Source organism: Myxine glutinosa, chromosome 12 (assembly GCF_964187855.1).
Source record: "Myxine glutinosa chromosome 12, kmMyxGlut1.1, whole genome shotgun sequence".
Classification (NCBI taxonomy): domain Eukaryota; kingdom Metazoa; phylum Chordata; class Myxini; order Myxiniformes; family Myxinidae; genus Myxine; species Myxine glutinosa.
In genome coordinates this window covers 105,580,841-105,652,929 of record NC_136272.1, presented here as the reverse complement: position 1 = coordinate 105,652,929, position 72,089 = coordinate 105,580,841, and the positions used below count along the sequence as shown (strand labels likewise).

The 72,089-nt window shown below is 44.2% G+C and overlaps 2 protein-coding genes across 8 annotated transcripts in view; both read right to left on the bottom strand.

Annotated features, from left to right (window-relative positions):
* The window catches only part of LOC137437722 (arf-GAP with Rho-GAP domain, ANK repeat and PH domain-containing protein 1), a 191,189-nt gene extending 181,453 nt beyond the window's left edge, over nucleotides 1–9,736 (bottom strand). For all 6 annotated transcript variants that reach the window (XM_068132286.2, XM_068132288.2, XM_068132289.2 and 3 more), the window contains exons 1-2: nucleotides 9,511–9,736; nucleotides 7,271–8,714 (exon numbers count right to left, since the gene is read on the bottom strand). In XM_068132286.2, coding sequence (XP_067988387.2) covers nucleotides 7,271–8,474 — 1,204 coding nt within the window. In that variant the 5' untranslated portion in view covers nucleotides 8,475–8,714; nucleotides 9,511–9,736. The remainder of the gene's footprint in view (nucleotides 1–7,270; nucleotides 8,715–9,510) is intronic.
* A 6,555-nt stretch (nucleotides 9,737–16,291) lies between these two features.
* STARD10 (StAR related lipid transfer domain containing 10) lies at nucleotides 16,292–71,625 on the bottom strand. Of its 2 annotated transcripts, XM_078766165.1 has the most exons (7): nucleotides 71,490–71,625; nucleotides 71,044–71,299; nucleotides 36,996–37,143; nucleotides 32,738–32,838; nucleotides 22,295–22,412; nucleotides 19,969–20,021; nucleotides 16,292–19,732 (listed from the first exon to the last, which is right to left on the bottom strand). In XM_078766165.1, exons 2-7 carry the CDS (start codon nucleotides 71,203–71,205, stop codon nucleotides 19,499–19,501), a joined length of 816 nt encoding a protein of 271 aa, XP_078622291.1. In that variant the 5' UTR covers nucleotides 71,206–71,299; nucleotides 71,490–71,625; the 3' UTR covers nucleotides 16,292–19,498. The 2 variants fall into 2 exon arrangements, with proteins under 2 accessions (XP_078622291.1, XP_067988394.2); XM_068132293.2 differs by lacking the exon at nucleotides 71,490–71,625 and having other exon boundaries at nucleotides 71,044–71,473.
* Between the last annotated feature and the right edge of the window lie 464 nt (nucleotides 71,626–72,089).

The window sequence follows — 72,089 nt, the reverse complement described above, 5'->3', positions numbered from 1 at the left end:
CATCCAAAGCTTCTGAATTGTCTGTCAAGAGATAATTCATCGCCTCAATCCAACTCTGAGACATCTGACCAAAGAATTTCATGTTCTATCACAATATCTGATCTTGAGAGATCTCCCAGATCCAGATTTTCTGGAAGGGAAACATGTTTTAGTCATGTATGAAGGAGATGCTTATCCTGGAGTGGTCCTGGATGTTGATGAACGAAATGAGCTATATGTAGTGTGTATGAACAAGGTTGGATGTAAAAGGAATTTGAACAAGTTTTATTGGCCCAGAAAATTCAAGGATCGCTGTTGTTATCAGTTCGATAAATCTACCAGCTGTAATTCCAGAACCAAAAGTAATTCAGAATTCAAGACATTATGAAGTTAATCCAGATGTATGGAAAATTATTGTGAAGGATTTGCAGCTTGAAGAATGAGATTATGATGATCATATTGACACTGCCAACTGGCAAAAATTTAATCCACATAAGTTGCAAACAGTTCTCATCAGAATTTCAATGCCACTGTTCTTGTTAAAAAAGACTTTTTTCCCGTTAATCAGTTTGTTCTTTTGCATTATGTTACAAGTAATAAAATCTTGTACTTTCTTTTTCGAAATACTGCACTCAGCATACCTTTTGATATTGTGTGTCAATCTGCTTCATTCCAATTGTCTTAATATCTTTATTACCATTTCTAAATGACAATGTCCCAGAATCGTCTTTAAATTAATCGTAATTGACAATCTTCCACTGTGAATAAATCTGTGTTATCAAGAGTTTTCATTGGAATTTTAGGCAATAAAAAATAAATGATAATTCATTTAAATTTAATTTAATAATAACATTAAATTTCACATTCAATGATATATCATCACACTGTCAGGTAATCAAATACAAAATATAAGTGATGTAACTTTTTTTCATCAATTCTATACAGAAAAATTAATATGGTAAAAGTATGGACAAAAATAGCCCCGTGGGGGACTGACGGCAATTTCCCCATGGTTTCTGAGAAGATATTTAAATAAATTACCTGAATTTGAGGCGGAACCCTCCCCACACTTTTCGGCCTCATAAAGGGGACGAATCCAGGTGGGGAGCACAACCCCATGAGACTTTACTGTTCTGAGGTACAGTGCCTTCAGAAAGTATTCACACCCCTTGACTTTTTTACTTGAATGAATGAATGAATGATCTTTTTTTTTTGTTTTTTTAAAGGCCATTTCCCCGATAAAGCGGGGGTTACCTTTGCGGGCCCCATGACCTCATGGTTCCCTTTTTGAGGCAATGTTTTTATGGCCGGATGCCCTTCCTGACGCCAACCATTAGTCGCCTCTTACAATGCGCAGGGATACGGTATACCTATTCTAAATCGGGGTACACACCGGGATCATTCATCCCAGCAAGCTGGTACTCAATTTGCCGACCTCGGAAGGATGACAGGCTGAGAACCCCCCTGGCGTTAATTCAACGATCGACCGGGATTCAAACTCAGGATCCCAAACCTGCGCCATAACCGCTAAGCCAACACCAGGCAAAATCGAAAATATTTTTCAAGTATATTGGTCGGTTGTGTTTGTTATTCTGTCTGTTTGTCACCGGCCTACAGGTCACAATTCCAAACAGATCATCATAAAACTCCACCAAGTTGTAGAGGTCGTCACAATTGAGAAGCCTATTAATTTTTAGGTCAAATGTCAAAGGTCATCTGGAGGTCAAATTTCTAAAATCGCAATTTTTAATCTGATTGACTTGGAAATTGAACAGCATTTGAACATTAAGGCACTAAATTTGGAAACCAACTATTTTTGAGATCAAAAGGTCAAAGGTCAAGTCATGGTCAAACTTACAATATCATCAATTTTCATCTGAAAACCTGTCAATTTTCATACGATTAACCCAAGATTTGATCAGGATCATCAATTTAAATCTTGATGAAATGGCAACCTTTGCTGGATTAATGGCAACCTTTTTCTCGGGGGGGGAGGGGGGGGAGGAGGAGTCCATTTTGCAAGTATCGTGCTCTGCATCACGTCTTCTTGTTCACATTTTGTTGTTATAGACTGAATTTAAAATGGCTTAAATTTAAATGATTGTCACTGATCTAGAAATAATACTCCATAATGTCAAAGTGTAATTTTTTTTTGAGAAATTTTTACAAAGCAATTAAATATAAAAAGCTGAAATGTCTTGAGTCAATAAGTATTCAACCCCTTTACTATGACACTCCAAATTGAGCTCAGGTGCATCCAATTTCCTTTAATCATCCTTGAGATGTCTTGACAACTTGATTGGAGTCCACCTGTAGCCAATTCAATTGATTGTACATGATTTAAAAAGAAACACCTTTCTATATAAGGTCCCACAGTTGACAGCGCATGTCAGAGCAGAAACTCTAACCTGAAGTCCAAGGAACTGTCCGCAGAACTCAGATAGAAGTGTGAGAACATATAAATCTGGGGAAGGGTATAAAACAATTTCTAGAATGTTGAATGTTCCCAAGAGCACAGTGAGCTTCATCACTAGGAAATGGAAAGAATATGGAACTACCCAGACTCTTCCTTGAAATGGCCGTCCGACCAAACTGAGCAACCAGGCAAGGAGCACCTTGGTCAGGGAGGTGACCAAGAACCCAATGGAGTTTCTTGGCTGAGATGGGACAACCTGCTGGAAGGACAATAGTCTCTACAGCACTTCATAAATCTACGCTTTATGGGAGAGTGGCCAGACAGAAGCCACTCCTGAGAAAAAGGCACATGACAGGACGCCTGGAGTTTACAAAAAGGCACGTGAAAGACTCAGAGCATGAGGCAAAATATTCTGTAGTCTGATGTCCTGATGCATCATACAAAATTTGGTCCATATCTGTCGGGTGGTTTGTGAGATGTTTTAGTCAAATGTTAATGTACGTATGTATGGATGGTCGGACAACCAGACACCAGGACGCATTTTATAAGGTTATTTCAGAGTAATATTCCAAAATAACTTAAAATGTTAGTGTTGTGCTCCAATTGTTTTTTTTTAAATATCCAAACTAGACTGAAATGGCAAAATTGTCAGTTTCTGTTATTCTAATATTCATGTTACTCCTGAGAAAATAAAAATAATTCAAATAACTGTTTTGATTTTTGCTTCCTCCAACTGTTACCAAATCTGATGATAACCCTGTCTGTCTGCCTTTGTTCCTTATGCACGGACACATCTTTTAAGTTCCAAGCTCGAGGTACAAATACAACTTTGTGTGGGGGTAACGTAGGCTATATGGCCGATTGGCCGTGACCTCACGCAGAGGTACAGGGAACCAGGTGGGGCATAAATCATCTACGTAAATGAGCACCACCTGGTGGTGGTGGCAGAGGGGATTACAATTTCGTTCTTTACCTGGGCAACACTGAGGTTAAAGCACTCTTTGCTCGGTTAAATTTGTCCTTCTTCCCTTCTCCCCACAAAATGGAAGGGCCTGTCAAAACCCTGCCCCCCTCCCCCCCAAAAGGTATATGCAGTGTATCTCTCTGACCTCTCTTCCCCTCCTTCCCCTTCCTTCCCAGCTCTCCCCTTCCCCTCCCCTTTCTAGCAGCAAGAGACGTGACGACTAATTGGTCCATCAGCTAAGCGACAGGTAGGCTCCTCTAGTTATGAATAATAATGGTCCCAATACCGATCCCCGAGGTACCCTGCAACTTAGTTCCTCCCAGCCTGACAACCTCCCACTCACAGCTTCTCTGTGTTTCCTATCACTAATAATAATAATAATAATAATAATAATGCATTTATTTTATATGAGCCCAAATAAATTGTTCTAAGTTATTAATCCTTAAAGAAAGCAGACTTCTCACATTAGGCTGCTTCTGAAAAGGACTTTCTTAGAAATACCAATCGTTTCTTCTTATTGTGCAAACAGTCGTGCTGGGCAAATGGCAACTACAGTACTAATTGTCACTGATCAGCCCATACGACCTTTCACCAATTACAAGTTGTAATGAACTGGTGTTTAATAACCAGTTAATGAATAACACCTAAAACAACAAATTATGAGTGTGCAAAGGGAATTGTCACATTGAAGCTACATGAGGGCAAACACCAAGGCAGCCACTTCCTTGTTTAATATCTCACCAACACCATCCAGCATTGATGGCTCCGACTCCCGCTGTGCCATCGATTCTTTTAGCCTTCTCATTGACACAGGTAGAATCGAAATGACAAACAGGTGCACGTACCAATGACTGTCACATTCAAAATACACTCCTGCATATTATAAACAGGTAAGTAGGTTGATATCTTTTTGCAGACTTGGAGTTCCAATTTTATGGTGTATAATTTACATCAAAGTGGGAGATGGGGAGAGTGGGGGTGGGAAAACATGGGAAAAATATGGTGACTGAGGGTAGTGATTTGAAATTCCATCGGTCATGGGATTGGATATAGGTACAACGTTTGTGGAAAGAATAAAATAAATAACTATCTAGAAAGTTTATACAACAGATTACTTCGCGCAGTAGGTGTGTACCTGTATTTGATCGGTCAAGATGATGTAGAATGCCATTACATTTTGTCCAAATACTGCTAAACAGAAGGTTTTGGAAAGATATAATAAGGCGATTTGCGTTCTATAGTGTTGAAGTATATAATAAAATTGAAATTAAAAAAAGATTTTAAATGTTATAGAAAAAAAAGAAAAAAAGAAGAAAAAAAAACTTTTGAAGTTTACCGCCATTGATGCAGCGTCTTTTACACCACCCTATCTAACATGTTACATTAGTTCTTTGTACCTGTTGTTTGTGTCCTTTATGACGTCGCTAAAAACTTAAGTTTACTGCTTGGAATGATTCGCCATTTTGTTTGACTGCCAGACAGACCGAGTGAAAAAGTTATCACACTCCTCCCTGCGCATGCGTGATCGGGAATAATTCAGAGCCAAAGTACAATACTGCTAAGCTACAGGTTCATGGTCCGATTCGTATTCAAAATAAATCATTCAATTCAAATTAAGTTATTGCTCGATAACAAACTGATGTTTTTTGACGCACAGACAAACAAACTGAACCAATCCCTTAACCCTGCCTTTTGCTTCGTGCATGGGATAGATATTAAAAAGAAGGAATATTTGTAATCTGAAACACTAATGATGCACCCAATATCTTCTTGTCATGTGCATTTCTTTGCATTCTCTTTTTAAATACGAAATGTTCCAAAACATTTTTATTTCCTAACCAGCACATCATCTAAACCAACCATTGCCTTCAATAACAGATGTGTAAAGAAATGAAGCAAGGAGGATGGAGCCAGGTACGATAGGTAGCAGCATTTGACTCCTGGATGGATTCATTGTGGGGCTGCAGCTCGGCCACCGATGCAGTCCCCCAATGTCAGGGCAGGAATTTAGAATTTGGCCATATTGTTTTTTTTTTGGCCATATATTTGGCCATATTGATGTAACACCTGACTGAGAATCAGCGAGATGACAGTTTATAGTTGGGTTGTTTGAAATGGGGATGTGAGGGAAGATAATAATACAGAGAAGAAGAAGAGTCGATTTGAAATCAAATTCAGACGAGTCAGCTCAACGTACTCTACTTTCGACTTATCCTGTCAGCCCTTTGGCGGTCCATCAACAACAACAACAGGTATTTTAAGGCCATTTTCCCTGCAAGAGCGGGGGTTAGCCTTTGCGGTCCCCATGACAATCTTCTCCATTTTGCCCTATTTTCTGCATCTCTCCTTGTCAACCCCCTTGCCTGCATTTCTTCTTCGACATTCTTTAGCCAAGTCTTTCTCGGTCTTCCCCGTCCTCTAATTCCTTCTACATTCATTTCCATCACTCTTCTCAACCAGTCACTTTCATCCTTCCTCAACACATGACCAAACCATCTCAACCTGTTCCTCTTCACAGCATCAATCACAGGCTCTATTCCCATCATCTTTCGCAATTCATCATTTGTCTTCCTCTCTCTCAACGATACTCCACACATCCACCGAACCATTCGCATTTCCACCCTTTCCAGCCTTCGTTGCTGCTCTACGTTCATTACCCACGTCTCACTCCCATAAATCATAACACTTCTCACACATGCAGCATACACCTTTCCCTTCAGCTTCAACGACACTCCCCTCCTCGTCAGCACGCCACTCAGTTCCCGAAACTTCTTCCATGCACATCTCACTCTAGCAACCGTTACCGAGTCTGATCCACCTTCTCCATTCAGCATGTATCCTAGGCAACAAAATGTTTTCACACCTTCCAGCTTCACGCCGTCTCCAAGATCCAACTCAACATTTCCTCCATCTGCAGCTCCCTCTGTGCACACCTTACACTTGAATGTAGCTGCCACACTGGTTAATGACCCTCTCAGACCACTACATTTTTGATGAACCCACTCAGCGCACATTGTACATTGAATGGAGTTCACTCCGACACCCTTCCTGCACACAGCACACGGCCACTTCCCAGTTCTTTCCACCTCACCACATGCTTTACCACTTGCCATCACCTTCGTTTTTCCGATATTCACCTTCAGACCTTTTGTCTCCATACATTCCTTCCACTTGTCCATCTTCTCCTTCAGTCCCTCCATACTTTCTGCAATCAACACAAGATCATCTGCATAGAACAACTCCCACAGTAAACCCTCCTTTACGTTCTGAGCCAGCACCTCCATCACAGCTATAAATAGTAGTGGACTTAGTACCGACCCCTGATGCACTCCCACCTTCACCTCAAACTCACCACTGTTCCCGTCCTTCGTCCTTACAGCTGTGCGCGCTCTTTTGTACATTGCCATCACTACTCTGATCAACCATTCCTCCACTCCTAACTTCCTCAATGCCCATGTCACTACTTCACGTGGAACCCTATCGAATGCTTTCTCCAGATCAACAAACCCAAGAAACGACTTCTTCCTCTTCTCCATGTACCTCTCCTGCAACTGCCTCACAATAAAACGCGCGTCTGTATGGTCTTGGCGGTCTATCGTACACCTCAATAACATGCACCCCTAATACCAACCTCTATTTACATAACTTTACCAACTCCTTCTGGTTTAATAAATAATAAACTCCAGAAAGTGAATTGCCTTTAAATGTGACTTTGGATAATGCTGTCATCTTGGAAAGGACTCCTACAAATATTCTGAGAACCAATAAACGTACAACAAAGCTCGTGGTAAATGCAAGTATTTTGGGACAATGTTATGATGGATGCATGCCAGAAATGGTACCGGATATAATGCTAAGAATGGCTAACTGATCATAACATATTATTGTCCGATACAAGAACAACATCTCACCTTGATTAGGGACATCTATGTTGGTTTCAGAGGAACCAGCACTGGTGAACAAGAAATCTTGTAGAATTGAGTTGATGTGGTAGGAAGGAAATGGAGTTGGTGTCCCCATTCCACGAACACAGTCAGGGGTCGCCAGAGAGGTGGTTGTAACAAATCTTCCTTTACCAGGCACAGAAAGATCGTCATCCTTGCCTTGCCGTCCCTCATAATCCACACCAATATCAGGTCTGGTGTTAACGTCTTTTATGTGATAAAAACTACCATCTGGAGCCAGAAATTGAGTGGAATTTTCTGGAATGTTTGCACACTTACTTCGCCCTTGATAAGGAGTAGCAAAAGGTGAGTGGAAAATATTAGGTTTTTGGTCCGCTAAACCAAGGGAAAACTTATTAGGGGGCTGACCTATGTTAGCTCTAGGGGGCAAAGGTGGAAGAAGATTTACTCTGGAAAGAGTTGAATCTCCAAGCTCACAGTTTATCTTAGTCCATGGAATCTGATTACAACAGGTGGAATTGGAAATAATGGGATCCTCCGAAACTTCTTCACAAGCTATCCTCGCCACCAGCAACCTATCGGAGTCTTCCACGATCCATTTTACCTTTTGGTCGTCATCCAATGCACATTTGGCTTGACCTCCATTGTCAGAAGTTGGAGACGTATTTGTCTTTTCTTTGAGAAAACGGGTCCGGGGCTTGGGAACTGGTTTTGATACTTGCACTGGATCACAACGTGGAGAATGGACCGTTTCTCTGCTCTTTACAAAATATTCTTTCCTTCCTGAGCAATCTTGAAGTTCTGAATCGCCAAGGTGATGCAAATTCTCACAATTCCCTTGTGTTACAGCTACGTCCACATTGTCTTTACAGCTTTCTATTTGTTGCTTCTCATGGCACGAGGAGCTGGTCATGGTTCTCGTAGTGTCCTCCACATTATTGTAAGAGCTTGGACATATCAATGCACCGGGCCCAGTCTCCACAGCATTAGACTTCCTTGAGCCGGGAAGTACCGTCTTCCCAATACATTTCAGTATCCTCTTTCGATGACCCATCCGCTGGATGCCAATGGTCTTGAGAGTTTCATTACTTACTGAAGCAAGTTCAGCCAGGTTGGTGACGCCATTTTCTTCAAACACTGGAGCATACTCGCTCAGACGAATGCTTCGCAGCCACTGGGTTATAGGTTCATTGCATGACGTGTGCTCCATCTTTTTAAGCGCAGGCACCTTTTTATTTAACTACGAGCAGAGAGATGGGGATCGCAGGTCAAGGCTCTTGTAGGCTTCGTCGTGGCAGCATCGTTGGTAGGCAAACAGGTGATGTTGTTGCGTTTGGCAAAAACCCTGGCATCACCACCAAAGTACAGGACTGAAAATCGATGAAAGAGGCTTCAGACGGGTTTAAACCGGGGCCGTGGGCAAGCAAACCACAAGCCGCAACCCAGTTCTCTGTGACAGGCGTGAGGAAATTGGAGGAAAGACAAAGATTATATTAACCATCAGCCAACAGGGAAGTTAACAATCTCTTATAACAGCCTGGTAACGCTTATAAATGCAACATTTGCTTCATTATGAGGCAAATAAATCAGAACGATCGGAAGTTTCAAACTTTATTGCAGCGATACAGTATAGGACATTAGAGAAGACTGGCAGGCCTCAAGGTGCAAGTGTGGGAACGCCATTCTAAATAAATAAATAAATAAATAAATAAACAACATGAATGTCGAAAATGAGATCGAGTAAAGTGGGCTGAAGGGTTGTCATAATAAACACTGAATAAAGTGTTTAAACAGACAATTCTGAACGTGTGCTCGATTTAACTGAAATACAAAACAATTCATGTAAATAAAGTGCATTCGATGGCGCTTTAACGTCTCCTAAAGTTATGAATGAATCGGACGCGATTTGATTCTGTGACGTCACGCGCCGTTCACGGTTGTTTACAAGGCGTGGCTTAACGAAAGCAGACTTGCAAAGCAGCGCGCGCAAACAATACACCGCCAGAAACGTCGGCAGACCGACTCTGACGGATCTTTCGTACATTAAAAGCAAGATGAACGTAAAAGTATTCAGCAGAGAGAGTTGTTCGGAAAAACGATTGGACCGAAGTTCAAGTGGCCGTTAAACGACAAGTTACGTGTTCGCGGTATGAATACAATTCATGTACGTAACTTGAGGTAAATTATTGTTATATATATTTGTAAAGGTTATAGAATACGTGGGAATATTACCCACAAAGGTTTACCTGAGAGGCGGAGATCAGGGAATACATCGCAACCTTCGCTACATCTGCTCGAACCGCCACGATCTACTGTCCACTCCAATCTGTTAGCCCTTCTGTTCCTCCATCTCCCTGCAATGAAAGTACTTTCACACGGCGAGCGGGAAAGGTTCACTCGTGGGAGGTGTTTGGTTCTCAGGGAGCCCATGCAACTCTCGTGGCCAAACCCTTCCTCGTTTCCGCCTGATCTGCCCTCCTCACTTCCCCCCTTTTTTATTACTCCTCTCCCCTCCCTCCATCCCTTCCTCACACCACTTGCTGCTCTGTCATCTGTTAATAAAAGTCCATTCACTGACCTTCGTCACGTCCGGTTTTACCATCAATCTGCAATATCACGAGTGTTACCAAAATGACGTCACGTAACCTCGCCGAGAAGTGCTTGAAGCTCCTCGTTGGGGAAAAAACAATTTCCTTGTCATTTATTGAGTTAATAAAATGTATATGTGTATGTGTGTGTGTGTGTGTGTGTGTGTGTGTGTGTGTGTGTGTGTGTGTGTGTGTGTGTGTGTGTGTGTGTGTGTGTGTGTGTGTGTGTGTGTGTGTGTGTGTGTGTGGATGTATATCTATATCTATAAAACACAGTTTGTGTGTGTGTGTGTGTGTGGATGTATATCTATATCTATAAAACACAGTGTGTGTGTGTGTGTTTGTGTGTGTGTTTGTGTGTGTGTGTGTGTGTGTGTGTGTGTGTGTGTGTGTGTGTGTGTGTAATGTTACCGATAGACTCCTAAACGGAGAGGCTCACGTACTTGATATTTGGCACAGACATGGCCATTGAGCCTGGTAAGAACATGGCCGAACTAAAAATTGATTTCATAATATTTTTAAACCATATTTTTACCTCAGCGCATTTCAGCGAGGAATATTATGCACGGAATCTGACCGGTCGCAGAGCAGCGCGCTGATTCGCTCAGAGCGATCACGTGATGTTCATTGCCGCCATTAACTCAGTTAAGTGTTCGCACGTATTTCAGAGCGAAAAGCGATTGCGTTTTTTCACATTTCAGCGAGGAACATTGCCATTCACACCACATAGGTTTTTTTTTCTTTCATCTTTAGATCCATATTTTTTGCCATAACGAAGCGCATTATGGCTCTCTCGAGCTCGAGTTAGCCAATCACCTGGGAGCATGAGGCCACGTTGGCCACGCCCACGACACGACGCAGAGTTGCAATCGATCGCTCAGAGCGATCACGTGATGTTCCTTGCCACGCGATTGCGTTTTTTCACATTTCAGCGAGGAACATTGCCATTCACAGCACATAGGTTGTTTTTTCTTTCATCTATAGATCCATATTTTTTTTCAGCGAGGAATATTATACACGGAATCTGAATCGGTGGCAGAGCAGCGCGCTGATTCGACGATTCGCGAGCCCCCCCTCCCCTTCCCCCTCCCTCCCCCTCCCCCATCACCCTCCCCCTCCCCCATCACCCTCCCCCCCTCTCCTCCCCTCCCCCTTCTCCTCCCCTCCCCCTCCCCCCTCTCCTCCCCTCCCCCCTCTCCTCCCCTCCCCCTCCCCTCCCCTCCCCCTCCCCCCTCTCCTCCCCTCCCCTCCCCCTCCCCCCTCTCCTCCCCTCCCCCCTTCTCCTCCACTCCCCCTCCCCCCTCTTCTCACCTCCCTCTTCTCCCCTCCCCCCCCCTCTTCTCCCCTCCCCTCTATGCTCCCCTCCCCCCCCTCCTCCCCCCCCTTCCCCTCCCCCTCCCCCACGTTTATACATGGAATGCCGGGTACTTCCCCCTCCTCTTCTCCCCTCCCCCCCTCTCCTCCTCTCCCCCCCCTCTCCTCCTCTCCCCCCCCCCCCGTTACCCTCCCCTACTCTTTCCCCTCCCCCTCCCCTCCCCCCCGTTCCCCTCCCCTCCTCTTCCCCCTTCCCCTCCCCCTCCAATATCACGAGGGTTACCAAAATGACGTCACTTAACCTCGCCGAGAAGTGCTTGAAGCTCCTCGTTGGGGAAAAAAACAATTTCCTTACTATTTATTTCGTTAATAAAATGTATGTGTGTGTGTGTGTGTGTGCGTGTGTGTGTGTGGTATATGTATGTCGTAACTTTTTTTACCATTTGAGTTTTGTCATCAAATTTTCACCAAAGCTTTATTATGATAATACGGAGAAGGGGGAAAAATATATATTTTGTATTTTTTGTATACAAGATCGAGGCTCGTGTGAGAGCTAACATTAATCCAAAAAAATCCTGGGAAACAAAGTCTCTGGAAAGAAAACGAAGTGAGTGTGCCCGAGCGTCATAACGCATTTTCATATGAGAGGAAAGCCAAGGCAATTTGCTTCCTCACAAACTCGAGCCTTTTTTTTTTGTATACAAGATCGAGGCTCGTGGAAGAGCTAACATTAATCACAAAAAAACAAACGGACACATAAAACATATAATATAAGGAGTGGGAGACAAGTTGGGGAGAGAGAGCGAAGCACACAAGTACAAGAGTGGAGAACAGGGACATTGGGAGATCTGTGGGAGGGAGAAGGCTTGGGGGAAAGGGGCACGGGAAGGAGGGCGGGGTGGGAGAGGTATAAAACACATGGCCACTGCTAGGACTTCCAGGAAAGAAGTCGGTATTTCAGAAAAGTGGATCTGGGGTGAATTAGCGGGGGTAGAAAAGCTCAAGGTTTTGGATGGGGGAAGATAAGAGATCGTATTGAACAGCTGTTTTAAAGACCAGGAGGGAGGAATGGGATTGAAGCGGGTGAGGGAGTTTGTTCCAGAGGCGGGAGTAAAGAGGAATGAAAAAGTCAAGGTGAATAGAGTCTCGATTTTGGCAATTTCACCATAAGAGGGTTGCAGGCAGATCTTGTGCGACCTGAAGGAATATTTGGGGGACACAGCACAGAGAGAGCTGGGGGAGCAAGGCCGGAGAGGAGTCGGTAGAAGACAGAAAGCCCACCAACCTGCCTGTGGTGGGTGAGTGAAAGGGCCTCACAATCAGCTTCATCGCGGGAGAATCCAATGATTCTGAAAGCTTTGGTTTCAACAGCGTGAGGACGAGCTAGGTGTGAGGCAGGAGCACCGGCCCATAGGGGAGAACAGTATTCCATTGAGCTGTGGATGAAAGCCTTGTATGTGGTGAGGAGCTCAGGTGTGCCAAGGAAGGACTTCACATGACGGAGGATGCCCAGTTGATGTCTTGTTTTCAGATGTCTTTATTGTATCGTTATTCCTTAAAATCCCTTCAGAACATTGCATGAGGCCTACTGGTACTGAGCTGCTGCTCTGCTCTATCCACAACACTCCTCCATCACCAGCCATTTCTTCTCTTCCTCTCCATCCACCTCCACCTTTCTGACATGCTTCAAGCTCTTCAAGCAATCCTCTCAACTAACCGCCATCTACCCCTTTTTATCTTGCCTCAATCTTTCGGTGTCACCGTTTCGGACCATCAGGCTGGCACCTAACAAAACCGCCTCCACTCCCAGAATCCACAGCCCCTCATCCACTAACCCACATACACAAAAAATAATCATAAAAAACCCAACCGACCATCTCCCCTTACAACGTGCACCACTCAAACAAAAACACATTCATGCAAAATCACACCCACTCCAGCAACACACACACACACACACACACACACACACACACACACACACACACACACACACACACACACACACACACACACACACACACACACACACACACACACACACACATCTCCATCTCCATCTCTCTTCAGCACTTAGTCACTACACCTTTAGGCTGAAATGAACCACCACCCACAACCTCAACCTCAACCTACACCGTTCCACATGCCTCCATCAACTTCCTCCATATCCAAAGTGAGCCTTTCAAGGCAACCTGGGCAACCTTGTCACACATCCTCCTTCTTTCTGTACCACACACTCCAAGCCTAGCAAGAAATACAGAAAAGTAATTGCCAATATACCCCCTACACCCCACCTCAAATGGCTACAAGAAACTCGCCAACACTTCTCCCACCTCCTCCTCCTCCTCTTTCCACTTGGCCCTCTTTGACAAACAACACCTCTCCCCCATCGATCTCCTTCTCCACTCTTCTCTCTCTCTCTCGATCTCAACACCTCTTGTTGTACCATCTGCACTACCACCGCCAGCACCTGATCATGCCGCCACTTAAACTTCCTGCTATCACCTGGTGTTGGCCTCATGGTTAGGGTGGTGGGCTTGGGATCCTAAGGTCCTGAGTTCATAATCCCGTCGAAATAACACCAGGGGGGTGACTCAGCCTGTCATCCTTCAGAGGTCGGCAATATGAGCACTAGATCACTGGTTATAGAGAGGCATTGCATCAGCGGCAGACTGAAAATGATGCAACCAGCAGTAGGTTGGCTGCACTCGATCTACCCACATCTTCCTGCTACCAATGCTACTGAGCATGCACTAATGTGTAAGAGTGATAGCGCCAGGGGGCGCCAGAGAGCGAGATGGTCTAAACCCAGCTCACTTTCCCTGTTGGTGGGTGAACAATCTCAATAGGCTGAAACAAAATGGCGGCTTAAGAACCAAACAATGTGAGTGGGCTGGCTGCCATTTTGGTAACACTTTTTTGTTGTTGTAATGAGCACCTCATTAATCATCTTCAAAAAGGGTTTTTAAACACCCAAACACCCAGTTTTCGTTCATGCACTCTATGCATGCAAACTTTGGGGCTGCGAGGTGTCATGGTTTTGGAGTTATGGAGGACACACACACACGCATTACCTTTTATTGTCCCCCGTCGCACCGCAGAGCGAAAGGGGGACGATGGTTTTCCCCTCCGTCCGTGTGTCCGTCCGTCCGTGCGTGCGTGCGTAAGCGAAGGACCGCATTCGAATTTGGTGTGTGGGTGCAACCCACGTCAAAATCCAAGATGGCCACCGCCATGTATGTCTGAACATTGTGAGTGGAATATCTTGAAAAATAAGCGAAGTACCAACTTATAATCTGGTGTGTCGGTGTATCTAGGCATAAGGAAGAACGCTATTGAAAATTGGGTCGCCACGTCAAAATCCAAGATGGCCGCCACCATATATATGTCTGAACCTTGTGAACGAAATATCTTGAAAAATAAACGAACTACTAACTTCTAATCTGGTGTGTGGGTGTATCTAGGCATAAGGAAGAACCTCATTGAAAATTTGGTCGCCACGTCAAAATCCAAGATGGCCGCCTCCATGTATGTCTGAACCTTGTGAGCGAAATATCATATCATAGCATGTTTTCTGCATCTTCCACTTTGTCAACTCACATCACTTCCCCGACGGGGGACCTAGGCGTAACGCTTGTTATTATAGATAATCTGGGAATAATCTGAGGTAACCACCCAATATAATCCTTGCCAATAAACTGCTTCGTCAGTATTGTACTATTACGTTTGTGGGGGTAAACAAAGCAATACTTTCGGAGAGTTAGAAATGTGTAGATTAGAATTCTCCATATGCCGCGAAGAAGCCATCTCGATGTACGCAAGTAGGCCAGCTGTCCGGGTAAGAGTGTTTGCATGTCGCCATAAGGAGGGTGGTTTTGCGCTAATGAATTATATGGTCTATAAGGTTAAATTCCCCTGTACTTGCTTGCCATCTGTGATCTTCCCTCCGTCTTTTTTACAATTAAAAAGCAGGCCAAACAACAACTATAACAAATGGAGTCATTCGCTCACAGCACCGCCAGGGCTGATAGAAACAGCATTTGATCCACCACGCGGTAACCCGGGTTGCCCAGTGATTTTTAATCCTTTTACATAATTAATTAATCTATTTCAGTGTGAGTGTAACCCGGGTTCGTGTGATAGGAAAATCCTTTGTGTGAGCACCTCATTATTCATCTTCAAAAATCCCCCTGATGACTCGTAAAGAGGAGGCCATGCCCCGGCCTTCGTGATTGGTGGAAGCGCGATGGATGATTGAGTAGCGCTCGGTGATTGGACAGAGAGTGACAGCAGTGAAACATTTGAGAGCTAAGGGAGGGAAAAGATGAAGTCTCACCATCTTGGTCTCTTTTGTGCTGGCTTTCAACGAGGACAGCTGCATTGCCTTTTGCTCTCTTTTCTTGTTCCTGGTGTTCATTGGAGGCAGTCGCATTCTCTGTCTTTCTGTCCTGGTGCTCGTTGGAGGCGGTCGCATTTCCTCTTTGATCTGGCTTGGATGCGGGCGGTGGCGCTTCTTTGGCTCGTGTGCACATGTGGAAAGAGACTGAACAAGAGAGGTTCGGGACAGTCAGCATCGCGAGAAGTACCTCACGTTGGGACATTGAGGAGTGCGACTCCGCGCCGTTTTGTGCACTTCCCGCACAGTGGTTTGGAGGTGACAAATGACCAGCCATACCAGCCATTTGGGGACGCAGAGCTGAGTGCCAGCCGATTACCAAATCATTTTATTTTCTTTTATTATTCCCTTGGTTGTATATGAGTCTGATGGAGACATCTCAAATTAGGAAATAGTTTTTACCTCACATTCATTTTATTTGGTTTACAATTACTTTTAATAAATTCATTATTTGGTTGAATTTTAACATTGTTGAATTTTACTTTTCTTGTCCTGGTTCGTTTTTGTTTGTGGGTTCGGATTATCCCAGTGTCAGCCGTCCATCCCAGGTAAGACTTCGAACCTTCCCGCGAGCGCCAGAAATAATCCCGCCAAGGTTGACATACGCCTCGGAGTTAAAGCTCCTTCCGGTCATTCGTCCTCTTGGGGTGTTAACCCCGGGGACGCGATAGTACCTACCTTTAGGCAAAACACCATAATACGAATATGAAGAAAGGAACAAATGAAATATTCACCACAACAACAACAATTTTTATTCACCAGTGTCACACAAAGTCAATGTACACTGGAAAACAATCCGTGCAGAGTACATATTGGCAACAAAAGGCCTTGCTGATGACAACGTGATCAGCCAGTGACAGAAGCCAAATCACAATCGTGAGGGAAGCGCTTCCCACAGTGAATATCAAAGCAACAGCATCAAAAGTGGTGCAAGAATGGCCATGCTGGCCTGGCATCAATCCCTACACAAAGTGAGATCTATGTAGAAAAAAACCCAAAAGCACTGCAGGTATATTTTGAAAATATCAAGTTGAAAATTACATATCAATTCGGGGAAAACACACAAACATGCGATCAGTATTTCAAACTATATTCTCACCGTGCTCTCTAGAAAAGCAGATCATTGAAAAATAATAATAAACTTTCATATTAAGGCCCCATCAAGTTATTTGCTTTTGGCACAAACAGCAGTTTGTGAAAAGGTATGGATCCTCAAACAAGTGGAAGCATTCGCACCGCTTGCACTACCACCTTTGGGCCCATGCCAATCAAAAACCCAACTATCAACAGTATTGTCCAGGTAAGGTGAGGGGTTGGAGTGTTGGGGGGGGGGGAGGAGGGAAGGTGGCAGGGATGCCATCCTTTTCAGGACTAAGTAAGCTGGTTCTCTCATTTCTCAGCTTACCAACGTGGTACTAGTTCGCATTGCAGGCCATTACCCATGCTGTTACTCTGACCGAATACAGACGATCTCATTTCATAAGTTTGAGTATTATGGAACACTTGTATGCAAGGATATGAACAACACAGTTGTAAAATCGAAACTTTTTCAAACTCCCCAAAAAAGAAGAGTATAAATTCAGACCCATATCTGAACTCAGGTAGACAGCCACATTACCCATGGCCCAGAAATCCAAAACAAGCAATATAATCTATGCCCAAAGCATTGTTTACTATCATTCACACTTTCTATGTCAACCAAACGATGCATGGGAGCAGAAAGGAGAAAACTAGGGTAAAATGGGTACACGTCGTACATCATGCCTGCTGGCGGCCACTTAAACTTGAGATAAAACCCCGAAGACTCCAAATTAAGGTCACTTGTATTTTGCCACAACGAGAGCTAAGCAGGTTCCAGCAACATAATCCAGAACTTTCAAGCAAACAACACCAAAATCCACTTCCATAGGATTACCTACCAATAAAGAGGATGTAGAAACGTGCGATTCAAAAACAACAATTACTGGAAGAAAAGACCTCTCAACACTGCATCCTTTTCCTGGAAATAAGCATGCCCTTTAAAACATACGGTCAAGATGCCCAGCTGTTATGATAAAACGGTAAAAGGCAAAATTTAGGTTTTTCTGGACTAGTGGGAAAATGGAAAGTTGAATGAATTTCACAAGAAACACAATGCTAGATTGAACAGTGAGGGCACCACCAACGATGAACAGTGTAGCTGCTCAGCAGGTAAGGTTCAGGTCCAATGTTTTGACCGCCAAGCGGTCTTCATCCATGACTGCAGGCACCATGTGCCAGGCACTGATTACCATCCCAAGGAATTCCTTCAGTCCGGGATGAAAGCCACTCGACGGTTACAAAGTCACACCCGAGCCTATATTAGTTGGCGGCACCTTCCTTTTTGATTATGGATTTCCCCAAGCACAACCAGTATGCACCTGCAAAATTTAACGCATCCGTGCGGTTATTTATCAAAATAAAAATAGGTCTTCAGGTAATGAAAACATGCCATGTAAGCACAGGTGTGTCAAGGCATGCCCTAACAGGATAGCATTTAAATGAACTCCTCTTACCGAATCAGACAAATTTTAATCCATGCACCATTGTTCCAATCCATAACAGTAATACTCAAATAAATACTGAAAATAGTAAAGAGGAATGATCGACTCGCACCTCATGTCAGTTTGTCTCGTAAATCCATTCCTGCCATTAGATGATGAAGTAAAGTGCTTTTTGCACCACACTAATTCAAATGTCAGTTGTTGCTTTTTTAAAGAACGACGTGTTACCAATTCAAATGTGATGTTTTACATGTAAATTGATAATGTCTAGATTAATAGTTAAGCAAAATAACGGCACGAAATTAAAAGATCAAAACAAGGTAGGCTTAAAGGTGGTGTGATCTCCAAAAGGTGAACCATTCCGCCCTACAAAGGAGGTGTACCAATAGAGGTGCAACCTTTTTTCCACCCTAAAAGGAGGTGTACCATTCCACCTCAAAAGGAGGTGTACTTTCCACCCAAAAAGGTGTACCATTCTACGCAAAAATGAGTTGTACCTTTCCATTCAAAAAGGTGTACCTTTCCACCCCAAAAGGTGGTGTACCTGTCTGTCCCAAAAGGAGGTGTACCTGTCTGTCCCAAAAGGAGGTGTACCATTCCTCCTCAAAAGGTAGTGTACCATTTCACCTTAAAAGGTGGTGTCCCATTCCACCTCAAAAGGACGTTGCACCAAAAACGAGATGTACCAAGTTCTGCCTGAAAAGGTGTACAATCCCCAGCCTCCCAAAAGGTGTACGCCCCAAAAAGGGCATACACCATGATGCACCACCTCTCCAAGGGAGGTGCACCATTCCAAAATAGCAATAATAATAATAATAATAATAATAATATTACACACAACACAAGCCAAGTCCATTCCACATTTTGATACATGTGCAAAGTATCGGAAACAGTTCAATCTAACAATCAAACGAGTCAAAACTCACTACGAAACAAAATGAAGGTTTAGCAAGAACATCCTGAGGAAATAATCAAATTAGTCAAGACATCCATCTAGACCGAGACCAACCTGCTGTGGGACCTCAGGATCAAAGTCTCCCTCCCCAAAAAGCCATTTTTAAAGGTACAGATAGATCTCTTGGAAGGGCAGAAATAACCAACAACAACAAAAAAATGTTAATAAAATAGAATTAACATAGTAGAACATAATCACACCATGGATTGGAATGGATGGCTTTCACTGTGTCAAATCGGTGGTTAAAGAAAATAAACTGGAAGCCTAACAGGTGACCAAATTAAATTTGCAATTTTCCATCAACCACAGCAAAATTCAGGAATTCTGGGAAATAAATTCAATTCTCGTAGAAATAAATCTGGAGATTGGGCTGTGGAATGGACAACATTTCTTCGGCCAGCGAAGAAGGCCATCAATGGTGGCGAGTGCAGGCGGACAAGGAATGGGGTCAGGGCGCATTCAGCCATTGTGAATTTCATCATCTTCGCTGTCCCCATTGCGATCATCTTTGGATTCTGAGACACTGCTCTCGTCAATGTTCTCGAGCTCGCTCGCGTTTTGCATGGACAGCTCGGAAAGTGGAATGCCCGGCAAGGAAATCTGCTCTGGGTAGAGCCAGGGCTTGTGCTGCGGTGAGTGCCTTTTCTTCCATTCGGGGTACTTCTCGCTGGCTTTCAGAATCTTCTTCATCACCTGTGGGAAGTGTATAATGCGTCAATAGCACATAATCACATTGGTAACCTGTTTGAACTTGTATGAGGCAGTAAACCTGTATTACTCCATAGAACCTGATAGTATATTTTATTACAAAAAAAAAATATAAAAAAAATGGATAGAGTGCAGGGCAATAAAATTGAGTTTGCTTGTCTGACGGAGTAACAGTGCAGGACATACATGGTCGTGCCCATACAAACCTTTGCTATTCTTACCTTGGGAGCAAAATATTGTGAGGCCTTGTTCACCACCCACAATGGTAAAGAACCTAGAAACATCGATCATGTCAGTCCATTGTTGTCATACGTGGATCATGCCAATCAATTGTATCAATACATCGATCAGGTCAGTCAATTGTGGTCATACGTCAATAATGCCAGTCCATTGTGGTCATACATCAATAATGCCAGTCCATTTTTTATTTTTTTTAAATTTTTTATTGGTATACAAAGTCGAGGCTCGTGTAAGAGCTAAGATTGTGGTCATACGTCAATTGTGGTCACATAATTGTGGTCATACATCAATAATGCCAGTCCATTGTGGTCATACATCAATAATGCCAGTCCATTGTGGTCATACGTCAATAATGCCAGTCCATTGTGGTCATACGTCAATAATGCCAGTCCATTGTGGTCATACATCAATAATGCCAGTCCATTGTGGTCATACGTCAATAATGCCAGTCCATTGTGGTCATACGTCAATAATGCCAGTCCATTGTGGTAATATGTCAATACTGCCAGTCCATTGTGGTCATACGTCAATAATGCCAGTTCATTGTAGTTGTACATCAATAATGCCAGTCCATTGTGATTGTACATAGATCATGCCAGTCTATTGTGGTCATACGTCAATAATGCCAGTCCATTGTGCTCATGTACCAATCATGCTAGTTCACTGTGGTTATGCATCAATCATGCCAGTCCATTGTGAAATAACACTACATGGCCAAAATATGCGGACACACTTTATACTTAGTGGATTCGGCTGTTTCAGCCACACCCACTGCTGACAGGTATATAAAATCAAGCACAAAGCCATGCAATCTCCATCGACAAACATTGGCAGTAGAATGGGCCGTACTGAAGAGCTCAGTGACTTTCAACGTGGCACCGTCATAGGATGCCACCTTTCCAACAAGTCAGTTCGTCAAATTTCTGCCCTGCTAGAGCCGCCCCAGTCAATTGTAAGTGCTGTTATTGTGAAGTGGAAACGTCTAGGAGCAACAACAGCTCAGCCGCGAAATGGTAGGCCACACAAACTCAGAGAACGGGACTGCTGAGTGCTGAAGCATGTAGCGCAAAGAAACTGTCTGTCCTCGGTTACAACACTCACTACCGAGTTCCAAACTGCCTCTGGAAGCAACGTCAGCACAACAACTGTTCGCCTGGAGCTTCATGAAATGGGTTTCCATGGCCTTGCAGCCACACACAAGCCTAAAATCAACATGCGCAATGCCAAGCGTCGGCTGGAGTGGTGTAAAGCTCGCCATTCATGTCAGTCCATTGTGGTTATACATAAAGCATGAGAGTCCATTGTGGTCATACGTCGATCATGCCAGTCCATTGTGGTCAAGCATCATTCAGTCTATTGTTTTAATAGACTGGTCACATCAATCCATTGGTTTCATCCAAAGAACATGCCAGTCCAGAATTCTTATTAGATTATACCTTGGATTCACGACCATTTATTACTGACTACAACACTACCACAACATGAGAATCCAACCTTCACCTTCCCACATACCAGGTGTGCGAATAAAGCGTGGATTTTAATGATAAAACCAAGTGCGGTGTCAATGATAAGTGGTGTCCTTACAATTCGATTAAGGCAGTAATGATGTGTGGCTATTGTGGTAGTGGGCCTGGTATTGCAGAGCTTGGTGAGCGAGGCCTTAGGATTGTGTAGGAAACACTCACGGACGGGCACAATGCTTCGCAAAAGTGCTAAGTTATTGAAAACAGTTTCTACTTTGTATAAGCCCAAGCAAATAAGCAAAGCACAAAAAGACATGCATGAGAATGTCCAGTATGCAAACTAGAGCAATCACATGAGCTCTGGTTGCAAGCTGATTGGCTGCATCCATATTTCCTGTTGCAGCTTGTCATGGAAATCAGCCCACATGTCTGCCCCAATTTTCTCGGGAATCTGGCCCGGCCTTCTTCTTAACTCTGCATTCCCACCTTCAGGTGCATTCCAGTCATATACTCATGTTATCAACTCGGCAGAAGCTACTTATTCACCCTGTGCATGTTCACTTTCCCTTCTGGTGTTTATACATTGAACAGTCACCATCTTGTGCTGAAACCCAAATCCACCATATTCCTCTTTACATTATTATCGAATGTTGATCGTTACCTATTTTGCATTTCAATCTGAACAATGATTTCACAATTCTCTGATACTGGGTTCAAATGCAATTTACAATGCCGACTTGTCCTCAGCTTTGAGTACACACTCAACCATGATCCTGAGGAACTGCAACAAGTTTTCCACAGTATATAAACAATCGATTATTATTATTCCACAGGCTCCATGTACCTCTAGGGTCCACCTGAGCAAGGTAGAAGAACACACAGCTCTTGGGGCCAGTGGGTCGTATGAGGTAGCCAGTCAAGATTGACACGGCACGTACACATTCCTTTTTGGGAGGCAATTTCTGTGCAAATGCAATATGTGTAAGCAAACTTTCATTGTAATTATAAGAACAGTTATTCAATGGCAGCATCAGCAAAAAATATCGTGGAAAAACCTGATGAGAGGCAGTTCAACTGAAGTTCGAGCAAAAAAAAAACTAAATCATATTTGGAAGAAGGTTGGTGGGGATGGGGAGGGAGGGAGGGAAGCACTTTTCAAAAAGTATCTGTAGATACTAGAAACAACAGAACTGAGTCATGATAATAAGCCCTCAAGCTCAGATGAAAACTACACAAAGGCTGAGCTCAGAGGAAAGAGACAGACGTTTGATGAGCATTTGGAAACAATCTTCTGTCCGACTATGGGGACTTCCACTCACAGTCAGTTTGAAGATCAACTCAACTGAATCCTCTCCGGGTAGAGGCTGGAGTTCCCCAAGGAAGAGCCATGGGGCTCGGTCCTGTTACTGGTATACATTCGTAACCTCTCCGATGCTCTGGAAAACCCTATTTTCCGCTATGCAGATGACTCCACATACAATGCACTTACACTTCCAACCAACAGGCTGGCAGCAGCAGCTTCCTTCTTTGCTGACCTTCGAAGGATCCTATTCTGGTCTCTTGGAACACATCTTTCACTCCAGACAAAACACACATTCTCATCCGGTCTTTCCTGGAGGATCAAACAAACCTAACCTATCTATTTCCACAACCAACGAATGGATGACGTTATAACTCTCTAACTTCTCTATCTCATCTTTAGCTACGCCTACTCCTGGAAAGACAATATTTTTCAAAGCTGTCCTCCAAGCCACAGCATATAGACATCCTCTGTCGTGCCAAGTCCATTCTTGGTAAACCTGAACTTAAGGCAAAAAGGCCTCTGTCTGTAGTTCGATGGAGTACTGCCCTCCCATTTGAGTATCTGACCCCAGTTCACACCCGTCTCTCCTGGAACGTAATTGGCATCTTTTACAAAGAAGCAACAACACAGGGACTGCTGCTCTCTCATTGCATAGAGGTTGGTGGCCTGTTTTATCCTCTCTGCATCAATGTGTGTGCCGTCTATCGGAAGGATGTTCAGCCGAAGGACATGTGTACAAGCACTGGTCATTGGTCGATGTTAAATATATCATGGTGTCTTTAGCGATGAGTATGGGAGTTATTGCTGGCATCCTGTCCAATTCCAAATTCCCACCCAAATCAGCTCCAGTCTAACGTCGTGTGACCAGCCCGTTTGTTAATTACTTGGGTCAAACACGTTCCCCAACCGATGCTACAAGAAGGTAGGAATAACTGGGGCTATTGAAGAAGTAGAGACGTAGACGTAGTCCTGTTAGTCTAACTTCAAATGTGAAGAAGATGGTACAGACATTAATTATGGATCAGATGGGGAGGAATTTAAATAAATTTTAACTAATTAAACGCAGTCAGCATGGACTTACAAAAAGGAAGTTATGTTTCACAAATTTATTGAAGTTCTTGAAGCAGTTTCTGATTGGGGGGATGAGATAAGGGCAATGGATGTGGTATGTCTAGACTTTCAGAGGGCATGGATCCCTTGGATTTTCAAAAAAATAAAATAATAATCATACAATACATAATTACCCCGCACTCGTGAAATGAAAAGTCGGATTAAGCAATTGGTTCACTTTGTCTGCCTGTCTACAAACCTTCTGTTTCACAGTACTTGGACAAAATATTGCACCATTTTATTTTATGTTTGGATGTATATCATGCTCGGATATCGATCATGCTCTGACATAGATCATGCTCAGATATAGATCATGCACGGAAATAGATCATGCTCGGATATAGATCATGCTCGGATATAGATCATGCTCGGATATAGATCATGCTCGGATATAGATCATGCTCGGATATATATCATGCTCGGATATATATCATTCTCGGATATATATCATGCTCGGATATATATCATGCTCGGATATACATCATGCTCGGATATACATCATGCTTGGATATACATCATGCTCGGATATAGATCATGCTCGGATATATATCATGCTCTGATACAGATCATGCTCGGATATATATCATGCTCGGATATATATCATGCTCGGATATATATCATGCTCGGATATATATCATGCTCGGATATATATCATGCACGGAAATAGATCATGCTCGGATATAGATCATGCTCGGCTATATATCATGCTCGGATATATATCATGCTCGGATATATATCATGCTCGGATATAGATCATGCTCGGATATAGATCATGCTCGGATATATATCATGCTCGGATATATATCATGCTCGGATATATATCATGCTCGGATATATATCATGCTCGGATATAGATCATGCTCGGATATATATCATGCTCGGATATAGATCATGCTCGGATATACATCATGCTCGGATATATATCATGCTCGGATATACATCATGCTCGGATATACATCATGCTCGGATATATATCATGCTCGGATATATATCATGCTCGGATATATATCATTCTCGGATATACATCATGCTCGGATATATATCATGCTCGGATATACATCATGCTCGGATATAGATCATGCTCGGATATATATCATGCTCGGATATATATGATTCTCGGATATATATCATGCTCGGATATACATCATGCTCGGATATACATCATGCTCGGATATACATCATGCTCGGATATACATCATGCTCGGATATATATCATGCACGGAAATAGATCATGCTCGGATATAGATCATGCTCGGATATAGATCATGCTCGGCTATATATCATGCTCGGATATATATCATGCTCGGATATATATCATGCTCGGATATAGATCATGCTCGGATATAGATCATGCTCGGATATAGATCATGCTCGGATATAGATCATGCTCTGATACAGATCATGCTCGGATATAGATCATGCACGGAAATAGATCATGCTCGGATATAGATCATGCTCGGATATATATCATGCTCGGATATATATCATGCTCGGATATAGATCATGCTCGGATATATATCATGCTCGGATATATATCATGCTCGGATATATATCATGCTCGGATATATATCATGCTCGGATATATATCATGCTCGGATATAGATCATGCTCGGATATAGATCATGCTCAGATATAGATCATGCTCTGATACAGATCATGCTCGGAAATAGATCATGCACGGATATAGATCATGCTCGGATATAGATCATGCTCGGATATATATCATGCTCGGATATACATCATGCTCGGATATAGATCATGCTCGGATATCGATCATGCTCGGCTATAGATCATGTTCGGATATAGATCATGCTCGGATATAGATCATGCTCGGATATAGATCATGCTCGGATATATATCATGCTCGGATATAGATCATGCTCGGATATACATCATGCTCGGATATACATCATGCTCGGATATAGATCATGCTCGGATATCGATCATGCTCGGCTATAGATCATGTTCGGATATAGATCATGCTCGGATATAGATCATGCTCGGATATAGATCATGCTCGGATATATATCATGCTCGGATATAGATCATGCTCGGATATATATCATGCTCAGATATAGATCATGCTCGGATATATATCATGCTCGGATATGGATCATGCTCGGATATGGATCATGCTCGGATATAGATCATGCTCGGATATATATCATGCTCGGATATAGATCATGCTCGGATATAGATCATGCTCGGCTATAGATCATGCTCGGCTATAGATCATGTTCGGCTATAGATCATGTGCGGCTATAGATCATGCTCGGCTATACATCATGCTCGGCTATAGATCATGTTCGGCTATAGATCATGTTCGGCTATAGATCATGCTCGGCTATAGATCATGGTCGGATGTAGATCATGCTCGGATGTAGATCATGCTCGGATATAGATCATGCTCGGATATAGATCATGCTCGGATATAGATCATGCTCAGATATAGATCATGCTCAGGTATAGATCATTCTCGGATATAGATCATGCTCAGTATAGATCATGCTCAGATATAGATCATGCTCAGATATAGATCATGATTGGATGGATGTAGATAATGCTCGGAAATACAATGCAAGGGTTTTAAAGATCCTTCAAGTCCTTTTCTTCAAGACTACATACAAAGTGTTTGATGAACCCAGGAGGCAAGGTTTTGTAATCGTGTGTGTGTGTGTGTGTGTGTGTGTGTGTGTGTGTGTGTGTGTGTGTGTGTGTGTGTGTGTGTGTGTGTGTGCGCACGCGTCTGTCCAGGACGCAACTTTTTTACCATTTGAGTTTTGTCCACAAATTTTCGCGAACGCAATATTATGATAACATGGAGAAGGCAAATTAATAATTTTGTCAAAAGATCAAAGGTGAGCATCACATAAAATCATCAATTTTCATCCAATTGACCTGAAATATCAATTTACCATTTGAGTTTTTTCATCAAACTTTCAACAAAGCTTTATTATGGTAATATGGAGACAAAATAATAATTCTGGCAGAAGGTCCAAGGCCAAATCACATAAAATCGTCAATTTTCACCCGAATGATCTGAAATTTAAAGAATTTGCATATCGGGTCACTGAATTGGTGGACTAATCAAAAGGAAAATTTATTGTTTGTTTTTTTAGATCAAAAGGTCAAAAATCAAGGTTGCATAAAATTGTCAATTTTCGTCCAATTGAGCTGAAATTTAAAGAATTTGGATATTGGGTCACATAATTAGTTCACCAATCAAAAGATAGAAGCTGATAATTTTTTTAGATCTAAAGTCCAAAGGTCAAGGCTGCATAAAATCATCAATTTTCATTTTGTATTTTTTTGATGCCTCTGCTTCTGAAGGTGGCTCGAGGCATTATGTTTTCGGGTTGTCCATCCATCCGTACAGGCTAAACCTCGTTTTTCTCACCAACCACATGTCCGATTGAGACAAAACTTTCAGGGTAGGAGTGACACCCATGCAGAATATTTTAATGATAATTGTGACATCAAAGGTCACGTGCTATGGCAGCAATCTTGGATTAAACACAAAAAATATATAAATATATTTCTCGGAAACCACTGAATGGAAATTTATTAAATTTAGCACATTGTCAAGTACTCCCAATGGGAAACAAAAGCATGATAATGATGACATCATCGGTGAAGTGGTATACCAGCCATAATTGTTTTAATCGAATGCCTTATCCAAAAATCTTAAATTACATGCACTGTATGATCTCCGACCCATTTGGATTGAAATATTAAATTTATAACATCATAGATCACATGGTTTGGCATCTATATTGGATTGAAGGAAAATCTTAAATAATTATATCTCTGAAACCGCTTACCCGATCAATGTGAAATTTTACAAATATCTAACACTATTGTTGCATATAGTTTGAAATTGATGACGTCATAGGTCACGTGGTTAGGCAGCCATCTTGGATAGAAAAACGAACCTTATCCGATCAACACGAAACTTCACAAACGTGATCCCCCTACCCATACATATTGTTACGTTTGTGGGGGGTAGGCAATGAAATACCTTAGTCCAGGTAGAAGTGTATAGATTACCATGATCTGTATGTCACGATGAAGAAGAACCCCCATGTACCATAAGTAGGGAATCCGTTAGACCGGATGTTGTGTAAGAGTGCATCTTTGTCCCCATGACGAAGGGTAGGGTTATGCTAATTAGTTAGGGATTAAGGGTAATTCATCCCCTGTATGTGAGTGCGTCTGTAATCTTTTCCTGTGTTCCTTATGACACTGCAGCACACACACATAGCCAAGCCAAGCAATCGTGCATTAAAACAGTAAATAAAAACCAACCGGAACAAGACATTCAACAATAACGCTGGCACCACCACCTGCCACATCGCAACATCAAGCAGGCAGGTCCGTGAGGCCACGCCCCGAAGAGTAGTGATTGGTCTGGTATTGTCGAGCGATGAGAGGACCCGCTGATATGAGCACACACGGGGATAGTCGGACGACGTCAGAGCCTTGAGAATAAAAGACTTGAGTCCCGACATTTTGTCCTGTTGCGTGGGGACATTGGTGCCGTGCAGTCACAGTTATTCTCTTGCGCCAGGGACATTGCAACCGAGCGGTCACATATACGGTGCTCTATTGCGTTGGGTCCTCGTTGTGTACGGGTGGAGTTTGGGCTCGCTCTTAGCGGTGACATTCGCACACCACACCTTCTCGCGTCCTGGTGTTCGTAAAAGGCGGATGCAGTCGCTCATTTTGTCTTCGTGGTCCTTGGCTTTCATTGGCTTGAGTGACCGCATTGTCCTTTCCTTGGCCCTTTGGTGCTGGCAAAATTAATACAAAATTAATGCTGGCGAGGAGGAGTGCAGCTGGAGTGAACAAAAGGCGTGCTAAGGCCTGCTTTCTGCGCACGGACTTCGCGCCATGGCCAGTGCGTTTCCCACGCACGGACCTCCGGGACCCGGTCGTGAACTGACGGGGTTCAAGAGCCACTCAGAGATAAGTACACAAACACACGCATTATTTTCCACTTATTTTTCCCCTTGTGAATGCTGCGAAGAAAAACATGATGCTGTGATGAGACTGTGAAGATGTGTGAAGGATGCTGTGAAGAGAAACAGGTTGAGATGGTTTGGTCATGTGTTGAGGAAGGATGAAAGTGACTGGTTGAGAAGAGTGATGGAAATGAATGTAGAAGGAAGTAGAGGACAGGGAAGACCGAGAAAGACTTGGCTAAAGGTGGTGGAAGAACAAATGCGGGCAAGGGGTTTAACAAGGGGAGATGTAGAAAATAGGGCAAAATGGAGAAGATTGTCATGGGGACCGCAAGGCTAACCCCCACTCCAGCAGGGAAAATGGCCTTAAAATGCCTGTTGTTGTGGTATTGTTATATTTTCCCCTTGTGTTGTATACGAGTCCGTGTGGAGAGTCCCACGATTAGGAATCTTAGTTTACCGTGCATTCTTTTGTTATCGGCATACCTTTCAATAAAGCCGGTATTTGTACATTTTAGTTCCGTGTCGGTATGAATTGATTAACAGGGTCGAAGATGTTCGGTGGAGTCCGTACAGGTCAGAGCTTTGCTACCACTCGCTGCCCTCCCCAGCACGTAGAAAGAAGGTCCGCCATCGTCGACTGAGCGCCTGAGTGTAAAGCTCATTCGGCAATCTGTCCCCAGGGGTGTTCAGTCCCGGGAATGCGACAATATGAAGTGTACATTTTTGATGTCATATGTCACGTGGTTTGGCAGCCATATTAGCTTGAAAGCCAATATTTAAAAAAAAATCCCTTCTCCGAAAACGCTTCACCGATCGATGTGAAACCTGTCCTGTGGTAAAAACGTGATACTTCAAAACAGCTGAAGGGATTTAAAATAAACAATAAGGGCATCTACCCATTGTCACAGGCAGGGACTACGTGGAGGCATATTGGCGACACAGTCGCATTGCTCTAGTTTAAAGCTGCTTTCGTTATTTTGAGCATACAGAAGAAGACGTTTAAACACAAACGGACGCAGCCGGGCTTTGCATTTTCAGATGCTTTCTAGCTTATGTGTCAATTATATTACTTGAAGTGTACACTGGAAACTTTTGGCTGGTAAAAAATTTGAACAGTATGAGAATTGGACTGTTGGACGAAACAAATTGAAAATTGGTGTTTGTACTCAGGGTGTTGGTTTTAGGTGGTTAAAAAAAAAACAACGGAAGCCTCTCATCAGTGAAAGAAACATGAAAGCCCGCTAGGAGTTTGCAAAAAAGCACCTAAAGGACTCTCAGACTGTGAGAAACAAGATTCCGTGGTCTGATGAAACCAAGATTGAACTGTTTGGCTTCCGTCTGGCCACTCTGCCATAAAGCCCAGATCGGTGGGGTGTTGCAGTGATGGTTGTCCTTCTAGAAGTTTCTCCCATCTCCACACAGGATCTCTGGAGCTCAGCCAGAGTGACCATCGGGTTATTGGTCACCTCTCTTACCAAGGCCCTTCTCCCCCGATTGCTCAGTTTGGCCAGGCAGCCAGCTCTAGGAAGAGTCCTGGTTGTTCCAAACTTCTTCCATTTAAGAACTATGGAGGCCACTGTGCTCTTGGGAACCTTCAATGCAGCAGAGATTTTTTTTGTAGGCTTCCCTAGATCTGTGCCTCGACACAATCCTGTCTCTGAGCTCTGCAGGAAGTTCCTTCGACCTCATGGCTTGGTTTTTGCTCGGATATGCATTGTCAGCTGTGAGACCTTATATAGACAGGTGTGTGCCTTTCCAAATAATGTCCAATCAATTGAATTTACCACAGGTGGACTCCAATCAAGGTGCAGAAACATCTAAAAGATGATCAAGAGAAATGGGAGGCACCTGAGCTAAATTTCAAGTGTCTTAGTAAAGGGTCTGAATACTTATGTCAATGTGATATTTCAGTTTTTTCTTTTTAATAAATTTGCAAAACTTTCTAAAATCCTGTTTTCTCTTTGTCATTATGGGGTATTGAGTGTAGATTGATGAGGGAAAAAATGAATTTAAACGATTTCAGCAGGAGGAGGAACATAACAAAATGTGAAAAAAGTGAAGGTGTCTGAATACTTTCTGAATGCACTGTATATCATATAGCACCACCTGATGGAAGCAGATATTACAAGTCATAATAAAATATGCCACAGACATCATAAAAGTGGGGGAGCATTACACGTCGTCCGTAAGGTCTGCTTCTTTGTAAATCATACTAAAATACGGCATTTGTGTGTCTGTCTGATGAATTTTTGACGCCAATACATTCTGTCGTTACTTATCCAACCTCAACCAAACTTGAGAGGATGACAAAGGGTTATACAATGAAGGTTGTAGCACATTCATTTACCCCCCTCCCCAAGGGGGTTTTCTATCCCCGAGCGAGTTTGCCCGCCATTGCCGTCAATGGGGCTGCACGTTGAGGTGTATATCAATGTTAAATTAACTTTATCGTGGCGTATTTCCAAAGACGCTTTTAATAACAAAATTAATGATAATCGCATATTGTTGATGTTATTACAAAACAATAATAATACTAATAATGTCCCACTTCCCCCAAGGCGTTTTTCCTGCAGTGATAACGTGCATAAATAGGTTATAGTTATAATGGCATTTCTGTGCGAGCAACGGCTTCTACAGGAAGTAAAAATATTATGAACAACAAACAAGTATGCTTAGCTTTTTAAACAGTCGTTAATGCTCGTTATAACACTAAATGAAGAAATTTGGAGGAATCCCGACATCCGTGAAGTAAGGTTTACTTACAGAACTGAGTGAAGATCTACTGTACTCTATATAACCCACAATTATTGGGTTAACAACATGACCCTTTCTGCCGCTACCGTGGCATTTTTCATCGCAAACTTTTGAAACTCGCTTCTGCTGTTTCATACGAAACTGAAAGGGAGAAGCTCGGGTTGTGCTCCTTTACAAAGCAGCAAGCTGGTGCTTGCCAAGCCAGCCGTTCCTTAACAGTTTTGGATGGAGTGCTTGCTCAAATGCTTAAGCCACTTGACGATCTCTCCACAAGAAACTTGGTAAATGAACAAACACCCAATGTTCTTGAGACCAGCCCATAGATCAACTGTAATCTATATACCCCAAAGAGGAATGACCCTTCCTGCCCCTCCCGGAGTCTGCAGGTGTACTAGTCATCCTAAAATACGCCATTTGTGTCTGTCTGATGAATTTTTGACGCCAATACATTTTGTCGTTACTTATCCAATCTCAACCAAACTAGACAGGATGACCGAGGGTTACATAATGAAGGTTGTAGCGCATTCATTTGCCCCCTTTCCCAAGGGGGTTTTCTCCCCCGAGCGGGTTTTCCCCGCCATTGCCGTCAATGGGTTGCGTGTTGAGGTGTATAGCCATATTAAGTTAGCTTTACCGTGGCATTTTTCCAAGGCCGCTTCAAATAACAAAACTAACGATAATAGCGTAATATTAATGTTATTACAAAACAATATTAATACCAATAATATCCCACCTCCCCAAGGGGTTTTTCTGGCGAGTCAACGTATATAAATAGCTTATCATGGCGTTTTCGTGGGAGCAACGGCCTCTACCAGAAGTAATGAACACTAATGAACAGCAATGAATATCATGAACCACAAACACGTATGATTACCTTTTTAAACAGACGCTCATGCTGTTCAACAATAAACTGAAAGAAATTTGGAGGAATCCCGACATCCGTAAGGCAAAGCTTACTTGAGGAACTGAGCGAAGATCTATTGTAATCTATATACCCCACAAGGGTTAATAACATCACCCCTCCTGTCGCCCCTGTAGGGGTATTAGTAAAGATAAATGCAGAAGATAAAAATTTAACTGTAAATGTAAAAAAAATCACTTTTGCAAATGAGAAGAGCACATGCTGAGTGAATAGGTAAATTGGTTTCAAACTTACGGGGTACTTCACAGAGTGGTTGATGATTAGGTAATCATTATCAAGAGGCAGCCATGATCGCAGCGTCACAAAGTCTCTGCTTTTCAGAGGGCCACATTTACCTGCAAGCATCCAAAACACATTTATTTGAAGTCATATATGGATCGTACTTCAGTATATCCATTCATAATGGAGAGAACAATTACTGCAAAGGGAACAACCATTTTAATTCCTTACACTATGTAAGGGAGAACAAAGCCAGAGGACAAAAATTATTATAAAGAAACTGAATAGCATTATCATCCAAAATTTGAAGTTTAATTGAGTTCCTTATTGGGAAGAGGTGCATGAGGTTTGTAGGGGGTTGGATGGGAAATTGCTGGGAAAGAGGGGGGGAGGGAGTGAGGGGTGGTGGGGGAGAGGGTGAGTATAAATGGCATCAGTTATTCCTCACAAATAAATTGAGCAACAACAACAACTTGATTCGCAGTTTAGAAATTTCTTAGTCATGTCATGTGGTTCAAGGAGATTGAAAGGAAAGGTTCTGATGTTGTACGTAACAACGGCCTACCGTTACAGTCTGGAGATGGTGGCACTGACAGAGCAATAACAACAGAGGCTGGAGGTTTGCAAGAACAACTGGGTCAGGAGGATTGTGGGAGTGAAGAGGGTGAAGAGGGTGGATAGGAGGAGGATGGATGAACTGAGGGAAGAGATTGGTGTGCAGATTGGTGATATGCCGGCTGAGATGGGCTGAACATTTAGTGCAGATGGGGGAAGAGAGAAAGGCATAGAGAGCGGATAGGTTGAAGGAACACGGGAGGAGGAAAAGAGGTAGACCATGGTTTGTGTGAGGAGCGATAACAGGAAGGTGGTTGGAGAGTGGGGCGAGTTGGCCGAGGACAGAGGGAAGTGGAGGAGTATCGTGGTCAAGGCAGGGCAGGAACTTGGCACCATTTAACCTCACCCCTTATACAGAGAAGGAGGAGGAGAAGAAGAATGTAAGGAAACCCAGGCTATTGAGGAAAGAAACCCAATCGTGAAATTGGCGAGCGACATAATGTTATAATAATTATCGTCCAACTGAGCGATTCTGGAAATTCACAAGCAAATCACATCACCCACGGTGTTTGAGCACTTTGCCAAGAGGGACCGGACCGCTTTTCAACAGCACATCTCTTCAGAATGACCTGTAAGAACAATCAGCCATTGCAGTGCTCCAAAGACAGTTCGGAACAGGCTTCCTGCCAATAGTATGAGATCCAGAGAACCGATTCTCCACATCCCTCTAATACAGCAATAATCAACAGCGGTGCATTCAACGGGTGACAACATCACAACTGGAGTGGGAACCGTTGGTGGTCTGTTACTTTCACTGACAATATAGACTATGTCAAGACTTCAACAATGGAAGGTCTTGAGATGATCTGGGGAACATGATTGATATGCTTGATGGAAGATACCTGATGATATATACTGTATACTGGATTTCAATATGGCCCAATAACTGATCTGGTCATCATCCTGAGGAGTGTTATTACTGGTAAAAACTATAAAGATGAGATCATGATGCCTGGAGTCGTCCCTCTGGCCTAACAGCTTGGTTCTATATTCATATTGCATATTCATGGATGACAACACCCATGCACAATGTGCACACACTGTCAACTCTGCACTTCAGGAGAGCATCATCACTCGCATCGACTGGCCTGCATGATTGCCTGACTCAAATCTGATGGCAGAATATGCTGAGGGCATTCAAAGGAGACGTATGTGCGGTGAGCAAGCCTGTTCAGCTTCTTGATAAAATGGAAGTGACATACGTTGAAGAATGGCAAGACATCCCACAGCAAGCTGGATCATACGATTTGGTTGGTTGATGTATACAAGCTTGTATTGGTGTTAAAGGTGGTCACATGTTATTAAAAAAAAAAAGTTTTTTAATGTACACTTACCTTGACAGTTTTCTGGTCTTAATGTTGGTTTATGCTGACAGACTCCCAAGGCAAAAGGAAAGGCTAAAACCAAGACTAGACATTCACAGCTTTTATGTGTGAACAATCAATGCAACAAGAAACACCTGAGCAACCAGAAACACCTGGCAGTCATCTGTTCCAATACTTATGCTTACCTAAAATGGGGGGACTGAACATAAAAGTGACATTATTCTACAATGGTAAAACATATATTCATAGAAACACCAATAAATACAAGCGTTACGCCTAGGTCCCCCGTCGGTGAAGTGATGTGAGTTGACAAAGTGGAAGACGCAAGGCGGCCATCTTGGATTTTGACGTGGCGACCCAATTTTCAATAGCGTTCTCCCGTATGCCTAGATACACGTACACCCACACACCAGATTAGAAGTTAATAGTTCGTTTATTTTTCAAGATATTTTGCTCATAAGGTTCAGACATATATATGGTGGCGGCCATCTTGGATTTTGACGTGGCGACCCAATTTTCAATAGCGTTCTCCCGTATGCGTAGATACATCCACACACCAGATTAGAAATTAATAGTTCGTTTATTTTTCAAGATATTTTGCTCATAAGGTTCAGACATATATATGGTGGCGGCCATCTTGGATTTTGACGTGGCGACCCAATTTTCAATAGCGTTCTTCCTTATGCCTAGATACACCCACACACCAGATTAGAAGTTGGTACTTCACGTATTTTTCAAGATATTCCGCTCACAAGGTTCAGACATACATGGCGGCGGCCATCTTGGATTTTGACGTGGCGACCCAATTTTCAATAGCGTTCTTCCTTATGCGTAGATACACCCACACACCAAATTAGAAGTTAGTAGGTCGTTTATTTTTCAAGATATTTCGCTCACAAGGTTCAGACATACATGGCGGCGGCCATCTTGGATTTTGACGTGGCGACCCAATTTTCAATAGCGTTCTTCCTTATGCGTAGATACACCCACACACCAGATTAGAAGTTAGTAGTTCGTTTATTTTTCAAGATATTTCGCTCACAAGGTTCAGACATATATATGGTGGCGGCCATCTTGGATTTTGACGTGGTGACCCAATTTTCAATAGCGTTCTTCCTTATAGATGAGGACAGAACTACATAACTTCCGGTTAGTGCACCCTTCGCGACAACAGTCACGTGATTGGATACGTTGAAAACAAACCACAAAAGGGCCCCACTTCCGGTAGTCTCGCCCTCACCTATTCACTGCCACGCAATTTGCATGGCGAATAAATATTGAAGGCTTCATTACGGCTCATTTGCCTGAAGGAAGAAAATGCTCGGGGTGAAATAAAATGTCCTGGAAAGGATGAGATAGCGCTCCTGCCAATAGCCGCCCGCGGAACTACGTAACTTCTGGTTAGTGCACCCTTCGCGACAACAGTCACGTGATTGGATACTTTGAAAACAAACCACAAAAGGGCCCCACTTCCGGTAGTCTCGCCCCCACCTATGCCTAGATACACCCACACACCAGATTAGAAGTTGGTACATCGCTTATTTTTCAAGATATTCCGCTCACAGGGTTCAGACATACATGGCGGCCATCTTGGATTTTGACGTGGCGACCCAATTTTCAATAGCGTTCTTTCTTATGCGTAATTACACCCACACACCAGATTAGAAGTTAGTAGTTCGTTTATTTTTCAAGATATTTCGTTCACAAGGTTCAGCCATATATATGGTGGCGGCCATCTTGATTTTTGACGTGGCGACCCAATTTTCAATAGCGTTCTTCCTTATGCCGAGATACACCGACACACACCAGATTAGAAGTTGGTACTTCGCTTATTTTTCAAGATATTCTGCTCACAAGGTTCAGACATACATGGCGGCGGCCATCTTGGATTTTGACGTGGGTTGCACCCACACACCAAATTCGAATTCGGTCCTTCGCTTACGCACGCACGCACGTACGCACGCACGCACGGCCGCACGCACGGAGGGTAAAACCATAGTCCCCCTTTCGCTCTGCGGTGCGACGGGGGACAAAAAGCTAACCTTTTGTACTCTTGCCTCATATTAATCTTTTGATCTCAAATCCAAATTTCTTGAGTATACAGCAATCATAAATTTGACTGCACTGTCCCAATACTCATGTATGGTGGCACTGTGCATGTACACACACATGTCCTTAAATCAAACATTGTAACGAAGCTAACTAAACAAACATGAAACACACACACACACACACACACACACACACACACACACACACACACACACACACACACACACACACACACACACACACACACACGTCCATTAACACAAGGAAGTTATGGTACTCACACGAGTAGTACCCCACATCGGTGTTGGCCGTGAGCTTGCCAACATCATACGTCTCAATCACGCTGGTGTCCCACTTCTTGCGGTATTGGATGTCATGTAGCACATCGTAAAGGGTGCTTGCTGCAATGTTCTTGCACTCGAGCGAAGTCTGCACACATTAAATTGCAAAGATTGTATTCATATACAAAAGCTATGTAAAATATTAAACATAAAACAAACGTCAGAAATAGTTTTTACAGCAAAAGTCATCATGCTACCAACAAATCGCTTGGAGTCGCGGAAGGCGAGAGAACGAGGCGAGAGAACGAGGCGAGTTCAAAGCTTGTTTATTCGTACAGAACCCAGCACACTCTGTAAAGCCCGTTTATCGGGTAGCAGTATCAAACACAATAAGCACAATCAAACCGTCATGCCGGAGCGCTTGCCCGGGAAAAAAAAGTCTGGGCATGCCCGGGAAAGGCGAGTCTGGGCATGCCCGGGCGAGCCCGGGAAAGGCGAGTCTGGGCATGCCCGGGCGGGCCCGGGAAAGGCGAGTCTGGGCATGCCCGGGCGGGCCCGGGAAAGGCGAGTCTGGGCATGCCCGGGCGAGCCCGGGAAAGGCGAGTCTGGGCATGCCCGGGCGAGCCCGGGAAAGGCGAGTCTGGGCATGCCCGGGCGAGCCCGGGAAAGGCGAGTCTGGGCATGCCCGGGCGAGCCCGGGAAAGGCGAGTCTGGGCATGCCCGGGAAAGGCGAGTCTGGGCATGCCCGGGAAAGGCGAGTCTGGGCATGCCCGGGAAAGGCGAGTCTGGGCATGCCCGGGAAAGGCGAGTCTGGGCATGCCCAGGAAAGGCGAGTCTGGGCATGCCCGGGCGGCCTGGTCGAGCCCGGTACAGTGATCGCTCCATGGTTGCGTCTTTGGCAGGTGTAAGGCGATTGTGTATGCTCAGCGGTAACCGCTATACGCCCCCCTCCCCCCCCAGAATCGACTTGCACCGGCAGGGTCAATTTAAGGGGGATCCTGATGACCCGGCCGAAGCGACCCCTGGAGGGTCGTGGGGGGGGGGGGGTCCGGTGTGGTGGTGGGTGGTCGAGCGGGGGGGAACCGTGGACGGGGGGCGGCCTCCGCGAAGGGCCAACCGCGGTGGTTGGTCGACGTCCAAGTGCACCGGCTTGAGGCGGTCTACAAAAACGTACGCCGCTGTGCGAAGCGCTGGGGGGACGTAGGACTGGGGCTGAGCCGACCGAGGGGCTGGTCAAGTCCTCGGGGGAGGCTGCCGAGGTTCCCCGCGGGCCTCCCGAGGTTGCAGTTCGCGGGTGCAGTGCCGAGAAGGCTCGAGCAGTGCTCGGCCTTGGTGCACGCGAAAAGCGGTTGAGCCAACCGAGGGGCTGGTCAAGGCCTCGGGGGAGGCTGCCGAGGTTCCTCGCGGGCCTCCCGGGGATGCAGGGTCGGAGAGGTAGTTGCGGCTGTAGTTGTAGAGTGAAGTTGTGCGAAGGTGACGAACAGCAGTGCGCGCGAAGGTAACAAAGCAGCCGTGCCGCGAACGTCAGAGCGCGCGCAAGAGATGAGCAGCAGTGCCACCCACATCGCGTAACTGCGTTCCTTCGGAGGGTCCTGGAGCGGGCTCGGCCCTCCGGTCGTAGATGAGGAGCCGAGCGCGGTGCGCGAACCGCATGGCCGCTCGTCGGTTCCAAAACTCCGGCAGTGCGATCGAAACTGCCGTGTTCGTTTGCAGCCCCCGAATCCGTTCGGGGGTAGCCGAGGTCACCAGTTTAGGAGTCGCGGAAGGCGAGAGAACGAGGCCATTTGGTTGAGTTCAAAGCTTGTTTATTCGTACAGAACCCAGCACACTCTGTAAAGCCCGTTTATCGGGTAGCAGTGTATATATAAGCACAATCAAACCGACATGGCGGAGCGCTTGCCCAGGAAAAACGAGTCTGGGCATGCCCGGGAAAGGCGAGTCTGGGCATGCCCGGGCGGCCCGGGCGAGCCCGGGAAAGGTGAGTCTGGGCATGCCCGGGAAAGGCGAGTCTGGGCATGCCCGGGCGGCCTGGTCGAGCCCGGTACAGTGATCGCTCCCTGGTTGCGTCTTTGGCAGGTGTAAGGCGATTGTGTATGCTCAGCGGCAACCGCTAGTGTCCCACTTCTTGCGGTATTGGATGTCATGTAGCACATCGTAAAGGGTGCTTGCTGCAATGTTCTTGCACTCGAGCGAAGTCTGCACACATTAAATTGCAAAGATTGTATTCATATACAAAAGCTATGTAAAATATTCAACATAAAACAAACGTCAGAAATAGTTGTTACAGCAAAAGTCATCATGCTACCAACAAATCGCTTTGCTACTTCCAAAGATTTGCAAAAGCAAAGTTGATAAAAACAAATATCCTTTCTCCAAATTGCAATTTTAATGGTCCAAAGATGGTGTCACCATGATTCCAGAATGGCAATTGTGATCCATCTGAACTCATTGCTCACCATTGCATGGCATTTGTGCAAATAAATAAAGAAATAAATAAATAAACTTTTTTTTCTTCTTTTTTTTTTGGTATACAAGATCGAGGCTCGTGAAAGAGCGAACATTAATCACACAGAAAGACAAACCGACACATAAAACATATAATAAGGGGAGCGGTAGACAAGATGGGGAGAGAGGGGGAAGGACACAAACACAACATTTGAGAGCAGGGACATCGAGGGATCTGTGGGAGGGAGAGGGCTTGGGGGAGGTGGGAGAGGTATAAAACATATGGACACTGCAAGGACTTCCGGGAAAGAAGTTGGAATTTCCAAAAAATGGATCTGGGGTGAATTAGCAGGGGTAGAAAAGATCAAGGTTATGGATGGAGGAAGAAAAGAGATGGTGGTGAACAGCTGTTTTAAAGACCTGGAGGGAGGAGTGGGATTGAACGGAGTGGGGGAGTTTGTTCCAGAGGCGGGAGAAAAGAGGAATGAAAGAGTGAAGGTGAGCAGAGAGCCTAGATTTCGGCAGTTTAACCATAAGAGGGTTGCTGGCAGATCTTGTGCGACCTGTAGGAATTATTGGGGGACAGAGCACAGATAGAGCTGGGGGAGCTAGGCCAGAGAGGAGTCGGTAGAAGACAGAAAGACCATCCACCTGCCTGCGGTGAGTGAGTGAAAGGCCCTTGGAGATAGCTTCATCGTGGGAGATTCCAATGATTCTGAAAGCTTTGGCTTCAACAGCGTGAAGCCGAGCTAGGTGTGAGGCAGGAGCACCGGCCCATAGGGGAGAACAGTATTCAATTGAGCTGCGGATGAAAGCGTTGTATGTGGTGAGGAGCTCAGGTGTGCCAAGGAAGGACTTCGCACGACGGAGGATGCCCAGTCGGCGGCTGGCTTTGGAGGCCAGCTTGGAAATGTGGTTTTCCCAGGAAAGATCATGGCAGATAGTGAGACCCAAAAGCTTGAGCGACAGAACTTCTTGGAGAGGATTGTTGAGAAAGTAGATGGGAGGGTTGTCCAGTCGGTCTTTTCAGAGAGACATAGTAAGAGTGTGAGATTTGTTAGGATTGAAAGACATGTTCCACTTGTATGCCCAGTCTGTGATTTTGTCCAGGTCTGCAGAGAGTGAGGAGGCTACAGACTACCGATCTGAGGGATGAGGAATGGAGCGGCAGAGAGTGGAGTCATCAGCAAAGAGATGGAGAGGATTTTCCAGAGAATCGGAGAGATCATTGATAAAGACCAGAAAAAGCACAGGGCCAGAACACTGCATTGGGGAACTCCAGCCTGAACAGGAAGGGGAGATGAGAGAAATCCATTCAGGGCCACACGTTGACTATGACTAGAGAGGAAGTCTGCAAGCCATGCGTGGAGATTTCCATGGATACCATAGGAGGAGAGTTTGGTGAGCAGGGCCGGGTGCCAGACCGTATCAAAGGCACGTGATATGTCAAGGGAGAGAGCTCTGATTTCCTGTTTGGCATTGAGGACCTCCATCCATTGTTGAGACAGCAGAAGCAGCATGTCCAGAGTAGAATGACGTGGTCTGAATCCAAATTGATGATCGGAGATCAAGCCATTGGAGAAGAGGAAGGATTTGATATCCGAAGCAATGATTGGTTCCATGACTTTGCTGATAATTTGGAGAAGGCTGATTGGTCTGTATTTGCAAGGATCTGTTTGATAACTTGACATCATGATGACTTTTTTGACACCAAAACAATATCATGACTTGTGTTCTACAATGCAATAATTTCTCTTATACGAGACATAATTGGCTGGCCTATCACGCCCACACCACAAGTGTATCCAAGCATTGCTGGAAAGCTACAGTTAAATTTTAATGAGAGGCTCGATGTGTTAACAAAGAGCGGAGACGTGCTGACGGGCATGGAAAGACAGGCAGACAACTTCCTCTACATTTTGCCCTCTATTGATTTGTCAATCCACTTTTTAAATAAATGGTATCCTGCCTCACTTTGCTTCCTGGTACATGCATGTGGCATGCATGCCTGCATTTTAAAAATTCATTTTCTCAGCAACCGTTGGTCCGATTGACACTAACTTTTCTCCATAGGAGCGTCTCCACCCGTAGAATTTTAGTGATTATTATGACGTCATACATCATGTGGTATTGGTGCCATCTTGGAAATCTTTGCATCTCTATATCTCCTAAACCGCTCCATGGAAAAATTGAAACGTAAGTTAGCTTTATCCTGGCGTTTTTCCAAGGCCGCTTCGAATAACAAAACTAACGATAATAGCATAATATTAATGTTATTACAAAACAATATTAATACCATTAATATCCCACCTCCCCAAGGGGTTTTTCCTCCTTGAACAAACATCGAGTCAACGTTTATAAATAGCTTATCATGGCGTTTCCGTGGGAGCAACGGCCCAACGGCCTCTACCAGAAGTAAAAATATTATAAACCACAAACCCATATAATTAGCTTTTTAAACAGTTGCTCATGCTGTTTATAACAATAATATAACACTAAATAAAGAAATTTGGAGGAATCCCGACATCCTTGAGGTAAGTTTTACTTACAGAACCGAGCAAAGATCTACGGTACTCTATATACTCCACAAGGGTTGGGTTAATAACATGGTCCTTTCTGCCGCTAACATGCCGTTTTTCGTAGCGAACTTTTGAAAGTCACTCCTGCTGTTTAACACGAAACTGAAAGGGAGGAAGCCCGGGTTGTGCACATTTTCCAAGCAGCTAGCTAGCAATTGCCAAGCCGGCCGTTCCTTAACGGTTTTGAATGGAGTGCTTGCTCGAATGCTTAAACCATAGTGGGGGGGGGCAATGTAGCAGATTGAAATGCCCGGTGAAATTGCTTGTTAATTTTTGGACACTGGTTGGGCTGTCTTTAGGGATGATATAAGTTCTAGAAAAAATATGTCTCCAATTGTTTCAAGTTCTTTATGGCGGCCATTTTGGATTTTCAAAATGGCGGATGTCGAAAACGTAAAATTCCATTATCTTGGCTTCTAAATGACCTAGAGTTTCGATTCTGGTGTCCAGTTGTACATTTTTGGGGATAGAGAATTGAATGAAACCTTCTTTAATAACCTACAAGGGATAAAAATAGGTTTTTATGGCACAGCCGAACCAGTGTCCAAAATCTAACTTAATGCACATCTATCTTAATTGTTATTTGTTATTTGTATGTTCCAGATTCGTGACCCTGAGCTATGATGGAGCCAAAAAGCAAGAAAACCAAGAAAGAAACTGATTTCACACTTTGCATTCAGTGCCAGGATCCCCAAGGTGCACTAGTGACTGAGCCAGCACTGGGCTCATATGCAAAGTTTCTCCAGTTCATCCAGGAGAGGGCACGATATGGTGATGCCGACTTCAAACAGATCAGCGAACGATTAAGCTGTTTCACTGCCACTGACTTGAGGAACAATAAAGCAAAGTGGCACCGGGCATGTTATGGATCTACATGCAACACTGCTCACCTGGAGCGTGCTAGAGTTCGCCACCAGAAAGCCTGCGAACATGGCGACACCCAGCATCTTCATAAGAGGTGTGGACGTCCTTCTTCTGCACCTGCCGCTGCAAGTACCTCAGGTTCTACGCAAGACGAGACTCTTCGCTTCACACGTTCATCATCAACTCCATTCAACAGAGACCTTTGTTTCTTCTGTCAAGAGGTCACTAAGGAAAGTGTACATGTTGTATGCACGTTCAACGCAGGTAAACAGCTGAAGAAAGCTGTTGAAGAAGGCAGCAACCACAAGTGGAAAGTTCAGCTGAGTGCTGCCATCAGTGCACATGATGCTCATGCGATCGACGTCAAGTATCATCTCCCATGCTGGGTGCAGAATGTCCAACGTGCTCCCAAGAGTGGGACATCAAGTGATGACAAAGAACACATACTGCAAGAAACTAATGTTATCAAAATAGCCGCAGACATTGAGTTTGTCAGCCTTGTTCGCTCTCTACTCCAAGCTGGTGAAATTCTCAACATGTCTGACCTGAAGTCGGTTTACTCCAGGATTCTTGACAATAATGGTGTGCACAATGTCCCATCACCTACTACCCAAGGCATGAAGGAGAAAATCAACTCTCACATTGATGACGTTCACTTCATGAAACCAAAACGTCGAAACGAGTCAGACTGTGTATTCTCCACTGCCGTGCGTGATGCAGCTGTCGAAGATGCAATGACGAAGACAAATGAAAAAAACATCGAACAACTGTTTGAGAGTGCCTCTGTTCTCCGCAGTGCCATTGCTTGTCAGAACAAGCACCCATGGCAATTTGAAGGAGAAATGAACACTGATGATGCTGAAAAGCATGTACCCAAAGTACTCTATGCTTTCCTCCGCTGGCTACTGGAAGGACCAGCCACGAGCATTGAGCCAGAGACTATGCGCTCAGCCACTATTCATCGAGATGTTATAACCATCAGTCAGAACATCATGTACGGCTACAAGTCAAAACGCCAAGTCACGTACAAGCCCAAAGAGCCAGATGCACCATTCCGCCATCGCTTAGAATGGCCACAGCAGCTTGCCGTTGCCATTGTAGTCCATCAGTCCACCAGAAACAAGAAGCTTCTGGATTTCCTGCATGGGTTCGGTCTGTCTGTTGATTATAGTCGGATCTTGCGGTTGGAGACACAGCTGGCCAACTCAGTCATAGAGTCTACGACAGAACAGGGTGTATACTTTCCAAGAACCATGCGCATAGGGACGTTTGTCTTCTTTGCAGTGGACAACAGTGACTTCAATGAAGACACACCTGATGGGAAGCGGACACTCCATGCTACAGCCTGGGCACTCTACCAACGACGGGAACATGCACCCTCCACAGATGAACATAGAACACTGACACTACATGACCGAAAGGCCAGACACCGCTCACTCAAGGTTCTGACTGCTCCAGACTTTGTTCCTTGCCAAGCACCAAACAAACAATCTGCCACAGGTACCACGTATAGCTTCAAGACACGGTCAAACCCAGATGTCACCAAGCCGTACTCTGCGACGGACACAGTGTGGCTACTTTCACGCACAATCATGCGAACAGCTGAAGCTGAGGACGTACAAGAACGTACACGACCAGAGATCAACTTGAAGGATGCCATAGGTCAATATGAATTCACCGCGCTTCCACGAACCCTCTTTGCAATGGCTGGGACACTACTACCATGCACAGACAAAAGCAAGCTCATGGGCATCCTAGAAGATCTACCCAAGAAGTCAACTGGCACTGGTCAGCAGCCAGACGACGACAATCCTGAACATACTCCACCCCCTCCCAAGAAGGTGACTGTCATAGACGGCATGGCATTAGTGCAAGCAATGGGTAAGCCACAATGGGTCAAAACATGTGCCCAGTGGGCTGGCCATTTCAATGCAACACTGGACTGCAAGACCAACGGGTATGATGAAGTCCACCTCGTGTTTGACCGATATGATCTGCCAAATTCACTGAAAGAGGCCACACGGGAGAGGCACCAAGGTGGCAAGCCGCCCACTGCTTACCACGTTCAAGACAGCACCCCGATTGGGAAACTGACAGCAAAACAGTTCCTGTCGCACACCAACACCAAAGATGAGCTAACTGTCTATCTGGCAAAGAAAGCTCTGTGTCACTTTGAGGGGACTACCAAGGTCTTCATCGTCACTTCAAGGCAGGATGTCTTCTCCAACTGCATGGATGTACAGCATCTCCGTAGCTCCCAGGAGGAGGCTGATACGAGGATCTTTCTTCACAGTCTAGATGCCGTCCGAAGAGGTGCAACACAGCTGTACATTCAGTCACCTGATACTGATGTATTCATCCTAGCACTCCACCGGTACCATGAACTATGCAAAGACACATACTTCATCACGGGTGTGGGGAACAAGAAGAGGCAAATCTCACTGGAACCAATAGTACATGAACTTGGTGTCAGGAAGGCTGCAGCCCTACCAGGATTCCATGCATTCACGGGAGCAGACCAGACTGGTCGGTTTGCCGGCAAGGGAAAGCTCACATGTTGGCAAGCCCTCAATAGGTGCTCTGTTGAGGTGGTATCTGCGTTTCATGACCTTGGGGCCTCTGAGGAGCTGAGAGCTGACACAGAAAGTGACATTGAGGCATTTGTATGCCAGCTGTATGAGCCTCGTACTACAGTTGTGGATGTGGGCAAGCTGAGGTGGAGACTGTTTACCAAGAAACAGCTAGAGGCACAGAAGCTGCCACCAACACGGGGAGCTTTACATGAAGCCATTGCTCGTGCACATTTCCAGGCCATGGTGTGGCATCAGGCTGATGTACCGGACCCCCAGCTTCCACAACCAACAGAACATGGATGGAGAGCAGAAGGAGATCAGCTGGTGCCCATCACAACCAAGGACCCTCCAGCCCCAGCTGCCATCACACATCTAATCAAATGTAACTGCAAGAAGACCCAATGCATGTCTCACTGCTCATGCAGGTCTCAGCATCTCAACTGTTCTGAGATGTGTATGTGTGGGGCAGATGAAGAGGTGTGTGGTAACACGGGTCAGGAGCGCCCCATGGGAATCGATAACACTGATGATGAGGAGGATGGAGATCCTTCAATGTAACAATGAACACTGCCAACTAAAAATATTGCACAAAGACATTATAAGTGTACATTTGAACACTAAAGTCCAGCCTTTATGTGATTTAGAAGTGAAAATGATGGAAAAAAAATATATATATGTGTTGGCATAAGTGCGTGAAAATCCAAGATGGCTGCCATAAGAACCCTTTTGATCATATGTAGGTGTATAAATGTGTGTTTATTGGATTAAGTATCCGCAAATATGTACATTTGGACACCAAAATTAACACTCTAGGTCATTTAGAAGCCAAGATAATGACAATTTCGGTTTTCAACAAACGCCATTTTGATAATCCAAAATGGCCGCTATAAAGAACTTGAAAAAAATGGAGACATATTTTTTCTACAACTTCTATCATCCCTAAAGACAACCCAACCAGTGTCCACAAATTAACATTTGAATTCAACGGGAAAACATTGGCCCCCCCACTACCACTTGGCGATCTCTCCACAAGAAACTTGGTAAATGAACACACACCCAATGTTCTTGAGACCCGACCATAGATCGACTGTAATCTATATACCTCAAAGAGGAATGACCCTTCTTGCCGCTCCCGTAGTGTGTGGGTGTACTTGCAATAATAAATGGCATCTTTATTACCTCCACCACCGAAAGTGGATGGAGGTTATGTTTTCACCCCAGTCCGTTGGTATGTTTGTCCTTTTGTTTGTCGAAGAGCAGGATATCTCAAGTTGAGGATGGATTTTGATGAAATTTGGTGGACACATTGGGTGTGTGACAAGGACGAATTGATTAGATTTTTGTGGAGATCTGGATACTAGAATTTTGAAAGCCATCTTCACCAATGAGAGATAGGGCCAAGAACGATAAATAGCATATCTCAAAATTTTAGGATGGATGTGGATTAAATTTGGTGGACAAGTTGGGTGTGTGATACTGACTAAATTATTAGATTTTGATGAAGATCCCAATCTGGATCCGGTACAAATTTTTAAAAAGTGATTCTTCCCCATTGAGAGATAGGGCCAAAAGTGATACATGGAAGGATATGTGAAAGAGTTGGGGACGGATTCGGACGAAACTTAGTGGACAAGTTTGGTGTGTGACAATGACGAAGTGATTCGATTTTGGTGAAGATCTAGATCTGGATACGAGAATTTTTTCTTTTTTAAGTGATTCTTCCACATTGTGAGATCGGGCCAAAACCGATACATACCATAGCAAGATATCTCAAAAAGTTGTGGATGAATTCGGACGAAACTTGGGGGATGAGTTGGTTAGGTGACACGAATAAGCTGATAAGATTTTGGTTCAGGTCCGGATCCAGATCCGACCCATCAGTGGGATACAAAACAAAGCCTGCAGGCCACGGGTTGTGAACCACTGGTACAAAACAATCATTGCTATGGAATGGAGAGGAGGTTGAAATATTTTTCATATATTGATATCCTAAAAGCTCAGCCCCAATCACTCGTTCGTTCGCTTTTGCAAAAGACTCAAAAGGTAGAGAGCTCGTAGCACACATCTTCAGTGCAAAGACGATGCTCCATTGATGAACACACCTGCTGCACTCAAAATGCTATGGCCCAGAGTCGAATAAATCAAATTGCATAGGGAAGAGCGAAAACAGATTGGTGTTCTGGTTTCAACAGCAACATCACTGAATCCATTATTTAAATAATCACTATATCTGCACACTTCGTTTCAACACAAGTGGGAGTGTCATTACTGACATTTGAAAAGGTCATACATTGCCCAAGAGCAACTCAAATCTCATGCATCTGGGAACCCGCACACGAAAAGGAAAATGGATTCTCAACTCCAACCGGATCCATACAAGAAAGACTTAAATGGCGAACGATACAAGCGTTTCCCCATTTCCACCAGTCTTTCCGTCCATATAATATATTGAGCAAGAACAACCATGTTGTTGAAGCCACACACTGTTGTCATGACAGGTTTTATGATATGACGACGGAATTCAGATTCTGGGAAGTTTCCTATGAGACAAAATGCTTTACAAGTCACAACCACATCCTATTTCTATGTGAATAATGACAACTGCAGTTACGGTAGGTACACACATGTAATTGTATCTCACAGGGCAAACAAACTTAACATTCCTGGCCTTGAATATGCAGAAGGAATGTGGGAACACAAGACTCATTCAGGCCATAGCAAGTCTGGTGTTGGCTTAATGGCTAAGGTGGCAGCTTAAGATCTTAGGGTCTTGAGTTCAAGCCTCTGTAGTGCCGTTGAAGTAATACCAGGCGGGTTGACGCAGCCCGTCATCTTTCCGAGGTGGGCAAAATGAGCGCCAGCTAGCTGGTAAGGGGGCATTGCATCAGCGGCCCAGCCATGCCCCCAGAACGTGATGCAGGCAAGCAGCCACGGGCTGCATAAGAGCAAACAACAACCAGTTTTCTCACTTCCCATGTACAAAAGATCAAATACATTCTAAAACCGACTCACAAACCAAGTTGAAAGGGAAAAACAAGGAAAGAAAAACTAAAGGAATACATGGATACTGTGGAATACATCATATGTAATACAACGGTTTCACATGCAAAAGGCACAATGTGCACACAAAAAGGAATTTCATTCAGCCTTCAGCATACTGCATTCAGCCGGAGAACGCTTGGATTTCGAAGAGGGTCAGAGAGCGGTATTCAGGATTGCAAAGCAGATAGCGAAAGAGAGGTGCGATGTGATGGGGGTGAGTTGCTTGAAGGATGAAGTGGGACAAATCGTTGTGGACCCAGATGGAATTAAAGGAAGATGGAAAAGATATATGGAAATACTGTTGAATACAGAGAATGAATGGGATGGCAACATAGAGAGTAACCCAGTTTTAGGACCGGCAGAGAAGATAACCGAGAAGGAAGTTGAGGAAGCGATAAAAGCAATGAAGAGTAGAAAAGCAGGAGGGCCAACGGGAGTTGTGGGAGATATGTTGAAGGCAGCAGGAAATTGGGGTGTGAAGAGAATGACGGAGATCTGTAATCTGGTGGTGAAAGAAGGCCGCATTCCAGTGGATTGGGAACTAAGTACCCTTGTCCCTCTATACAAGGGGAAAGGTGACCCTCTGGACTGTGGCTCATATCGAGCGATAAAGTTATTGGAGCATGGAATGAAGGTATTGGAAAGGGTGTTGGAGAGGAGTGTTACGGATTCGTCACTTCCGCTGGGGTGGTTTTCACCCACAGGACATGTTTCTGATATTATGTATTATTATTAGTTTCACAAGGTTTATTATTCACGAACGGTTATCAAAAGTTAAAAAGGATAACTAAGTGAAACAGGAAACCGAAGGAGAAGACAATGAGTTGAAGAAGAAGAAGAGAGAGAGGACAGTGAAAGACGTCAGAGCTCCGGACCTAGCGTGGTCGAGCGTACCTGGCGAGTGAGCGTCAAGTCCTTGAAAGGAATCTCGGGCGATCGGTGTTATCGCTGACGTTGTGGAAAAGCCTGTGAAGTCAGGCACAGGCGTGAGGTTCCGGAGAATCTTCGCCGCAAGGCCGCAGCTCGAGTGAGAGCCGTCCGCCATTTCGCCCCGCGCGCTGCCTCCATCGGGAAAGGTTTGTGTCGCGTCGGCTGGGCTTATCCTCCGGTGGTTTGCCGGGGACAGCTGTGCAAGAAAGCGGCGTCTGAAGATTGCCCTGCGGTTCGCCGATTGAACGGCAAATGTGTACGCGTGCGTCTTCGGCGATTTCCCTTTCTACCACGAGTGCTGGGTGTTGGACCACGTGACTTCGGTGTCGCTTCGACCGTCTACGCCTCGGTTGCTCTTGATCGGACATTGGTTCAACGATCGCCGGAGCGCATCAACTTCGCCTTGGAGGGTTATAGCGACATTGTGGAGGGCTCGGTTCCATTTTCCTGGGACTGCCGTGAGTTGGGGTTACATTACTAGATAAGGTGGTACCATCTTAAGAGATTTATTGTATTGTATTGTATTGTATTATTCCCGTGTGATTTTTACGCCAGGAAGAGGGAGAATGAGACCCATGTGGAGTTTGCCAGAATGAAAGAAACCATGTTTGATAGGTGGTGTGATTCAAAGGGGGTTGGGAAAGACTTCGAACTATTGCGACAATTGATCCTGGTGGAGGAATTCCAGCAGTGTGTCCACGAGGACATTAAAGTACATCTGGAAGAAAGGAAAGTACCAAAGTTATATGAGGCAGCAACCATGGCAGATGACTATGCCTTAACACACAGGATGAGGTTCCATAAACCTAACTTCCCGCCTAGAGTTCGCACGGAGAGTTATGATACATCTGGTGCGGAGAACGAAGATTCAGGGGGGCGGCCTCGCGATGACTATGAGGACCACTCTGATACCACGACTTCTAGAAATTTGAAGGCACCAGTTCCAAGCCAGACTTATCCTCCGGGGGCGCGAGAAAAACCACAAGGTTCTTCTCCGGGCCTACTTGCGCTTTTTGCCATAAACCTGGACACTTGATGTCCCACTGTTATGCTCTGGGAAAGGAAAATCAGGAGCGGAGTTCGACTTGTACAACTCCGAATGCAATGGCCAGTGTGAGAAATCACCCTCAAAAGGGTTACCAACCATTTATTTCAAAGGGGTTTGTATCACTGGATGGAGACCCGACTACCCGGAAACCTGTTAGGGTATTGAGGGACACCGGAGCACATCAATCTTTAATGCTTGAAGGCATCTTGCCATTGTCAGAGGCGACAGCAACTGGTGATAGTGTTCGTTTACAGGGGATTGGTGGCTGTGTTAGAGCTCCACTTCAGGCCATCCAGTTGGAGTCCAATGTGGTGTCAGGACCGGTCACCGTAGGTTTACAAACCACTCTTCCTGTAGAGGGAGTATCTGTTGTTATCGGGAATGATTTGGCCGGTGGTCAAGTTTATGGTTGTTAAAAAGCCCAGTAGGGAAAATAACACCACACCAGTTAGGGATGGCGACAAAGTTAGCAAGTTATTTGTAGGTGGACTGAACTTCAAAACAAAGGAAGATGTTCTGGAGTCTGCCTTCAGCAAATATGGACTGCTTTTGGAAGTAGTGCTGATAAAAGACAGATAAGAGACACAAAAGTCAAGAGGGTTTGGCTTTGTCACGTTTGAAAACTCAAAGGACGCCAGAGATGCAGAAAAGGATCTGAATAGCAAGAAGTTGGAGGGTCGGACCATAACCGTAGGGAGGGCATTTCGTAGGCGCCGAGGGGTCTGCAGAAGAGGACAACTTGGCGGTAGTTTTAGTGGTGGCCGCAGCCGATATTACTATGGAGGCTCCCAGAGTTACGGCATCTCCCGAAAGAATGATTATCAGGGTAGCGGCCGAGAAGGAGACCGCTATTCCCGTGACCACAGGGACAAGCGGTCCAACCGGGATTATTACGAAAGTTAGAAAGAGTTGAAGCACTGAATGCTGCGGAGCAGCCGAGCAAAAAATCCTACACGGATTAACTGTGAACGCCACGTTCATAAAGGCGTGCATTGTAGTGAACTTTCCTACACGGATTAACCATGAATGCCACGTTCCTAAAGGCATCCATGTAGTAAACGTTCCTGCACGGACTAACCGTGAACTCCACGTTCCTAAAGGCGTCCATGTAGGGAATACTTCCAGGCCTCACCACCCAACCACCATGGAACCTGGCCTTCAGCTCGGCCTCCCGGGAAAAGTGCTATAGATTTACTGGCCTTGGATTTTTGATCACCACCCCTTAACCTTCATTCACAAGAAACTGAAAGTAAAAATCAGAGGGTGATGAGATGGAGTTTGGCTTTGCAGGTGTCCAACGGGAAATTGAGCATGTAAAGAGCAGGGACAATGTCGTTGCTGATGCTTTGCCCAGAGTGAATTAACTTTGGAAATCTCTGTGGGTTGTGTGAAATTTTGTTGCTTTATTTTTGGGGAGTGTTGAATATTGTTGCCCATGGGAATTGATGATGTGGGTTGTGAATTTACTTTTGTTTTTAAAAAAGTTTGCATGCAAAGAAAGTTTTCGCTGTGTTCAAACTTTCTTTCTTGAGGGGGGGAAGTGTTACGGATTCGTCACGTCCGCTGGGGTGGTTTTCACCCACTGGACATGTTTCTGATATTATGTATTATTATTAGTTTCACAAGGTTTAATATTCACGAACGGTTATCAAAAGTTAAAAAGGATAACTGTAAGTGAAACAGGAAACCGAAGGAGAAGACAATGAGTTGAAGAAGAAGAAGAAGAAGAGAGAGGATAGTGAAAGACGTCAGAGCTCCGGACGTAGCGTGGTCGAGCGTACCTGGCGAGTGAGCGTTGAGTCCTTGAAAGGAATCTCGGGCGATCGGTGTTATCGCTGACGTTGTGGAAAAGCCTGTGAAGTCAGGCACAGGCGTGAGGTTCCGGAGAATCTTTGCCGCAAGGCCGCAGCTCGAGTGAGAGCCGTCTGCCATTTCGCCCCACACGCTGCCTCCATCGGGAAAGGTTTTTGTCGCGTCGGCTGGGCTTATCCTCCGGTGGTTTGCCGGGGACAGCTGTGCAAGACAGCGGCGTCTGAAGATTGCGCTGCGGTTCGCCGATTGGACGGCAAATGTGTACGCGCGTCGCGTGCGTCTTCGGAGATTTCCCTTTCTACCGCGAGTGCTGGGTGTTGGACCACGTGACTTCGGTGTCGCTTCGACCGTCTACGCCTCGGTTGCTCTTGATCGGACATTGGTTCAACGATCGACGGAGCGCATCAACTTCGCCTTGGAGGGTTATCGAGACATTGCGGAGGGCTCGGTTCCATTTCCTGGGAGTGCCGCGAGTTGGGGTTAGGTTACTAGATAAGGTGGAACCATCTTAAGAGATTTATTGTATTGTATTGTATTGTATTATTCCCGTGTGATTTTTAATATATTCTTTTTGTTGATAACCATTGGTGTGGTTTCCTTATTGATTTGGATTGTTCCCTTTGAGGATTTCATGGATGGTTTCAGTAGTGATTGATTTTGACACGGAATAACATCTATATCTTTCTGCCAGGGTTCCTCTCGGGGTTCGGGGGGTTACCGAGACCAGGAGATTGCAGAGGACCCCGTAACAGGAGGATAAGGAAGAAAGTGAAGATTGACGAAATGCAGTTTGGATTTATGCCAGGAAGAGGAATGACAGACGCGCTTTTTATTGTGAGGCAGTTGCAGGAGAAGTATATGGAGAAGAGGAAGAAGTTGTTTCTTGGGTTTGTTGATCTGGAGAAAGCATTCGATAGGGTTCCACGTGAAGTCGTGACATGGGCATTGAGGAAGTTAGGAGTGGAGGAATGGTTGATCAGAGTAGTGATGGCAATGTACAAAAGAGCGCGCACAGCTGTAAGGACGAAGGATGGGAACAGTGGTGAGTTTGAGGTGAAGGTGGGAGTGCATCAGGGGTCGGTACTAAGTCCACTACTACTTGCAGCTGTGATGGAGGTGCTGGCTCGGAACGTAAAGGAGGGTTTACCGTGGGAGTTGTTGTATGCAGATGATCTGGTGTTGATTGCAGAAAGTATGGATGAGCTGAAGGAGAAGATGAACAAGTGGAAGGAATGTATGGAGACAAAAGGTCTGAAGGCGAATATCGGAAAAACGAAAGTGATGGCAAGTGGTAAAGCATGTGGTGAGGTGGAAAGAACTGGGAAGTGGCCGTGTGCTGTGTGCAGGAAGGGTGTCGGAGTGAATTCCATTCAATGTACAATGTGGGTTCATCAAAAATGTAGTGGTTTGAGAGGGTCATTAACCAGTGTGGCAGCTACATTCAAGTGTAAGGTATGCACAGAGGGAGCTGCAGATGGAGGAAATGTTGAGTTGGATCTTGGAGACGGCATGAAGCTGGAAGGTGCGAAAACATTTTGCTACCTAGGAGACATGCTACAATGTTACAATGGAGAAGGTGGATCAGACTCGGCAACGGTTGCTCGAGTGAGATGTGCATGGAAGAAGTTTCGGGAACTGAGTGGCGTGCTGACGAGAAGGGGAGTGTCGTTGAAGCTGAAGGGAAAGGTGTATGCTGCATGTGTGAGAAGTGTTAAGATTTATGGGAGCGAGACATGGGTAATGAACGTAGAGCAGCAACGAAGGCTGGAATGGGTGGAAATGCGAATGGTTCGGTGGATGTGTGGAGTATCGTTGAGAGAGAGGAAGACAAATGATGAATTGCTAAAGATGATGGGAATAGAGCCTGTGATGGATGCTGTGAAGAGAAACAGTTTGAGATGGTTTGGTCATGTATTGAGGAAGGATGAAAGTGACTGGTTGAGAAGTGATGGAAATGAATGTGGAAGGAAGTAGAGGACGGGGAAGACCGAGAAAGACTTGGCTAAAGATGGTCGAAGAAGAAATGCGGGCAAGGGGGGTAACAAGGGGAGATGCAGAAAATAGGGCAAAACGGAGAAGATTGTCATGGGGACCGCAAGGCTAACCCCCGCTCTTGCAGGGAAAATGGCCTTAAAATGCCTGTTGTTGTTGTTGTTGTTGTTGTCTTCAGCATACTGTATCATAAATCCTTACAACAGGTTAAGTAAAACATCGAAGATAAGTAAAATTGACAGAATAAATGATTAAATGGCTTTTTGAATACAAAGTGGTGTGATTGGCCAAATAGTTTTCAACCTTGTGTTGTTTTACTTGTGCACATACATATAAACAACAAAATATTACAAAGACAAAAAAATTGTAAAGATTTCCATTTCAGAAAATCTTCGTCGTCCAAAAGCGTGGTGCAGAGGAAGACCACTTACCTTTGAGTTGTCTAGCCTGGGTTCGATAACCGATCCGACCATAAACTGCCCGATTAGTGCTTTGCAGATAGGACGTTGTGTAATAAAGTCGACGTTAAGCCGGTTGTTCAATCTGTCAGCATTAGTTGGTGGACCTTAAATATCCCAGAGTCTTTCGAGATGAGTCATCGCTGGACAAGTCCAAATTCCTGCCACCTTCCGTTGAACGTCAGGCCTAGCTGGCAGGTTTGTGAAAGATGACCCCACAAGAAAGGTGGGAATAATTGGGGTCATTAAGGTATCAGTAGTAGTAGTAGTAGTAGTATAAAATGTTCAGGCTTATACTACAATTATTTTTAAATGCTGCCAATCTATCTATCTATAATTCCAGTAATCTCTGTGTGTGTGTGTGTGTATGTGTGTGTGTATGTGTGTGTGTCTGTGTGTTTGTCTGTGACCGCTGTTTCTCGACAACCACGGGTCCGATATACTTGAAACTTGCCAGGTATATTGCTGGGGACCCGAGGATGTGCCTTTTCAAGGTTTCATATTAATCGGAGAAGTAGTTACCGAGCTATTAGTAAAAGTAACGCAAGCCGTTCGCTTTGGCTTTGCGAATGGACCGAACCATTTCATGTAAATAGAGGGGGGGGGGGGGGGGGGTTCTACCGTACTCGCAAGCCGTTCGCTTTGGCTTTGCGAATGGACCAAACCATTTCATGTAAATAGAGGGGGGGGGGTTTCTGTGGTCGTTACTGCCACGTGGTTTCAAAGTTTTTTTTTGTTGTTGTTGTTTGCACGCATGTTTTTTTGCACCCACGTACGGGCACGCCCTAGTATATATAAAACACAGTTTGTTTGTGTGTTACCTATAGACTCATAAACGGAGAGGCTCATGTACTTGATTTTTGGCATAAACATGGCCATTGGGCCCGGGAAGGACATGGCCCACCTAAAAATGACCCCCGATGATGATCCATATTTTTTTATTCATAGTTAACGTATCGCATTTCAGCGAGGAACATTATACACTGAATCGCAGCCTGTGCCACAGCAGCGCTCTGATTCGCTCAGAGCGATCACATGATGTTCCATCCTCGCCGCCAGACGCGCTCACGTACTCGATTTTTGGCATAGACGTGGCCATTGGGCCCGGGAAGGACATGGCCCACCTACAAATGACCTCCAATGACGAGATCCATATTTTTTATTCATAGTTATTACGTAGCGCATTTCAGCGAGGAACATTATACACTGAATCGCAGCCTGTGCCACAGCAGCGCTCTGATTCGCTCAGAGCGATCACATGATGTTCCATCCTCACCACCAGACGCGCTCACGTACTCGATTTTTGGCATAGACGTGGCCATTGGGCCCGGGAAGGACATGGCCCACCTACAAATGACCTCCAATGACGAGATCCATATTTTTTATTCATAGTTATTACGTAGCGAATTTCAGCAAGGAACATTATACACTGAATCGCAGCCTGTGCCACAGCAGCGCTCTGATTCGCTCAGGCGGTCACATGATGTTCCATCCTCGCCGCCAGACGCGCTCACGTACTCGATTTTTGGCATAGACGTGGCCATTGGGCCCGGGAAGGACATGGCCCACCTACAAATGACCTCCAATGACGAGATCCATATTTTTTATTCATAGTTAACGTAGTGCATTTCAGCAAGGAACATTATACACTGAATCCCAGCCTGTGCCACAGCAGCACGCTGATTCGCTCAGAGCGATCACGTGATGTTCCATCCTCGCCGCCAGACTCGCTCACGTACTCGATTTTTGGCATAGACGTGGCCATTGGGCCCGGGAAGGACATGGCCCACCTACAAATGACCTCCAATGACGAGATCCATATTTTTTATTCATAGTTATTACGTAGCGAATTTCAGCAAGGAACATTATACACTGAATCGCAGCCTGTGCCACAGCAGCGCTCTGATTCGCTCAGAGCGATCACATGATGTTCCATCCTCGCCGCCAGACGCGCTCACGTACTCGATTTTTGGCATAGACGTGGCCATTGGGCCCGGGAAGGACATGGCCCACCTACAAATGACCTCCAATGACGAGATCCATATTTTTTATTCATAGTTAACGTAGTGCATTTCAGCAAGGAACATTATACACTGAATCCCAGCCTGTGCCACAGCAGCACGCTGATTCGCTCAGAGCGATCACGTGATGTTCCATCCTCGCCGCCAGACTCGCTCACGTCCCCCCCTCCCCTCTCCCTTCCTCCCCCTCCCCTCCCTCCCCCATCCCCTCCCGTCCGCTCCCCTCCCGTCCCGTCCCCTCTCCTCCCCCACCCATCCTCGCCCCTCCTCTCCTCTCCCCTCCCCTCCTCTCCCCTCCTCTCCCCTCCCCACCTCTCCCCTCCCCACCCCACCCCTCCCCTCCCCTCCCCACCCCTCCTCACCCCTCCTCACCCCTCCTCCCCCGCCCGGCAACGCCGGGGAACTTCTGCTAGTAATCAATATATTGTGTACAATGAGGTACATAGCAAGCAAATTTGGCTACATAATAAATCGAGACCATAATAATGAATTTCAGGTGACCAAGGGTAGGATTATTTGTTAAATTGCCTGCAAAGGTAAGGAAATCCAACCAGCATTCAACTCTCAACAGAAAATCGTACCTAAACTCAAAGCCGCAGCTCGTAATATGATAGTTTTAATTATTAACAATGCTGTAATACTCATGAGGTCCATTATCTCGCACTATGGTGTATTTGCTGCAAAAGTCAATTAACGGAGGGTCCGCGCTCCACGTTGGACTCGGAATAATTGTTTTAATCAAGGCCGTGGCTTCTTGTGAAGTTTACCAAACAAGCAGGAGAAATTCTCGAACATAAGGAAGTGAACAGAGAGCTGTACAGGAAGCTATCAGCATTCCAAGAAATGTCTCAATTTTCACATCCTGGTTGGAATGGAGGAGGAAATTCCAAAATGGTGACTCATTGTCAAAGCAACAGGTTCCTCCATGGTTAAAAAGGGGGGAGGCAACAAAAGGTAGAAAAAGTCAATCTAACAAAACAGGGAGGTAAAGGAAAGGTAATCTTAAACGGATTTGCAGAAAGTTAAATTGCAGTGATGCCAATCAAACTGTCGGTTCATAACTAAGTTCAGTGGTCACGTCGGATTACACAAACCGACAAGGACAATCCCACATAGTAAGGGCATTTTATGAGATATTTCACAAATCTGTTAACTAAATTGTTACCAAAAAATTTCTTCACCAATATGTTTGTAAAGGTGTGTAATAACATGTGTTAAAATGTTGAAGTTCAACTCCCGTGGGAAACCCAGAAAAAAAGCTGTTGAATTCGGGTACCGAAAAATTATTTTCAATAATTTTTATTTTTTTAAATCGGCCCTTAAGTAACTTATGAGGGGTCAAATAAGGGTTTTTCATGATTCTGAGTTGATTGTTAACATTTATATTTTCACTTTTACATTTACACACAAAGTAGCTTTTATTTCACATACATATATAATACTCAAGAGTTATTTCTCATTCACAATGCTCAAACCTTTGCTCAAACACTGGCACTACTGGGTCTGAGTGTCTGGCTCCCATCTTCCCATCAGCCACCTTCTCCATGAAGGTCTTCATGTCACCACGCTCCTCCTCAGTGAAGGCAAGTTTCATGATGTGTTGATAGATGGCTGCATCGATGAGGAGGTGAACACGGATTGCCTTGTCAAAACATCCTCCATCCATGATGTGGTTGGCTGTCGTACTTCCAGGATAGATCAACTGGATCACATCTAGTAGTCCAGAATCTTCCATGATGTTACCCATTGATCCAAGATAAGACTTCAGCAGGTGAAAACCACCCAACCTTGGAATGACGGGTAGATTTGCCTGCTTTATTATATTCACAGCCTTCAGCCAAATCGGAAGATCAAAGGTCACTATAGCGACCCCAGCGCGCCGTATGCACTCTTTCAGAGTGGTGAAGATGGTGTTGAGGTCATTAGGGTCTCCTTCAATAACTGGGAGGAACTCGATCTGTGTGCTCTGCTTTGCATCATTAGCATGGATTCTCTTCATCCAGCCATTCCAGTTGGAGTGTGGGAACTCAGGATCGTTGGCTTTGATCACCCACCCCGCTGCCCAGAGTGTGTCACCTGGAGTGAGGAGTGGCTGATCATGAGCCAGGGAGGAGGAAAGCTCAGCGAGGGGGAGAAACATGATCGCGTTCGTTCCTATCTGTTTCCTGTTCGTAAATGGAATAATCTTTACTTCAGTTCCTCTCAGGATCTTAGCTTTGTCGAGTGCCTTCAACTTCACCCGGGGGAAAGCTGCTGTTGTCTGTGGATCTGGCAAAGGTGGTGCCGGAGAGGTGACTTCGATCCAACCCATTGAGTGAAAGGGAGTGTTTCCGTGAATAGAGACAATGTTTAAATCTATATTGTCTCCAACAAACTGAGTGACTGCATTGTTTGTTTCCCCAACCTTCATAAAGACCACCTGATCATTACTTGACAATTCACTTTCACTGGCTGGCACTTTGGCTGTCATCACTGATTGATCCTCAAGCGCAGCATCAACCGCAACCTCATCATTGATCTGTTCATCTGTTTCCTCCACAATGGTGTCAAGAGTGCCAGAAGTATCTGGAACATCATCTCCACTCCTATTATTAAGGAAGCAGTATTTGTAGTTTTGTGTCTCCGTGTAAGACTCAGTGTATCCCAGCCGGTGGAACTTGTTGAGCATCCATTTTGACCCAAATCTATGATCAAGTTGTATGGCAAGCCCCATTTGGTGTGGCAATACTCCAGACCGAGGTCGACAGGCCTTAATAAAATTCTGCCCCCAAATGGCAACTCTTTCGTCTGTCTTGACAATCAGTCTCAAGAACATCTGAAGGCTTGCAGGAACAAGTGTCAGCTGACTATCGATGTCAGTCATACTGTGTGTGGTGGGGTATGACTTTGGACCTAAATCAATCAAGGCAATATCATTGGATATGAACTTGAGTGCCGTCTTTATGATCTGAGTCTTCTCATCTCCATGGTCAAGATTAGCATGATGCCCTCGCAGAATATTGTCGGTGCCATCTTTGAGACAGAGTACATCTGCCCTTCTTTCCTGTGTTGTGAAATACAAGGTGTCTTCGTATTTCTCTAGAAGTTTTATCTTTAGCCAATGCTTTGAATAGGAAAGGCTCTTCTCTGGTGACTGATCAAACTCCTGCAGCTTTTCATGGACTTGGTCCATGTTCATTACCCCATGCTCTAATTCTGAGTCTAACCATTCGCAGAATTCAATAAAAACTGCCTCTCGCTCCTCATCAATACTCCTCTGTCCTCTCTTCCTTTTTCCTTCCTCATCAGTCTTGGACAAACCGTCACCTCTCGCAAACATAAGTTTGCATCGCAAATGGTACAGTGTTTCTTCTGCTACCAAGTCGTTGATCCCTTCCAGGCGTCCAGTGACTTCAGTGCCCCAGTCATCCCCGCGACTCCGTGCTGTCTTCAGCAAGCTTGCCTTCAGTGTATCTGCAGTCAAATTATCTGGCACTCTATTTCTTTCTAGCTTGTGCTGGATTATTTTTGTAGAGCTGGGCTGGTTGGTTGCAAAGAATGCATACATCCTTATACAGGAGGTCAACTGACTGTGATCTTCTAGAACTGCAGCCAGTTGATGAACTGAACTCACAAGTAGTGCGTCTTCTCTTCAACTTTGATGACTCTTTCTCTGCCTTTGATGCTTGAGCTGACTTCTTGGTGGTTGCAACAAAGTTGTTGTACAGATCATTTTTACACTTCTGGTGGTACCTCAGTTTTCCTTCCTTTTGAGCCTCCTTCATACGTTCCACAACAGTAACATTTTCGACAGTTTCTGCTTGTTTCAATAAAGTTGAGTATCCCTTTGGAGTTGCCTGTATGAGCCTTTCAGCTGGTGTATCCGAGCGTGCACAGATGAAGCAATTGAGCACAGGTGGAGTAACGTCTTCATCCATATTGCTAGACTCCATGTCCTGCAAAGTAGAAAATGAGATATATTTAGAAATTATTTTTCCACAAAGGAGTGTCTGTGGTGAAATATAAATGTTAACAATCAACTCAGAATCATGAAAAACCCTTATTTGACCCCTCATAAGTTACTTAAGGGCCGATTTAAAAAAATAAAAATTCTCGAAAATAATTTTTCGGTACCCGAATTTAACAGCTTTTTTTCTGGGTTTCCCACGGGAGTTGACCTTCAACATTTTAACACATGTTATTACACACCTTTACAAACATATTGGTGAAGAAATTTTTTGGTAACAATTTAGTTAACAGATTTTCATATGTTTCCCTTACTAACAAAGCAGGCAACATCGGATCCAGGCAAGAGAACACCGATCACCGAGTACAACCAAGATGCCACTTGGACATTCACCCAAATTAAAAAATAAAAATATTAAATACAAATGAGTTCAACATTTATAGTTGGCCGACTCAGAGAAGATCACACTGAAGCTCCCAACTTATCAAAGACCCCAAAACCCGAGCCATGTAACGAGAAAATAACGACCGAATGCACAATTCACTGAGGCATCATCTCAGGGCTACATTTCCAGGTGCTTGGTGTCGCATGGATCACAATGACATGTATCCGCGGCGCGTAGATCGAGGATGAAGTTTCCACAGGCTAGTAATAGTTGCCACTGATGAGAGCAATGCTGGCCATGGCCATTCTACCTGGTGACACCAATGTCAGCACGGTGTCAACACCAAAAGAGTTCGTAGAACACCTGACACCACAAAGTCTTCAGAAAAAGGACGTGGGAAGGGTCTTTTAAATTTTTGCTTATTGCGTTTCCGAGCACGATCTATTTCCTACCAGCCGCGATATTGGGAAAATATAGATATTGGTCGCATATCGGCGTAAAATGCCATAATATATATTTTTTGCAAGTTCCATGAAACAGGTTTTGGAAGTGTCAATAAGGCGATGCGTGTTCACCATTCAAATATATAATTCAACTGAAATAAAAGGTTTTAAAGGCTGAAGGAAAAAATAAAATCAGACGTTTACCACCATTGATTCAGCACCTTTTACACCACCCTATTTAACACATTTTAAAAATTCAGAAGTTTACCGCATTTGATTCAGCATCTTTCACACCATCCTATTTAACACATTTAAAAAAAAATCAGATGTTTACCGCAATTGAGTCAACGTCTTTTACACCACCCTGTTTAACACATTTTAAAAATTCAGAAGTTTACCACATTTGATGCAGCATCTTTTACACCACTCTATTTAACACATTTAAAAAATTCAGAAGTTTACTGCATTTGATTCAGCATCTTTTACACCACCCTATTTAACACATTAAAAAAAAAATCAAATGTTTACCGCCAATGAGTCAACGTCTTTTACACCACCCTATTTAGCACATTTAAAAAATTCAGAAGTTTACCGCGTTTGATTCAGCGTCTTTTACACCACCGTATTTAACACATTAAAAAAACAACAACAGATGTTTACCGCCATTGAGTCAACGTCTTTTACACCACCCTATTTAACACATTTTAAAAATTCAGAAGTTTACCGCATTTGATTCAGCATCTTTCACACCATCCTATTTAACACATTTTAAAAAATATCAGATGTTTACCGCCATTGAGTCAACGTCTTTTACACCACCCTATTTAACACATTTTAAAAATTCAGAAGTTTACCACATTTGATGCAGCATCTTTTACACCACTCTATTTAACACATTTAAAAAATTCAGAAGTTTACTGCATTTGATTCAGCATCTTTTACACCACCCTATTTAACACATTTAAAAAAATAATCAGATGTTTACCGCCAATGAGTCAACGTCTTTTACACCACCCTATTTAACACATTTTAAAAATTCAGAAGTTTACCGCATTTGATTCAGCATCTTTTACACCACCCTATTTAACACATTAAGAAAAAAAATCAGATGTTTACCGCCAGTGAGTCAACATCTTTTACAGCACCCAATTTAATACATTTTAAAAATTCAGAAGTTTACAGTATTTAATTCAGCGTCTTTTACACCACCCTATTTAATACTTTTTTTTTTTTAAATCAGATGTTTACCGCCATTGAGTCAACGTCTTTTACACCACTCTATTTAACACATTTTTAAAAACCACAACAGATGTTTACCACCATTGGGTCAACGTCTTTTACACCACCCTATTTAACACATTTTTAAAATTCAGAAGTTTACCGCATTTGACTCAGCATCTTTTATACCACCCTATTTAACACATTAAAAAAACAATCGGATGTTTATCTCCATTGAGTCAAAGTCTTTTACACCACCCTATTTAACACATTTTAAAAATTCAGCAGTTTACCGCATTTGACTCAGCATCTTCAACACCACCCTATTCAACACTTAAAAAAAAAAATCAGATGTTTACTGCATTTGATTCAGCATCTTTTACACCACCCTATTTAACACATAAAAAAATTAAATATCAGATGTTTACCGCCATTGAGTCAACGTCTTTTACACCACCCGATTTAACACATTTTAAAAATTCAGAAGTTTGCCGCATTTGATTCAGCGTCTTTTACACCACCCTATTTAACGCATTAAGAAGAAAAAAATCAGATGTTTACCGCCATTGAGTCAACGTCTTTTACACCACCCTATTTAACACATAAAAAAAAACAACAACAGATGTTTACCGCCATTGAGTGAACGTCTTTTCCACCACCCTATTTAACATATTTTAAAAATTCAGAAGTTCACCGCATTTGATTCAGCGTCTTTTACACCACCCTATTTAACATATTTTTTTAAAAATCAGATGTTTAGCGCCATTGAGTCAACGTCTTTTACACCACCCTATTTAACACATTTTAAAAATTCAGAAGTTTGCTGTGTTTAATTCAGCATCTTTTACACCACCCTATTTAATACATTATAAAAAAAAAATCAGATGTTCACCGCCATTGAGACAACATCTTTTACACCACCCTATTTAACACATTTTAAAAATTCAGAAGTTTACTGCATTTGATTCAGCATCTTTGGCACCACCCTATTTAACACTTAAAAAAAAAATATCAGATGTTTACCGCCATTGAGTCAACGTCTTTTACACCACCCAATTTAACACATTTTAAACATTCAGAAGTTCACCGCATTTGATTCAGCGTCTTACACCACCCTATTTAACACATTAAGGAAAAAAAATCAGATGTTTACCGCCATTGAGTCAACGTCTTTTACACCACCCTATTTAACACATTTTAAAAATTCAGAAGTTTACCGCATTTGATTCAGCATCTTTCACACCATCCTATTTAACACATTTTTTTAAAAATCAGATGTTTACCACCATTGAGTCAACGTCTTTTACACCACCCTATTTAACACATTTTAAAAATTCAGAAGTTTACCACATTTGATGCAGCATCTTTTACACCACTCTATTTAACACATTTAAAAAATTCAGAAGTTTACTGCATTTGATTCAGCATCTTTTACACTACCCTATTTAACACATTAAAAATAATAATCAGATGTTTACCGCCAATGAGTCAACGTCTTTTACACCACCCTATTTAACACATTGAAAAAACAATCAGATGTTTACCTCCATTGAGTCAACGTCTTTTACACCACCCTATTTAACACATTTTAAAAATTCAGAAGTTTACCGCATTTGATTCAGCATCTTTTACACCACCCTATTTAACACATTAAGAAAAAAAATCAGATGTTTATCGCCAGTGAGTCAACATCTTTTACACCACCCAATTTAATACATTTTAAAAATTCAGAAGTTTACAGTATTTAATTCAGCGTCTTTTACACCACCCTATTTAATACATTTTTTTTTTTTAATCAGATGTTTACCGCCATTGAGTCAACGTCTTTTACACCACCCTATTTAACGAATTTTTAAAATTCAGAAGTTTACCGCATTTGATGCAGCATCTTTTATACCACCCTATTTAACACATTAAAAAAACAATCAGATGTTTATCTCCATTGAGTCAACGTCTTTTACACCACCCTATTTAACACATTTTAAAAATTCAGAAGTTTACCGCATTTGACTCAGCATCTTCTACACCACCTTATTCAACACATTAAAAAAAAAAATCAGATGTTTACCACCATTGAGTCAACGTCTTTTACACCACCCTATTTCACACATTTCAAAAATTAAGAAGTTTACCACATTTGATTCAGCGTCTTTTACACCACCCTATTCAACACATTTAAAAAAAAATCAGATGATTACCGCCATTGAGTCAACGTCTTTTACACCACCCTATTTAACACATTTTTAAAATTCAGAAGTTTAACGTATTTGATTCAGCGTCTTTTACACCACCCTATTTAACACATAAAAAAAAAAAATCAGATGTTTACCGCCAATGAGTCAACGTCTTTTACACCACCCTATTTAACACATTTTAAAAATTCAGAAGGTTACCGTATTTGATTCAGCGTCTTTTACACCACCCTATTTAACACATCAAAAAAAAAACAATCAGATGTTTACCTCCATTGAGTCAACGTCTTTTCCACCACCCTATTTAACACATTTTAAAAATTCAGAGGTTTACCGCATTTGACTCAGCATCTTTTGCACCACCCTATTCAACACATTTTTTTTTAAATCAGATGTTTACAGCCATTGAGTCAACGTCTTTTACACCACAATATTTAACACATTTTAAAAATTCAGAAGTTTACTGCATTTGATTCAGCATCTTTTACACCACCCTATTTAACACATTAAAAAAAAAAATCAGATGTTTACCGCCAATGAGTCAACGTCTTTTACACCACCCTACTTAACACATTTAAAAAACAATCAGATGTTTACCTCCATTGAGTCAACGTCTTTTACACCACCCTATTTAACACATTTTAAAAATTCAGAAGTTTACCGCATTTGATTCAGCATCTTTTACACCACCCTATTTAATGCATTTGAAAAAATCAGATGTTTACCACCATTGAGACAACGTCTTTTACATCACCCTATTTAACACATTTTAAAAATTCAGAAGTTTACTGCATTTGATTCAGCATCTTTTACACCACCCTATTTAACACATTAAAAAAAAAAAATCAGATGTTTACCGCCATTGAGTCAACGTCTTTTACACCACCCGATTTAACACATTTTAAAAATTCAGAAGTTTGCCGCATTTGATTCAGCGTCTTTTACACCACCCTATTTAATGCATTAAGAAGAAAAAAATCAGATGTTTACCACCATTGAGTCAACGTCTTTTACACCACCCTATTTAACACATTTAAAAAAACAACAACAGATGTTTACCGCCATTGAGTCAACGTCTTTTCCACCACCCTATTTAACACATTTAAAAAATTCAGAAGTTTACCGTATTTCATTCAGCGTCTTTTACACCACCCTATTTAATACATAAAAAAAAAAAAATCAGATGTTTACCGCCATTGAGTCAATGTCTTTTACACCACCCTATTTAACACATTTTAAACATTCAGAAGTTCACCGCATTTGATTCAGCGTCTTTTACACCACCCTATTTAACATATTTTAAAAATTCAAAAGTTCACCGCATTTGATTCAGCGTCTTTTACACCACCCTATTTAACACATTTTAAACATTCAAAAGTTCACTGCATTTGATTCAGCATCTTTTACACCACCCGATTTAACACATTAAAAAAAAAATCAGATGTTTACCGCCATTGAGTCAACGTCTTTTACACCACCCTATTTAACACATTTTAAAAATTCAGAAGTTCACCGCATTTGATTCAGCGTCTTTTACACCACCCTATTTAACATATTTTAAACATTCAGAAGTTCACCGCATTTGATTCAGCGTCTTTTACACCACCCTATTTAACATATTTTAAAAATTCAGAAGTTCACCGCATTTGATTCAGCGTCTTTTACACCACCCTATTTAACACATTTTAAACATTCAGAAGTTCACCGCATTTGATTCAGCATCTTTTACACCACCCTATTTAACACATTTTTTAAAAAATCAGATATTTACCGCCATTGAGTCAACGTCTTTTACACCACCCTATTTAACACATTTTAAAAATTCAGAAGCTTCCCGCATTTGATTCAGCGTCTTTACACCACGCTATTTAACACATTTAAAAAACAATCAGATGTTTACAGCCATCGAGTCAACGTCTTTTACACCACCCTATTTAACACATTTTAAAAATTCAGAAGTTTGCTGTATTTAATTCAGCGTCTTTTACACCACCCTATTTAACACATTTTAAAAAACAACAACAGATGTTTACAGCCATCGAGTCAACGTCTTTTACACCACCCTATTTAACACATTTTAAAAATTCAGAAGTTTACCGCATTTGATTCAGCGTCTTTTACACCACCCTATTTAACACATTAAGAAAAAAAAATCAGATGTTTACCGCCATTGAGACAACGTCTTTTACACCACCCTATTTAACGCATTTTAAAAATTCAGAAGTTTACCGCATTTGATTCAGCATCTTTTACAACACCCAATTTAACACATTAAAAAAAAAAATCAGATGTTTACAGCCATTGAGTCAACGTCTTTTACACCACCCTATTTAACACATTTTAAAAATTCAGAATTTTACCGCATTTGATTCAGCGTCTTTTACAACACCCTATTTAACACATTTTAAAAAAACATCAGATGTTTACCGCCATTGAGTCAACGTCTTTTACACCACCCTATTTAACTCATTTTAAAAATTCAGAAGTGTACCGCATTTGATTCAGCATCTTTTACAACACCCAATTTAACACATTTAAAAAAACAGATGTTTGCAGCCATTGAGTCAACGTCTTTTACACAACCCTATTTAACACATTTAAAAAATTCGGAAGTTTACCGCATTTGATTCAGCGTCTTTTACACCACCCTATTTAACACATTTAAAAACAAGAAAGAGTAATCAGAGGTTGCACACCCTCACCGGCTCACCAGGACGTGTTTTTCATGTTTATTTTAAGGCTTTTGTGTTAAAACAAATATGGCGGCCAAACCATGTGACCGATGACATCGTTATTTATTTATTTTTCTCCACCAATTTATCCCAAGATGACACTCAAGAAATTTCATCTTGATCGGATGAAGTTTTGTATTAGCCGAATTGTGACGTCATGAAAATATTGTTGTGGTTTTGAATTTGTTCAAATAAAGGTTAATTTTCCCCCTCATAGTTAGTCACACGACAACATGTAGCCTCGCGATAGTTCAGTTATTTCATAGTATGTGTGAGCATAGTCCTTTTCCTGTGTTAGTTTTGCGTTGAGTAGAATAATGAGAGTTAGGTCCTTTCATTGCCTTATGCCGCCTTATGCCGCCTTTGGCTTTTGGCGCAAATTAACACGAGGCAGGCCTGGCAAGTCGAGGCAAGACCGAAGGAAGGCGGAGGAGAAGCCGACGGTAAGAGCGAGCCGCCAATCAGGGCTCGAAGGGAGTGGCTGCGACACTGCGTCAAGAGGCGTGGTTTGAACATTCGAGCGAGCTAAGGGGGTTGGCAATATAACCCGTTGCGCGAAGCCCCCCACGGAGTTCTGCGGAGAGGTGAGCTGAACCAAGTTATGAGAAGGGAGAGGCGCTTGTTGAACGAGTTCTGAGAGAAGACGCGCATGAATCAAGTTACAAGGCGCTCTTACAAATTAAACGCTTGGTTGAGCTTGAGGCAGAACCTCCATTGAGTTACGCGAGTGAGAGCGCGCCGGTAATTAATCGCGCTGTGAGAAACCGCCAAGCCTGGCGAGAGACGCGTACATTTCCCTCCCGCCTGCCTGCTCTGCCCTTTGTTCGAGAGACGCGCTGCAAGGATCCCTTCCGCCGCCTGCTTGCCTTCATCGAGGGACGTGCTGTGACCGGGGAGAGCCACACCGGGCGAAGCCGAACCTGGACGACCAAGTCGGTGCGTTCGGCGAGTGAACATCATCCTTCCTTCATTTCCCCCTGTGAGTGTGATCGGGCCCGTATCTGGGGATAAGTTAAGACTGAAAAGACTGCTCTGTGTCTCTTCGCCTTGTACATACTAGTGTAAATAATCATTAAACCTGTGTTCTTCCTTTTATTCGACCGTCTCGTCCCTTCCATCTATTGACTAAGCGTGGTACGAATAAAGCCGCTCTAATCGGGTTCCAATACCAAAGGTAACTGCATGGACCACGTGGTACGCAATCCGCTCGGTGTACTCAAATTACGCGTCGCTCGTGTGAGGCTTGATTCCCCGCTTCCACGGAGGCGCAGGTACTTAGGTACGTGCAAACATCGTCCCGGAACCCTACCCTGCGTTTGCCCGGGAGGGGCGATTCAAGTCTCTCGGTTGCGCCGACCCAAAAAGAACAAGGGGCTTAATCTCCCCTTGGTAAGGGCAGGAGGGTCGTGCGGAAACTGTAACATTTGGTGTCAGGAGTGGGATTGGACCGGGAGTACGCTTCACGCACTCAAAATTATGAGCAGACGAAATTTAGTCGAAAAGCCAAATTTATATTCGTGCCATGGCTAGCCAAGGCGGTCGAATGCCGGTGGGGGTAGAAATAGAGGAAGAATTAATGACCCAGGACTCACAGGAGAGACAGTTGGTAATGGAGGAAGCCGAAGAGGGGGCGGCAGCAGGGGTAGAAAATGGGGGGTGCATTGATGCAGCATCAACGCCATCAACGCCATTGATGCAGCATCTTTTACACCACTCAATTTAACATGTTAAATTAGTTCTTCGCGCCTGCTGTTTGTGTCCTTTATGACATCCTCAATTGTCATAATTGAGCTTCTGGGCGCGTGCACGATTGGGACCAATTCAAAGACAAAGTCCTGCTAAACTGCAGGTTCGTATTCCCATTCATGTTCCCATTCGTGTTAAGAAATCGATCATTCGAGGTCCATGAGGGAGCTGTTAAACCCCAACGATGATTGATCGACCTAATGAAAACTTTATGGGAACATTTTGTTCAATTTTTGAATTCAAGGAGAACAAACAAGTACAAGGAATATACTGGGTGTGTGAAAATATAAAGTTAAAAGTAACAGGTTGTTGCATTTCCAGGAGCATGTGGCCACAAATGATCGGAGAGAGTTTAAAACTCATCGATTCAGCCTCAACAGTCGATTTATCAACACCATTCACCTGGAAGGTGTGTACATGGTTATGACCTCCTGGTGACACATATTAAACCTCAAATTACAAACAGTCATGCCAAACGACATTGAACCATCTCAAAAAACTCCAAACAGATAAAACAAGTAAAGAGTGCTCTTTGGAATGAGTAAAAGAGGAGCCGATGATCTCAACTTGGACAGTTTCATGCTCGTCCACGTTGCAATGTTGGCTACATCACGTGGTAAAGCATCAACTTAACAAAAATCATTATTCGTGTAGTGATTGAAAGGTGCGTGTAGAACCTTCATGAGTGTGGTGGCACCCCGACCTCCGCGAGTGCAATGCCCCCCCATTCCTCCGCGAGTCTGCTGCCCCCCATTCCTCCGCGAGTCTGGTGCCCCCCATTCCTCCGCGAGTCTGGTGCCCCCCATTCCTCCGCGAGTCTAGTGCCCCCATCCCTACGCGAGTATGGAGCCCCCCATTCTTCCGCGAGTCTGGTGCCCCCCATTCTTACGCGAGTCTGGGGTCCCCCATTCTACGCGAGTCTGGTGCCCCCCATTCCTCTGCGAGTGTGCCCCCCATTCCTCTGCGAGTCTGGTGCCCCCCATTCCTCTGCGAGTCTGGTGCCCCCCATTCCTCCGCGTGTGTGATGCCCCCCGTTTTCCCGTGGGTGTGGTCACTGCCCCCCATTCCTTCCCGAGGGTGGTGCCCCCCATTCATCCGCGAGTTTGGTGCCCCCCATTCCTCCACACGTGTGGTGCCCCCCATTCCTCCGCGAGTGTGGTGCCCCCCATTCATCTGTGAGTGTGGTGCCCCCCATTCCTCCACGAGTGTGGTGCCACCCATTCCTCCACGAATGTGGTGCCCCCCATTCCTCCGCGAGTGTGGTGCCCCCCATTCCTCCGCGTGTGGTGCCCCCCATTCCTCCGCGAGTGTGGTGCCCCCCATTCCTCCGCGAGTGTGGTGCCCCCCATTTCCCCGTGATTGTGGTCACTGCCCCCCCATTCCTTCTCGATTGTGGTGCCCCCCATTCCTCCGCGAGTTTGTGCCCCCCCCCCCCATTCCTCCACACGTATGGTGCCCACCATTTCCCATGAGTGTGGTCACTGCCCCCCATTCCTTCCAGATGGTGGTGCCCCCCATTCCTCCGCGAGTGTGGTTATTGCCCTCCATTCCTTTCTGAGGGTGGTGCCCCCCATTCTTCCCCGCGAGTGTGATCGTTGGAACGAGAGTGTGTGTACCGGTACCTTGAGTTTCTGTACGGCACTGTTGTTCGGAAGGTCCTGCGTCCATACTGTTAGTCCCCCCTTGTTGTAGCGAATCTCCCAACCATCGTGGATCTCGCACTTGTTACGGAACGAGCTGAAGGCCGCATCGTCCGGGATCTGAACGCTCTCCGAACTACTCATGGCTCGCAGCACTCACGGGGCCGCGCCGATCGCTCCTCACCGTGATCTTCTCGCTTTCCCTCAGGTTTCCTCCTTGGGCCAGTAAACAGCACACCTGAGAGACACGCAGACGGTCGGTCGCCAAACCTGGGAGACGCGATCCAGAGTCGAGAAATCCCTCGTCAAGTCCCCGTCAATATGACCCGTGGGCAAATAAACGACCCGCCAAGGCTGGTATGACGAACAACCAAACCAAACACATTGTACGGAAGAGTGTGACGATGACGCGGAGCCACGTGGCACACCTGACGCGGTCCGACGGTCGGGAGATTAACTGGAATGATGTTGGGGTGGAGGGTCGACTCTGTATCGAGCTTGGGGGATCGAGTCAGTAACGAGCTCGGGGAGGGGGGAGTCGAATAACGAGCTCGGGGGGGAGTCGACTCTGTATCGAGCTCGGGGGAGGGGTCGACTCTGTAACGAGCTCGGGGGAGGGGTCGACTCTAACGAGCTCGGGGGGTCGACTCTGTAACGAGCTTGGGGGGGAGGTCGACTCTAACGAGCTTGGGGGGTCGACTCTGTATCCAGCTCGGGGGATCGAGTCTGTAACGAGCTCGATGGGGGAGTCGATTAACGAGCTCGGGGAGGGGGGAGTCGACTAACGAGCTCAGGGAGGGGGGAATCGACTCTAACAAGCTCTTTGGGTCGACTCTGTATCGAGCTCAGAAGGGTGGGGGGGGGGGGGGGATCGACTGTATCTAACTCGGGGGATCGAGTCTGTAACGAGCTCAGGGGGCGACTCTAACGAGCTCGGGGGGGTCGACTCTAACGAGCTCGGGGAGGTCGACTCTGTAACGAGCTTGGGGGGGCTCGACTCTGTAACGAGCGCATGGGGTCGACTCTAT

Excerpts from the sequence above, each read along its gene's own strand:
- STARD10 (XM_078766165.1), bottom strand. The coding sequence starts at position 71,205 with ATGAGTAGTTCGGAGAGCGTTCAGATCCCGGACGATGCGGCCTTCAGC. Across the intron at positions 20,022-22,294 it reads TGCTCAGGTGGACCCTAGAG|GTTCTTTACCATTGTGGGTG; the intron begins GTACATGGAGCC and ends CGATGTTTCTAG. Across the intron at positions 19,733-19,968 it reads CACAATATTTTGCTCCCAAG|GTGATGAAGAAGATTCTGAA; the intron begins GTAAGAATAGCA and ends CACTTCCCACAG.